General features: G+C 44.9%; 7 protein-coding genes across 8 annotated transcripts; 3 read left to right on the top strand and 4 right to left on the bottom strand.

Moving 5' to 3' along the window:
• The first annotated feature begins 5118 nt into the window (after window positions 1-5118).
• Window positions 5119-6994, top strand: LOC113016735 (uncharacterized). Its single transcript, XM_026159800.1, has 2 exons — window positions 5119-6026; window positions 6262-6994. Exons 1-2 carry the CDS (start codon window positions 5736-5738, stop codon window positions 6802-6804), a joined length of 834 nt encoding a protein of 277 aa, XP_026015585.1. The 5' UTR covers window positions 5119-5735; the 3' UTR covers window positions 6805-6994.
• Window positions 6995-14966: 7972 nt separating this feature from the next.
• On the bottom strand, window positions 14967-30797 carry arhgap1 (Rho GTPase activating protein 1). 2 transcript variants are annotated; one of them, XM_026158397.1, is made up of 13 exons: window positions 30682-30797; window positions 25294-25497; window positions 25014-25106; window positions 24823-24910; window positions 23809-23940; window positions 22777-22863; window positions 20946-21044; window positions 20065-20172; window positions 19880-19956; window positions 19561-19638; window positions 19186-19314; window positions 18957-19060; window positions 14967-18870 (listed from the first exon to the last, which is right to left on the bottom strand). In XM_026158397.1, exons 2-13 carry the CDS (start codon window positions 25415-25417, stop codon window positions 18703-18705), a joined length of 1287 nt encoding a protein of 428 aa, XP_026014182.1. In that variant the 5' UTR covers window positions 25418-25497; window positions 30682-30797; the 3' UTR covers window positions 14967-18702. The 2 variants fall into 2 exon arrangements, with proteins under 2 accessions (XP_026014182.1, XP_026014181.1); XM_026158396.1 differs by having other exon boundaries at window positions 25014-25112; window positions 30682-30796.
• Window positions 30798-31632: 835 nt separating this feature from the next.
• Window positions 31633-35025, top strand: arl6ip6 (ADP-ribosylation factor-like 6 interacting protein 6). Its single transcript, XM_026158826.1, has 5 exons — window positions 31633-31950; window positions 32064-32211; window positions 32737-32790; window positions 33304-33436; window positions 34530-35025. The coding sequence occupies exons 1-5, from the start codon at window positions 31942-31944 to the stop codon at window positions 34621-34623; spliced, it is 438 nt and encodes a 145-aa protein (XP_026014611.1). The 5' UTR covers window positions 31633-31941; the 3' UTR covers window positions 34624-35025.
• An 11203-nt stretch (window positions 35026-46228) lies between these two features.
• Window positions 46229-51063, bottom strand: slc19a2 (solute carrier family 19 member 2). Its single transcript, XM_026158399.1, has 6 exons — window positions 49819-51063; window positions 47819-48385; window positions 47475-47721; window positions 47175-47364; window positions 46538-46679; window positions 46229-46448 (listed from the first exon to the last, which is right to left on the bottom strand). The coding sequence occupies exons 1-6, from the start codon at window positions 49939-49941 to the stop codon at window positions 46245-46247; spliced, it is 1473 nt and encodes a 490-aa protein (XP_026014184.1). The 5' UTR covers window positions 49942-51063; the 3' UTR covers window positions 46229-46244.
• A 69-nt stretch (window positions 51064-51132) lies between these two features.
• Window positions 51133-57411, bottom strand: atg3 (autophagy related 3). Its single transcript, XM_026158400.1, has 12 exons — window positions 57246-57411; window positions 57057-57098; window positions 56922-56971; window positions 55181-55251; window positions 54881-54988; window positions 54634-54686; window positions 54296-54374; window positions 54191-54225; window positions 53964-54116; window positions 53699-53826; window positions 53134-53202; window positions 51133-52649 (listed from the first exon to the last, which is right to left on the bottom strand). The coding sequence occupies exons 1-12, from the start codon at window positions 57315-57317 to the stop codon at window positions 52568-52570; spliced, it is 942 nt and encodes a 313-aa protein (XP_026014185.1). The 5' UTR covers window positions 57318-57411; the 3' UTR covers window positions 51133-52567.
• A 72-nt stretch (window positions 57412-57483) lies between these two features.
• cars2 (cysteinyl-tRNA synthetase 2, mitochondrial) lies at window positions 57484-62482 on the top strand. Its single transcript, XM_026158398.1, has 15 exons — window positions 57484-57812; window positions 57888-57938; window positions 58031-58148; window positions 58225-58296; window positions 58464-58569; window positions 58655-58735; window positions 58838-58967; window positions 59759-59892; window positions 60041-60108; window positions 60215-60281; window positions 60392-60530; window positions 60751-60874; window positions 61457-61552; window positions 61674-61889; window positions 61965-62482. The coding sequence occupies exons 1-15, from the start codon at window positions 57598-57600 to the stop codon at window positions 62049-62051; spliced, it is 1704 nt and encodes a 567-aa protein (XP_026014183.1). The 5' UTR covers window positions 57484-57597; the 3' UTR covers window positions 62052-62482.
• Window positions 62483-63335: 853 nt separating this feature from the next.
• Window positions 63336-66948, bottom strand: ddrgk1 (DDRGK domain containing 1). The gene is made up of 8 exons (XM_026159959.1): window positions 66736-66948; window positions 66045-66194; window positions 65587-65705; window positions 65375-65476; window positions 65172-65294; window positions 65063-65101; window positions 64882-64987; window positions 63336-63658 (listed from the first exon to the last, which is right to left on the bottom strand). The coding sequence occupies exons 1-8, from the start codon at window positions 66821-66823 to the stop codon at window positions 63498-63500; spliced, it is 888 nt and encodes a 295-aa protein (XP_026015744.1). The 5' UTR covers window positions 66824-66948; the 3' UTR covers window positions 63336-63497.
• Window positions 66949-69174: the final 2226 nt, after the last annotated feature.

Here is a 69174-nt window from a genome sequence, read left to right as displayed (position 1 = left end):
GTCCGAAAAATACGTACTGCACACTGCAGTTTAATGTTGCAAAGCACCTCTTTTTAACTTCAGTGGATATTATACATGGTTATGCTCAGGATATGTCAGCCCATTTCTACTGGAAATGCCTTTTGGTTAAACTTTCAGCAAGGAATTTGCATTTGCACTGTTATATTTTTATAAAGCTTTAATGTACATAAAAACCAGCTTCTTGTTTAAGTGAAAATAAATGGAAGGTTGTCTTTTTGCGCTAGTAATGTTGTGGAGTTGTATTTTGTCTCGCATCAATTATATCGTCGGTTATATCGTTATCGCAAATTTTCAAATATATATCGTGATAAATATTTTTGGCCATATCGCCCTGCTCTAGTATACAGTATAAACAGCTCTGAGCCCAAAAGTGTGAAAGAAATAGTGGATCTGTACCCAGACATATTCAAGGGGTTTGGAGTGTTAGTATTTAGTATTTATTTATTTATTGTCATTGTCAAGAACAATGAAATTGCGTTTGGGGCTTCAATACAACCCAAAAAAAAGAAGAAAATAATAAATACCCCTTAAAACCCAAGTGTACATATTTAACCCAGTGTGACTCCAATGCAATAAGACAATCCTTAGCAATAATGTTCGTAGAAATTCAGACAATGTTACCCTTCACCTACAAGATAAAGCTGAAAGAAGGAGCTCAGCCTGTGGTTCATGCACCTCGACGTGTTCCAGCTGCTCTTAAAGACAAGCTCAAAGAGGAACTAGAGCGGATGGAGGCACTGGAAGTAATAAGAAAAGTTGAAGAACCTACTGAATGGGTTAACTCCATGGTGTGCATTAAAAAACCAAACGGCGCTCTTAGAGTCTGCATGGATCCGAAAGACTTAAATGCTAACATACAAAGAGAGCATTACCAGATACCTACAAGAGAAGAAATAACAAGTGAAATGGGTGGTGCAAAATGTTTTAGCAAACTAGATGCGTCTCAAGGATTTTGGCAACTCAAGCTTCACGAGGACAGTACAAAATACTGCATGTTCAACACGCCATTTGGGCGTTACTGCTTCTTGAGAATGCCTTTTGAAATTTCTTCAGCTCCTGAGATATTCCACAGGACCATGGAGCATATGATCGAAGGAATCGAGGGAGTCAGAGTTTATATGGACGACATCATTTTGTGGGGATCCACACTACAGCAGCACAATGAGAGACACAAGGATGTGTTTTGAGTCCCCTCCTGTTTACGCTCTGCACATCCGACTGCTCCCCTACCCATCTCTCAAACACCATCATAAAGTTCGCGGATGACACCACAGTGGTTGGACTCATCTCAAGGGGGGATGAGTCGGACTACAGAGATGAGGTCAACAGACTGACTGAGTGGTGTTCAGTTAACAAACTCCAACTGAACACCATGAAAACTAAAGAACTTATCTTGGACTTCAGGAAGGGCAGAGCAGACCCGGCCCCACTTTACATTCACGGGAGCTGTGTGGAGAGGGTACACTCCATGAGGTTTCTGGGCGTGCAGATATCTGATGACCTCTCCTGGACTGCAAATACTACAGCGGTGGTTAAAAAGGCCCAGCAGCGTCTCCACTTTCTGAGAGTGCTCAGGAGGAACAACCTGGAGGAGAGGCTGCTGGTGACATTTTACAGAGCCACCATAGAGAGCATCCTAACGTACGGCATAACAACATGGTATGCAGGGTGCTCAGCTGCGGACAGGAAAGTACTGCAGAGGGTCATCAACACAGCCCAGAAGATCACTGGCTGCTCTCTGCCCAGCCTGGAGGTCACTGCAAACTCTCGGTACCTCAGCAGAGCTGGCAATATCATCAAGGACCACTCTCACCCCAGCAACCAACTGTTTGAACTATTACCGTCAGGCCGACGGTACAGGTCACATAAAACCAGGACAAACAGATTCAGGGACAGCTTCTTTCCCAGAGCTATCACCGTAGTAAATAAGCACAAAAACAATTGAACCTATTCCATACCGTCACTGTCATTATATTATGCTGCTATTCATACTGTCATTATATTAATGCTGCTATCCTGTATATATTGTACATACTATTGTTTGAGTACTTACGATTGTTTTTTTTGTACTTTTTATATTTTACATTTATATTATTATTGAAACTTGCACCAAGGATTGGCACGTCCAAGTGCGTTGTACTCTTGGACAATGACATAAAGGCTATTCTATGTATTTCTATTCTATTGCGAAGGTTTTGGAAAGAGTGATAACGTAGAGCTGGGCCCGATAGAACGATAACGATATGTATCGCAATATAACTTTTACTCGATAGAGAAATTAAGCTATCGCGATAGACCTCGCCGCTCTTGTCCTCAAAAAAAAAATTTTAAAAAAAGGTAAGCCAATCCAAATTAAGTAGCGCAGAGCCGAACCAATCACAGCCGCAGCGTCACGTCGCGTGACTTGTTACATACAGCACAAGTGCCAAGCCGCACGTGTGTTTGTTTGGGAAGCAGCCAGCGGGTAATGGAGGAAATGAGCTTGCCGACTAGAAAAATCAACCGAGCGTGACCGAAGAGAAAACAGATGATGGTTCCAACGCCGGAGAGATTGTCGAACGGAAGAGCCATAGAAGTTCCGTAGTGTGAAGGTATTTCGGCTATTTCAAGTCTGACAAAAAACAGAGTAGCGTGCACTGGAAATACAATAAACTGGTGCATGCGTCACACTGTGCGCCACGTTATTGTTTCGGTGAAATGAATTTCTACAATACTGTTAATTCTACTCTCTGCAGTGTTTAAATGCTTACATATACACACAGTTACTGTCCCTCCACACATACGACTCGGTTCCGCTTCTATGCCCCAGCTTTGTTTACTTTTTCCCACCGAGGCTTCTAGACTTCTGATTGGCCAACATTTCTACACGGTTAGGAATCTAGCGCCACCTGCTGCTTTGGCATGTTCATAGCAGCGTTTTCCTTCATTTCTTCCTTTATGTGTGGACGGGATTATTTTTTAAAACGAAAACGGAAAATCTCCGTTTTCAAACATACCCGTGTACGTGTGGACGTAGCCTCAGTCTCTGACTGGAAGCGCTAATTCGTCATTCGGCTTTTGTCAGACTAAAGTAACTGTTAAAACTGTTTGAAAAGCTCAGCTATACAACAAGGAGAGATTGAGAATTTCCTTTTAGTTCTCAGTTTATTTGATATTGACAAAAGTTAGTCAGTTTTGTCTGTTCTTCTGTAAAACAAACTAAGATTTATTTTTAGAATTAATATTTTGTTTCTAAGTGGAATTGACAGTTTAGTCTGTTTCGTTTGTTCTATTTTGAAACTTAAACGCTTTAGCGGCTGCCTTTTGTGTAGTTTGCAATATTTGCCTTTATTTATCTGAAAAAGTCTCATGTTCCTTAAGTACATCTACCCTGTTGAACTTATGGGAAATAAATATTTAAATAAAAACAAGCTGCTGATTATTTCACATTTTACTTGTGAGCAACGGCACATTTAAATCTTACAAATATAGTTATTTGGCTTATATCGTGATAGATATCGTTATCGCCTGAAATGAAAAAAACATATCGTGATATGAAAAAATCTCATATCGCCCAGCTCTAGTGAAACGTTATGGACTTAAACTGAACAGAGCAAAATGTCAGTTTGGCGTGGGTGACATTACCTTTCTCGGTGACAAGCTGACAGCCGAAGGCATCGAGCCGGACAAGGAAAAACTACGAGATATACTGGAAATGCCATGTCCTGAAGATAAAAAAGGTGTGTTGAGAATCCTAGGAATGGTTAACTTTATTGGAAAATTCATCCCAAGCCTGGCAGCCAAAACAGTGCAACTGAGACAGCTTCTACACAATCCGATTGTTCAGTCTGACGTCACTAGCCATGTCTGGGCCTAAACTCTGCTGCAGGTCCATATATCAAACGATCACTATGGCATTACTGAAAAACTGTCTAAAGTCTTTCATCTTTAATAAAATGATCAGCGTTCTGCTCTACCAGGTGTAACAATTGAGTTTAACATCCAGGCATCCATGAAAACGGAATTTATGACATTTAACGGAGTTAAAAGTTAGCAGGGAGTTAGCTCGCTAGCTTCTATCTAAATACAATATAGCATGTCCTGACTGCGGGGCTTTGGAAACAAATTCAAACGTACAGCTCTGTTATCACTTCCAACATAAATGAAGACAGAAAACTAAACAGCAGTGACGTTTGTAGGGTTACTGAAGTTGGGCTAGCTGGTATATAATGATGTGCTACGTGACCGCTAGCGATACAGCTATGTTAGCATAATATAAACAAGCTAACTTTTTTTCCACTGATAAAAGTTACCGTGAGTGTTCTCGGTGGTCAGGAACAAATGTAATCGCATGGCAGGATGCTGTAAAAGGACCAAACTTCAGCCAGGAGAACAACTGAGATAATCCATCCACAATACGAGGTTAGTCATTCATATACTGCTGCATGGGCTGGGCTGTAGTTACATCCTAAGGTTTTAAAAACTGAGCTTAAATAAATGATTAGTGGTAATAAAAGCCGAGGGAGGTCAACAGGGATCACTGACTGTTTTAGGAGCTTTTTGAGATCAAATAGAAGAAAATACAAAACATTAAACATGTTAACAACACAAAAGCCATATTACAGTTTTTCTCGATTGGTTTGGCTCATTTCTTGAAATCGAGATGACATTCTCAAAATAACATGGACAAATCTCCAAACCACCTTGCAATTGTTCACAACAGAATGTCATTTTTCATTGGTTTTATCAAATTGCAAATGCTTTAGTACATGTCTCAAGTGACTCTGTGCTTCTTTTCAAATGATTATGTACAAGTAGCTACAGTTAGCACAATGAGCCCACATTTAGCACATTTTCCAAATAAATAGATCTTGGCGATCTAAACTGATTAGTTGATTTTTCAGTGAAATGGTTACTCACTCCAAAACATATCAGCATGGTTTCATTGTGTAAGTCATCATATGCACAATTGTCTGTTCAACTGTCAAAATTGGTCAAAGATATAATACCATGAAAGTATGTCTTGGAACATTTGATAAAGTTATGACAGTACTTGACAATCAATCAGGTGAAATTAGAACTAACGAAGGAGCACTTTCCCACATCTCAGATGACCAATCAAACAGGTTGTTTAGATACCTGACAGGTGTTGTCTTTGATTATGACTGCTGCCAAAAGTATATAGACAGAGCTTGGCCCGGGGCCAGTTTCATTTGCAGTGTGAACATGGAAGCATCTCGCCAAGTACAACAGCAACTTCCTGCTCGAGGAAGAAGAAGAGGAAGAGGAGGAGTGAGAATGCGTGGAGGAATAGGGGGAAGAGGCCGAGGAGCACGGAGGCACCATGATGTCCCAGATGAAATCCGGGCCACCCTTATTGACCACGTTATAAACCATCGCCTCACAATGGCAGAGGCAGGTCGCCGAGTGCAGCCTAATGTGCCTCGGTCTACAGTCTCCTCCATCATCCAAACCTTTCGCAGGGAAAACAGGTACAGAACTATGCTATTGAACTATTCAGTGTTGGTGTGTGTGTAGGCCTAGAGTACTGTAATATCTTCATGTCATGTTATATGATACTATAAAAATGACAAAGAAAAAAAAATGGAGAAAATACTGTGAATAGTATTCCAGTCACTGTGCAGTGCATCACACTTTTAGTACCATAAAACAGCAGTACAATTACATTGGTAACTCATTTTGTAACAAATTCACAGTGTTGACCTTTGACTTGTATGTCTAGGATTGGACGACAGCCTCAAGTGGGTGGCAGAAGAAAACTTCTAAATGAACAACAAGAACGAGAAATATGCAACATGGTCATTGCAAATACTGCCATCACACTGAGACAGATTCATAATGCAATCCTGCTAGACAATGTAATGTTCCAAAATATAAACTCTATCAGCATCTCCACAATAGACCGGGTACTGCAGAAACATCAGATGACCATGAAACAGATTTACAGGGTACCATTTGAGAGAAACTCTGACAGAGTGAAAGGGCTGCGGTACCAGTATGTGCATGTAAGTCAACTACTGGTTGTCTATCATTGTAACACTATTACAGTAAGACATGGTTACCACTGTTTTTTTGTTTTGCGTTATCCTTTTTACCTTCACAATCCAGCTTTGTGTGACTAGAGCATTTTGCCTAGAAATTGTCTTCAGTTTTCCACTCCCTGTTTTTACAGTACTTTAGATCCTCCCTGCAGTATCTGTCTCTACTTGACTGATTAGATTTATTTCTGTTCTATTGTAGAGAATAATGGCATTAGAAGGCAACGAAACCCCTCACATCCTAGTGTTCATTGATGAAGCTGGCTTCAACCTGGCCAAAGGTCGAAGGCGTGGCCGTAACATCATTGGCCACCGAGCCACTGTGGATGTCCCAGGCCAGCGAGGAGCAAATATAACAATGTGTGCCGCTATATCAGAAAGAGGTGTGGCCACACACATTCCCAGTTTAGGGCCCTACAATACACAAAAGCTCCTCAATTTTTTGGACCACCTTTATACTGATCTGATCCCAGAAAATGAGAGAGGTGAAGAAGGACCTCAGCTACCACATTATGTCATTGTGTGGGATAATGTGAACTTCCACCGCGGCCCACGCATCAGAACCTGGTTCACCACCCATCCCCGGATGCTAATGGAGTTTCTTCCACCTTACTCTCCTTTCCTAAATCCAATTGAGGAGTTTTTTTCAGCTTGGAGGTGGAGGGTGTATGAGCATCAGGCTCAAGACCAGAGGGCCCTGCTGCATGTCAGGACATCACAGGGGATCAATGTAGGGGATGGTTGAGACATTCACGCCGTTTCTTCCCTCGCTGCATCGCAAGAGAAAATATCCGTTGCGATGTGGATGAGAATTTATGGCCTGACAGAGAGCAGCGCGTCGATGGCCAGGGGGATGAGGATGGTGGCCAGGAAAGAGAGGGTGACAATGGCGACCACTGAAAATATTACTGTACTATAGTTCTGAAACTTTATTTACAGTATGTTAGGCTAGAGTTTGTTTGTTTTTATAACTGTTCACATTTACAGAATCCTGTATATGTTTTCTTTTCACAGTATGTTCTCTAATGTTAACATTTCTTTGTACGAATGAAAATGTTTACAGTTTCCTTGAGTATGAGTGGTTTATTGGAGGCTGATTTTACTGTAAAGTCTTTTAGTTTTATTCATAGTGGTATTCTGTTGCTAGACCTGTGTCTCAGTGACAAAACGTCTAAGCATTTTGACTTGCAGTGCTTAAACAATGCCAAAGGTATAATGCATTTTGGGGGCATTGACTATTTATATGAGAAGGATATTTAGTTTTGACACATGGATAAACTCTTTTGGGAGAGATATGAGCTTTTGGGGATCCATGGTGTTGTGCTAAACCATCCAGGTTATTTTGACAAAAGCACTAAATGAATGCACATGTGCCAAGGCACTTGAGAAGGATCTGTGCTATTTTGACTGTACTGGCCTTTTATATGGGAAAGGAATCTGCTTTTGAAGCATGGACGAAGAGTTTGGGGAAAGATATTTGATTTTGCTAGTGAGCTATAATGTTGGGCAGAACTGTAAGACTGTTTGGCCAAATGACCTTATGGTTTTGAGAATGTCATCTCGGTTTCAAGAAATGAGCCAAACCAATCGAGAAAAACTGTAAACGCAGACTACTTTAGACCCGGAAGTAGGATTCGTCGCGTCATCACTGATCAACCGGATAGCTGCGAGTTCAGATGGAATAAAGAACTGGAAAACGAGTGGCAACAACTGAAAAAGACACTTACAACAGAGCCAGTTTTGGCGTATTTTGATCCAAAAAGAAAAACAAAAGTGTCAACAGATACATCGAAGGCCGGGATCGGCGCAGTGTTGTTCAGCAGTTAACATCTAAAGAAAAGGGGATGTGTTGATAGGAGTTATGTGGGTTAGTTCAGCTTCACCACTAGGGGGCTGTCTAAACCAAACTGTGATATATACTGTGTCGTAGAAGCAGCGGCAGGTTATGTTTGCATGCATGGATGTGAGCCACGTTAAAATAAAGAAGCTTGCTCACTACTACTGATGTTTTATTAGAAACACGACAATTATGTCAGCAGCTCCACCGTGAACTATGTTAAACCAAACACCGCTCACGCCTGACAGACGACAGCTTACAGTCCTGTAAAGATGAAAGTGACTTCGTACAGCCCCGACCTGCAGACGCTGTGCGCAGAGGTTCAGGAGCAGAAGTCCCGTTGTAAACATGTCACGGCAGACCCGACGATGTTTGCATGAACACGCTTTTCAGCTTCTCTTTATTGACCACTTTTCTCACACAGCCGGCTGTAGCTTTGCAGCTCACAGCCCGACACACACCAACACAACAGCACAGACGTTAAGGCGGCGAGGCGTGATTGCGGGTGCCGCTCAGGTGCGTCCGCCTCCCCTACAGACCACGCCCCGCCACACACATTAACCAGGTAAAATACATATTTAGGCAGAATTTTGCAAATATCTATTTTGCATCTTTCAGCAGCATCGAGCTTTTTTTCCAATTATTTTTTAAAAGTCAGGTCAAGGCTCCAAAAGCACAAAGGAGATATAAGGAGGGCTCACAACAGTTTTTGTCTGCTGGATCATTTTAGTTCAGCTGGGTGTCTTTCCTTTGGTTATATTTCTTTAAGAGTTCAAAATGTGTTAATTACATAAATAAAATGTAATTTTCTCTGTAGCACTTCATGGATTTCATAAGCAACACACCTTAGTTGTTCACACAAAGCATAAAGGTACAAAACAATATATACAGTGTTATCTTCATTCTAGATGTCAAAAAGTATTCGCGGCTCCCAGTGTTTTCTTTTGCGTGGAAACTGGCTCCAAATGGCTCTCTGGGTCTTAAAGGTCGCTGACCCCTGCACTAGCAGATCGTTACATGGAGAAACCTTTTGAATACAAGATCCACACAGGTGCTCACAGACACAAACTACAGCTTTCTCGGCTGCTACCTCCAACAACATTGTGCGCTGTTGGTCCTGCGTGCTGCACAATAACTTTCAATATTTAGCATTTACTGTTAGTTACAGTTACCCAGGTTATTGCTGTGGTGTCGTGTTTATTGTGTTGCTCTCCTTTTGTTTGTTTGGGGTTTTTGTTCTCTCTCAGCAGGTGATCCAGGTGATTTTTTTTTTCGTGCCCTTCCTCACTGTCCCCTTTCCCCCTGTTTTTCTTTCCCTCCCTCTCTTTCTTTTTCCCTTTCCTATCCCCAGCCATGTCTGTCCCGTCTGTAACAAGTGAAAGTAAAATAAAATAACAAAGGTCAGTCAAATGGACCGAATGGCAAGGCTGGGATGATCCAGTTGGTAAAGTGAATCTGTTGAGCATCTTTTTTGGCCTTCAGATAATAATTCTGACGGCGAAAGAACCAAACAGGACAGGCAAAAATAAAAAACACACAATTATCCTTTTGTTATCCTTTCAATCCTTTTTATTGAAATGAAAGGCCAGACAGTCAAAAGAAAATAAAACAGTGGTTAAAAGTGACTCCATGTCTTCTGATATCATTGTGACATCTTCATGCAGAAGTTTCCCTCATCAGTTGCACCGATCATCAGTACATGTGAAGACGTTATAGCTGGAAATGGACTTCAAAGCAAAGGCATCAGCTCTCCTCATGCATCTTTTGAAGTACGAGTATCCTGCAAAAGAGCAAAGTGAAAACTCAGACTGTACAGATTTGAATTCAAAGAAACACCATCATCAAAAATAACACGAAATAACAATAATGTGTGTGTGTGTGTGTGTGTGTGTGTGTGTGTGTGTGTGTGTGTAACCATACTTACTGGGAAATGTGCTGATGACATAGGCACAGACCTCATCAGGTCTCTGGCAGGTCTCCACTGTGTTGGTGCAGCTGCCACCAGCTGTTATTGGAACGCAGCGGTTACACCGCAGAGCCTCTGACAGAAGACAAAGACAGAGATATACACATGAATATGACTGTTTAATATTAGTGAACACTGATGGCAAATCTACTGAATTAAAAACAGAAGAGAAACATGTTGAAGTCCAGCTCTTCAGTGTTACTGCCCCTAACAGAAGATTGGTGGCACTGGCTCGTTTTCAGTCACATTTTGCAGTTTTAGTTAAGTTAAAATTTCTTTTCTTTTTTTATAGCGCAACAGTTGCCTCGATGTGCTTTATACAGTAAAGTAAATATACAACTCCTCCGACTTTGAACTGAACAGAACAAAAGCAATCTGTAAATCTAACTTACCACTGCTGATGAAGATCATGAGGAGGATGACAGCAAGTGCAAAGGCTTTCATTTTCTTCTCTTGCAGGAGAGTTGGTCTCTGCAAAGATTACTTGGATTACAATATACTCACTCATATGACCAAATGCTGCTGAGTGTGAATCAAAAACAAGGCTCTGAGAAAACATCAGCTTTTTCCCTTTCTTCAAACACAGAAATCCTTCATTTCTTATTGTGTCTTATTTTTGTTCCCATGTCCAGGCGTCTCTGTCTGTGTCGTCCTTTCCCAGTCCTCCTGCTGCTGATGCTGCCAAACCCTCACCACGAACAGCCCACATGTCTCTGTGATCACACGCTTGCACCAAAGAACAGTTAAAAAGGACATTTCGATTTAGAAAGTGAAGAATTACCTGATGATGTTTCCTTTAGCAAAGGTACAGCTTCACTAGACTGAGCGCTTCACTCAGGAATTTATAGTCTGCTGAGACGTTACACAAACACTGGATATTCCATTTTAATGAAAGCCGACTACAGAAGATTACAACATCATGTTAATGAGCTACCACTCTGCAAAGAAACAACGCAAACACACAATTTCACTCCAAGCAAAATTTCCCAGAGTAGAAAAGCGCTGTATAAGAATCAGTCCATTCACCATGTAAACTGTACTTTACTTCACCAGCAGCCAGATGTGGTGAACAGTGCAGCAGGACTGTCTGAATTCTTCTAAATTCTGTCATCTTCTTCTGTCACCTACGATTTCACTGCCAGCTGCCCTGGAAATAAATAATGTTCAAGCTGACGCTGTAGCAAGCAGCACATGTTACGTCTGTGTGTTTCCTTGCTTGTACAGCACAGCGACCCAAACAGTGGCTTCTACATTAAAGTGGTTTGTAATTTGCAACATGTGAAAATACTCCGTGTTGATTTATCTTTATTATTTATGTATTTATTATTATTAATTCTTGAATTGTTATTTCCCAGAACACAGAATGTCAATCTACAGGTTCATTTCTGCTCACCTGTAATTTGACTGTTGTTATCCTTTCATCCCTGCCGGACTGTAGCTGTCCTCAAATGTCATTCCTGCCTAACATGTGTTCCTAAAGCAGCCTAGTTAGTATACGTCTATGTCTCAGCCTTCTACACTTACATTTAATTGTCTGGTGTTTGCACATGAACATCCACTGTTGTGTCCATTACTGAAGCTGTTCAGCAGCAGAAATAACACAGCTGCGTAGGACACAATGTCCTTATTTTTCTAACATGCAACACAGTAAATCAGACACACCAGTCCCTCTTACACCATCACTGGTTACTGGTACTCTGAGTTTTATTTGAGTATAGTTAGGAAAATACAGCCAAACAAAGATGGTTTCCACAAATCGTCTTGTCAGGTGAAGTATCGATCTTCACACCCTGAGTGATTCCCAGCTTCAGACGCTCCAGCATCTGTTAGCAGGACTCGTATGTGTACATCTGTATATGTATGTAATTTATAATTTGTTCATAATTGTCCCACATTACCCAAAATGTTGAAAAGTATAATCAGTGGCATGAAATCATCTTTAAAATTTGCTATTAAAACAGAAACAGTTTGAGTGTGGTGCCATTGAGAAATCCAGTAAACGAGTCATGTTAGTGAGTAAAGCCGCTGGAATAAACCAAGCATGACTCACAGGGTCACAGCAGGGGGCAGCAGGTCAGGAACTCTGCTGAGGAACGCTCACAGTTTCTGTGGGAGTGTCCTGCGTGTCCGTGACACATGGACTGGTTGGCTTTAGTGAGTCAGAAGTGTCTTTAAATTCAGTCTTCAGCAGAGAGCTCAAATCATCAGATGGGGACATCTGATTGGACGTAAAAAGCTCCAAATGCTTATAAATCCCTCCCGCTTCCTCCTCTGGCATCTTCTGCCCATCTATAAAACTGTCTTAAAACGAGAGAAGACAAAGACTAAGGATGTTGACATATGGTCAGAAGAATCTGTGCTTACCTTGCAGGAATGTTTTAAGTGTACAGATTGGGAAGTTTTTATTCAGTCTTGTGGAGATGATCTCGACGCTTTGGTGGATGTTACTAGCTCTTATGCAGTATTTTGTAAAGACATGATTACACCCCGTAAGCGTGTTAAGATTTACGCTAACAATAAGCCATGGGTCACTAAAAGTGTCAAATCCTGTTTAAGGAAAAAGAGACAGGCCTTTAAAGAGGGGGCTGTTACCGATTTTCAGACAGCTACCAAGGAAATGAAAATCGAGATCTTGAAAGCAAAACAGACAAAAACCTTCTTGAAAGCAAATTTGCTGCAAAAAATTTGGGGTCTGCCTGGACTTGTATGAAAACCATAGCATGGTTTCAAAATCCCCAGAGCAGCAGTCAGGTCATTTTAGATGGTTTTAATTCAGACAGAGATTTTGCAAATGCTTTAAACATGTTTTATGCTCGTTTTAGTTCTTCTGATTTCAGCGAGGATATTTGGGAACTGAAACAGAAACTGAGAGATACTCAGCACTTTATCATTGAACTCAGCGATGTTAAAAAGGCCTTTCATACAGTCAATGTGAACAAGAGCCAGGGTCCTGATAATATTAGTGGCCGCCTAATTAAATCTTGTGCTGATGAACTCAGTCCTATATTTCAGGTTATTTTTAACAAATCCTTGCAAACACAACATGTGCCCTCTCTTTGCAAAGAAGCAGTCGTGGTTCCTGTCCCTAAATCTAAACGACTTCAGGCCTGTTGCCCTCACTTCAGTTGTCATGAAAGTCTTTGAAAAAATCATCAGAAATGTGATTATGAAGAGACTGAAGGTCAGCTGGATCCAATGCAGTTTGCATACAGGCCCAACAGAGGAGTGGAGGACGCACTTTTGACTTTACTAAATCTGATTCTTAAACATGTAGAGAGTAAAGGGACTTTTGCAAGACTTCTTTTCATTGATTTTTCTTCGGCTTTTAATACAACACAGCCCCATATTTTAATTAAGAGACTTTTAGAACAGTTTGAAATCAGGAAAAACCTGGTGGGCTGGATTTGAGATTTTTTAACTGACAGGTCACAAAGAGTGAGAATAAATGGGGTTCTGTCTGACCCAGTGTTCTCCTCCACAGGTTCTCCTCAAGGGTGCGTCCTATCGCCCTTATTATTCACTCTCTATACAAACATGTGTCAGAGCAGATATGAAAACAGGGCCATCATTAAATATGCAGATGACTCTGTTATTGTCAGCTTTCTGAAAGAGGGTGAAATTAACCACGGCCCAGTCATTGATGACTTTGTTCAGTGGTGGGAGGAGTCTTATCTCCAGCTGAACATATCTAAAACAAAAGACATGGTTGTTGATTTTAGGAAACAACAAAATGGGCACGGAGTCACTTTAATTAAAGGTCAGAAAATAGAGCAAGTGCAATCATATAAATATCTTGGGACCATAATAAATGAAAAACTGAACTTTGATCAAAATTGCAAATCAGTTTGTAAAAAGGGTCACCAGCACCTTTATTGCCTTAGGAAACTTGTTCATTTCCACATTGACCAAAAAATTTTAACTTTGTTTTATCGTTCTTTTATTGAGTCTGTTTTATCCTTTTGTTTGGTGGCATGGTTTGGTCAGACCTCTGTCACAGAGAAAAACTCTCTAAATCAGATAGTGAGATGGTCCAGTCGTCTGATAGGTGAGCCACAGTCTTGTTTAGCCTCCCTGTACTCTAAGCAGGTACAGAGGATGGCTTTATCAATCCTTAAAAATGGTTCCCATCCTCTAAGGGGTGAATTTCAGCTTCTTCCCTCAGGACGGAGGTTTCTATTTCCGAGATGCAGGACAAAGCGTTATAAAAATAGCTTTGTCCCCGTTGCTGTCACTGAATTAAATAAGAACTGTTTTTGATTCGAAATATTAAAGTATGTGTCACAGTGAGTTTTATATATTTACTAGGTATGTGTGTTTTTAAAGGGATGTCAAATGCTGTCATTTTTCTGTAAAGCAAATTTACCTTGCCTTTAGGTATAAATAAAGTTACCTTACCTTACCTTACCTTATGACCATGTACCAAAATCTAAATCCGTACACTAAATGACGTCTGTAAAAAACATCTGGCACCAGGCTGCATGCCTGTATTTGAGCTCTGATGACCTGACTGTTGCAATGACATTAATATTAATGTTGCATGTAGTTATAATAATATCAACAGCTTTAACCCGATCAGTCTGACAGCACAGAGGCCGAGCAGGTTTTCTTTCTTGTGTTGGTCCAAGTGTAAATGTCTTCTATGTTCCAAAACGGCATTTTTTTCATTGCTCTAGCTCAGTGGATTTAGTCGAATTAGATTCGATTTTTAATTAGGGTAAGATACAGGAACCAATGAACCGAAGCCTTTAAAATGAACACGTGCAAATCTTAGTGCAAGACAAAGTGTCTAAATGTGCATTTATAGTAAATCTGCAGAGGTTGATTCTGTTCATATCGTCACTCATCCAGGTGACGTCCTCAGTCTCAGCTGACTGCAGGTTTCCAGCCTTATGCAAATGTGCAGTTTATAAGACTGGGGAAACCTGCCGCTTACAGTTGAAGGCACATCGATATGGAGCGCTGCCTCAAACAGGCAGTCTCATTAATGCATTTATGATACATTAATATGTATCATCTGTATGAATAAATACTAATGCAGACTGTAGTTCGGGTATTATACTGAGCTTGGCTGAGTATGAAAATGATCAAAGAGCAGAGCCCCAGCTTTCATTCATCATTTCTTTATTGTTTGCACACATTAACATTACAGGATATCACCATTTATATCACACATGTATAAGACTGAGATCCACAACATATCAAAAGAGGATGAAAAAAAGGAGTTAAGAAAATAAGGTCACTAAGTAAAAATAAATCAGCCTGGGAACCAATGAATTTCTCCCTTAGAGAAGTTCACTGTCACCATGACAACAGTTACAGTACAAAGACCCATAGATTAGAGAGGCTGTAACGGATCAGCAGAGTTGAGAAGAATCAGCGTTTCGGGAAAGGAACACGGGACACAGCTGACAGCTTTACAGTGGGGTTAGAAAAGGAAGCGTTTTTACCCGTCTCGCTCACCTGGTGACTTTCAGCTACGCCGTCTTAAAACCTGAAAACGAAACTAAACCGAGTTTTGTGAGAAGAAGATCAGACGAGTGGGTTTACACTCGAAGCTCAGACTCGAGCTCGATTTTGTAACGAAGACAAATCCTCAAGTCTGCCGTCGCCCATTACAGCTGAGCTGCTCTCAACAAAGTCAGCGTTTGGGTGGGGGCCACGCCGCACGCGTCACAGGCTGCTCTGAACACCAGCAAACACCAGAGCTTTGTTGAACGCACCCCGTCTTATTTAATCTATGGCAGAATGATCACACTGGCACTTAGATGGCTAATCACATGACCACGCGGGGGAAACAAATAAGGCACGAGCACGCACAAACACACACAGACTATTTAAAAAGTGCATCTCCACTAGCTTTTGTGATTCAGAGAAACTGCTTGGCTCGCTCTTTTTGTGTTTCACAGATCAAAGATGACTCACAATCAAACAGGAAGGTCTGTCTCACTACGTCACACCATTAAAAAACGGAGATGCCACCACCTGACAACATTCACGCACGCAGCCCTCGTCTGCAGTGAAACCCATCTGCACTGGTACACACAAACACACACCCACGTCACTGTGGCATTAAAACAGGTAAACACTTTTTGTTGTCGTTTTTGCTCTCAGCTTCAGTCAAACTGAAATTCTGACTGTTTTGGTGCTTTTCAGTCACATCGTTACAGGAACACCACAACACCAATATTTACCCACTGATAGTTTGTTGCAATGAAAGACATCTAGTTGAACAGCTTGTTTTGAGTCTTTAGAAACTGGCTGACTAAAGGAAAGAGACAACGTGTCAAAGGTAACTACTGCAGGTGCTGACTGCTGTAATCACTGTGAGGCTGTCCTTTACACGAAGACTCTGGAAACAGAAACTGAGACTTGCAGAAATAATGTTCTTCTCAGGAATCACAGGTGATTATTACAGGAAAGAACATGAGCAATGATAAATGCAGCAGGAAGCTTAAGGCCTCGGTTACGGCCACACGGTTCTCATTTAGCCACAGAAATTAAAACCCTCATTAAGGGAAGTTGTAGCTGTGCTGGAGGCTGTGAAAGCAGCGATAACAGTGAAACCCTCAACAGCAAAGACATCCCAACCAACTCCCCACAGCGTCTGTGCATCACTGCTGAACCGTGAGATAAATGAGAACACAATGCAGCTTTTGGGAGGCCATACAGCTGCACCCGGGAACCTCTGCGAGAGCCCACAGTCACCTGTGTGCATCCAGTGCCTGCGCTCAAAAAGCCGAGGACGGGGGCTGCTGCTCACCTAACAGGAGGCTGTGAGCTGCTCAAACAATCACACCGAGCAACCACCGCTCGTGTTGGCTGCACTCTATAAGGGACTGATTCATCTTTGGGTTTAGGAAGAACTAAATCATTTCAAAGGGTTCACACTTTCCTCTCTCACTACAGAGGAGAGAGTACAAGCCGATTCTGACGGGTTACACTCCTGCTGCATGCTCCTCATACGCCTGCTCCTAAAGACCTGTGGTGACTAAAAGAAAACACAAGAGCTAAAAGGAATACTGGCTTGTGATTGGCCAAAGGGTGTGTTTCATCCTAGACAGCTCTGATCTAATGCGTCTATATCCTACATTAATACTCAACAAACAAATGGACGAACAGCTGGCCTGGAGCCCCGGTGCCCTCTGAGGCGTGTGGGGTCTGTTAACTGCACTGCTCAGTGTGGATTATGTGCAGCACACCACGGCACTGCGCCACAAACACCGAGCCAAAAACCAGCACATAACTTGGACAGACTCCTGTAGTTCAAAGCCTGAAACGGTACACAGAGTAAGCCTCAGTATCAGGTACTTCTACTTAATTAAATTTGGGACAATCACAGGAAATCACACACCCAAAGTCATTCATTATGTACACTGAAGTGATGCTGCTACAAATGAAAACATGAATCCATTACAACTTATATTATTACTGATTGTATGAGCACACATCACGTCTGCTCGCACAATCAGTCACACAGAGGGCAGCAGAGACGCTGGCCTGTGGGAGTCCACCACATGCCCGACGTACCGACCGTCTCCCTGTAATTTAAACAACAACGGCGTCACTCCAGGGAGCGCAGTCACATCTACACTTTGTCACCAAACCCGCAGAGTGCCGAGTGTGAAGCCGTCACTCAGCACACTTTTGTAGTGTGCCGTTTACCCGGGACACCAGCTACAGGTCCAAATGACACTGCTATTAGTAAAATTCATATAAAGGAAGAGAAAGACTCCACGTGCACAGCTGTGGCTGGTTTCTGCCACTCCAAGTACAGCATTTCATAGATTGTCCACAAAGTTCGGTACCGAGTTCACCATTCTGACGTAAACCCGAGTCACGCCTCCACTCTCCTCATCAGCCCTCTCTTTAGCGCAGAATCAGAATCTAAAGAACATTTGGTAACACAGGTGAAACGCCTTTTTGGCACTACATAGAAAACAACACGACCAGCTGCTACTGACAGAGATAAAAGATGCAAACCAGCCGCTGTTGAAGCAGGGCAGCGATACAGGGCTGAATATAGATATGAACACGTGCAGGTAGGAGTGACGGAGGCATGGACGGAGCAGTTCGGGGTGGTAGAGAAGCACATGGCAGCAAATGACTAGCCCTGCATTCACACACATGTAGTGATTTCAGATTTATGAGAGCTTTTATGTCCCCCTCCCCCAGTGTTGCAGCTCTTTATAGTGTGCCGGCCTGAGACCCGCATGAAACGACTTCACGTCATCGTTCAGATTCTTGTTGTGCTCGTGGAGACTGCTGGAAGCACTACACTGACTTAAAGGAAGGGAAACGTGCACGTCTGTATCTGTACTCGTGACGTGTTTGTGGGATTTCATGATGCAAAGTGATGTCGAGAGTTATCACGGCTCACAGTGGAGCACCACTCACGCAGGTGGTATCAGGGCCGCAGCGTTTCATGCTGTGATACGTGAACAGCCTCTAATTTAACGCTGTAACAAAACTGGGGATCTGGATCTTTCTTGTTTACCATCGGTTGCATTTTGTAGTGTTTTCTGTTATTTTTTGCTCACATTATTTTTACTTGCCTGAGCTCTAACACGTGTGCTGTTTCCACTTGTTTTCATGCTTGGAGTCAAATAGAAATGCCAGAAGTTGCCAGACATAATAACAGGACGCTCAGAACGACCGGAGACACACAAATAACTTGGTCCACTGAATCTTTTTAAATGTGCGCGGCATGTAAGAGACAGTCAGGCCTGTCTGAGTACTTTGATGATGCTCCTAAGGTAAGCTAAAGGCTAAATGCTGCAGGGAAGGAGGGTCTCGGCGGCGTTTCACATTGGCAGAAAGAGCTCAGAGCAGAGGGCTGGACATTAGGCAAACACCAGATGCTGCTGGTCCAGCAGGGTTCTCGTGAAGTTATTGATTGGTCCAATGGCGCTGAGCGACATGGCGTTGTCCCGCCCCCAGAGCAGATTGGGACCAAAGACCACAGCCAGGTTACTGTTGGTCATCTTATTCACCTCACTGTTGGCCGATACCTAAACACACACACACACAGGATGCTGTTGTAACAGACAGAGATGATATTTTGTGATCAGCGGGATGTGCAGACCATCAGCTGTACCTGTGCCAGAAATGTGATGAGGTATCGCAGCGATGCGTAGTTTTCCTCCGGCAGTGACTCTACCAGCGTCTTCATTACTGTCACCTGAATCTCACTGGACACAGCTGGAACAAACACAGTCATCAGGTGAACTGCTGAGGCAGACTGTTCATCTGGTGTAGGGCAGGTGGGGGTGTGGGCTTCACACAGTCACACAGGTACAAGCTGAGACTCCTCTAACCGTACTTACAGGCAAAGTTGACAATGTCATTGTAGAGCTGATAGGTGAGCAGAGGCTCGGGGAGTTCCCTCAGGAATGTTTTCAGGATGACAGCAGCCAGGTGCACATCTTCCATCTCTCTGAGGTTCACTGTCGCACCTGCAAACACACGAGTTCAATGAGAACAGAAGAAAACCCGAGAGAAGAGACGAGCGTCCCAACCCTGCTCTAACGTGGAAGAAACCAGGCCCTCTGCACATAAACACCTGCAGCCTAACTGGTGTTTACAGAACCATCCATAACACAGAGGATCATAACTGACGTCACACAGCAGGTGGAGGGGACTCCTCCATCATGAGTCTACAGCAGGGAATTTCAGCATCACAGGGCGGTCAGAGCTCATACCTGAGTTGTACCTGAGCTGGACCTCCTTCACCAGAGTCACGTTGGCAGATCGTCTGAAGATGCCCTCAATCTCCAAGCCTGACGCACACACAGACGCGCACACACACAGTGAAAAAGAAAGAAAAGTGTTTCTTTCAGACATAACGAGGCACAGCCTGAGTCTGCATCAGAGCACAGCACAGGTATAAAGTCACCTGTGTGTGTGCAGCAGGCTTTAATTACAGTGATGTGAGCCAGTAAAAGCACAGGTGAGGCAGCCATGTGTGCTCCATGCAGGCACAGCTCAGGGAGGAGTTCGCTCAGGTGTTCTGTTTGTTACCTTGCTCTGACAGGAAGCCAACGGTGTCTCTCATCACCACAGGAACTGGATCGCCATCTGGATCCCTCTGTCTGAGCCTGACACGCACACATTAAAACAACAAGCAGATTCAAAGGTTTTTTCCTTTATCTGGAAGCTTCTCTCACAGGGCCGTGTCTCTCTCCAACTACAGAATCAGCACTTACAGCGTTAGTGGCACACCAAACACCTGGCTGGGGAGAGGAGGGCTGTGAGGAGGAGACATGGGGGGCTGTGTGGTGGGTTTCAGAGATGCTCTTAATTTGTTGTCATACCTGGCACAGAGACAACGGGAGATTTTAAAAAGTAACACAGGGCTTCACTATTTGTGCCTGAATGTTTGCCTAAACCACAGAATGGAAGCAGCACAGCAGTGAATAAACTCCATCAGTGGCACCTTTTAAGATGCATTGTGCATGAGCAGAACAACCACAGGAAGCATTCCCAAATCAAATGAAAAGATTGACAGTACTCAGTGCAGAGGGCATTTCCAAAGAAGACGCACATGGAACAGGATGCAATGATGATGCTTAAAGTGACAATAATATGTGGAAACTGAGATTTGTCATTGTTTCCTGAAAAAAAACAAATGCATGCTGACTTTAGATTCAGAAAGCCAAGATGGAGAGGGAAAATGTTTGAATGTAAAAACTCTGCTGGTAAGAAAAACCCAAGAGAGCGGGCTGTAAACCAGCACACGACTCACAAATTGCACTCTCTCACCTCCAGCTCGTTTAGCGTGGAGCACAAGGAGTCGGCACACAGCTGGGAAACCAGCAGCTGTGCCAGTGTGGCTACATCAGGGTGCACTGCACGGTTATTTGGATTGTGATGAAGCCACTTTCAGTAAGATAATACCATCCCACTTCCTGTGTTTGCTCCAACACGCCACTCTCAAGGAGGTCAAACACTTTCAACACTCACTTCTCATGCACACGGATAATAAGACGGAGGCGGCATTTAACCCTCAGTGAAACGTGCTGCTGGCATCACGCAATGAGAAGACTGAATGAAAGGCACACATCTGAAGTTTGGCAGGAACACTTACTCTCTGACGCGGGAAGGAATGACCAGCTGATCACACTTGACCACATCCTCCAGCTCACTCAGATAGCTCACATAGTTGATCTTCCTGCCAAACTTAAAGCTGAGAGAGAGAAAACTCGAGTGGTTGATCTGTGAGCAGCAATGATGATGGTTCAGACTTTTTATAAGCATGAAAACAGAAATGTAACAAAGTGAAAGTAGCAAGTAGCACATGATGTGCGCACCTTGTTATGGACATTTTAACAACAACCCAGCGAGCTCGTTTTGAAGTGGTTTAGTTAACACGTTGCAATGTGGAGAAAACGTTCAGATCAAACAAGAGTGTTCTGAGGACGGACACCTCCCTGAACTCTTATACAAACAAAGAACAAGCCACAACTCTCACATGCTGGCCCCTCTCACAGGGGCTCCTCCCGTCACCTGAATATTTACATCCCTGATAAGGGGAAGGAGTCCCACTATCTGCTTAGCGTCTCCCGTTACAATGGCCTCACTGTGTGTGTAGAGCATACTCTGCAGTGAACATGCAGTGAGACAGTGACATTACTATTACTAATGTGAAATGATTAAATATGTGATTAATACAACAGAAAACCTCTGGTTTGGTCAGAGTATTTAAAGACGTTTGTGCACTTCCTGGAACGCTTCATACGCCAAGGAAAACAGCAACAAGCGACTCACCGACGAGTCCGTCTACGGGGAATTATGTAATCATAATTCCCCCAAAATGACCGGCTATTTTTTCTGTTTCTTGAACAGAGGCGGTCTAAAGGTTAGCGGTAGGCTCAGTGTCACACTGTTTCATCAGCGACTTACATAAAAATGTTCCTGTTGGATGGAGAGAACAAAGCTTACAAAGTTAAGCGAGTGGTTCTTGCTTCCAGCTGCAGCACTGTGACACTCTCTGTTGGCATAGCTACAAGATGATGTGTACAGTATAAAGCACCTCGACTGTTGTTGGGATTTGTTGCCATTTAAATAAAACTGGTATCCAGTAAGAACCAAACCTGAAGCAGGAACTTCAGACACATTTATGGCTGCAGTTTTCTACTGCTGCCACTAGATGCTGCTCAAGCTCTGTCAATGTTAGTTACAATGGCCCAAAATTCACATTCATTAATCATGTGCTTCCTTTTTAAATGAACACGTCTCTTGAAAACCGCAGGAAGGACTCGTGTAATGATATCAGCTCACATAAGCACACTGATGTGACACTACTGTACTGTACTGTACTGTGCTTACTGAGGGAACATGCTCATCAGCATTTAGCATTAGTGGAGTCTGTGTTTACCCACAATCCACAGGAGTAATGCTGGAGTACATAATGCCGTGTGGTACCCATGGCTGCCCGTTAGGCAGATTATATTAGCAGCACCTGACCCGACATCAAGCATATAAAAAAATAAAATCAATGAGGGATTAAAAATCTGACTGACATCAAGTTGCACTTTAAAACTGGTTGCTCCAAGTACAGACGGCTTTTCCATCATAGCAAGGATAATAAGTTCACGTACTGGGTCACCCTCTCTGAACCTTTGCATAAAATCGAGCCGTAACCACGTGTTATAACCGTGCATCCGTCAAAGAGTGGGCCGTACTGTAACAGGACGCCACAGCTGCAACGATCAGTCGTCAGATTTCTCCCTATATCAACAGGAAGTGGATCACAGAGTGATGCAGGCCCCACCCACCCCCCTTATTCAGTTTTATTTATACAGCACCAAATCCCAACAGTCGCCTCGCTTTGTAACAAAATCAGCACAAAACTGTGTGTATGTGCACGGGGGCTGCGCATAATGGTCCTTTAAAAATCCCTGAAACCAGAAACTAACCTTATAATTGGTTTGAAGAGGATCAGCAGAGTCTTGATGAACATGGTGGGATGGACGATGTACAGGGCCTTGATGTTCTTCTTGTACCTGCAAACACATCACATGTTCTCACAAGGTGTGCTAACACACGTTTGATACAACGATTACAAGAGCATACACAGAAACGTGACAGCATCTGTGGAATCTGCTGTCCACAGGTTACACAGGCAACCAGCACTGCTGAGGGGCTGAATCCTGTGCTGTCAGCGATGAGCTGGTGAAAATAATGCGAGGACATGTAACTGGAGACCTGCTTTTATCTTTATCAGCCAAACTGAATGGCTGTGTGGGTGTGCTCGCCCGCTGCTGTGCAAAGTGCAAATGAACTGGGTGAAAGTGATTAAAGACAAAAGCAGGGCTCAGCTCCTTCGCTATTTTGAATAGTGGGAACATGGCTGAAGCCATCCGCACATGTTACTGTAACTGTGCAGTTTATGAAACACTGCACACAGTATTTGTTTCCACTGCATTCAAGAGAAAAACCAGTACCATATCAGTGGATGCACACTGTGCACCTCTGCTTAAATACAGAAGTGAGGGGAAAACAAACAGTCAGAGCTTCTCACGTGTGCAGCACGGCTCCTTTCTCCTCGACTCGTCCTGTCTGTACTTCCTCTGTGGACTATGGTGCTCACAGGAAGTACAGAGAAATTACTTTCTTACAAAAAATGACTCCCTGTTTTTCTTCATTTGTTCTGTTCAAAGAGGAGAACGCTGGCACAAGTCTAACCTTAGTAACATTTAAAAAGAAAATAAAGGTTTTTATGCAAAGTCATGATGTTTAAAACATCCAGTGTTGGAAGTGGACGGTGCCAGCCTGAAGGCTTTGGGATACGTTTACCCTGGTGTGGAATTTTGATGCATCCGGTACAGGCAGAGGTTAGTCTGCAGAAGCCATTGATCCGGTTAATAAATGCAAAGAGCAGCAGTAGGACCAGCTGTAAACAGGTATAATATGATAAGTGAGATGTGCAGTGATGTGTTGGAGATTACTTTCTGTCAAACTCCCTGTATGCATCCCGCACCCAGCTGAGGGAAGGTTTGTTTTCACTGGTCAGCCCGTGGTGAAAGTAGATCAGAGTGTAGTCACTCTCCACATACTGATCCAGGGTTCCTTTGAGATACCTGAAAAACATGAGCAAGTCTTTGTAAACGCAGAAATATCTTTACCTGCTCAAATAACTTTGTTGGTTAGTAACTACTGCACCTGAGGGCTTCGCATCAACTATTTCCATACCAGATGAAAGAGTGAATCTCTTCACGCTGTCCCTACAGGAAGGAGCCTTCAGAACATTTTCTAAAAACTGCAGCCTTACGTTCACCGCATCACTCGTTACACCCAAACACAGCAAAGATAGACACAGCCATGCCTTCTCCATTCATTCCAATCATGATTATCTGGGGCAGTGGTGAATACACCATTTCATAACATGATTACTCCCCGACTGTGGAAACATCAGGCAGTCTTTAAAATAACCTTTAAAACGTATTTTTTCAAGACCACAATCACCTCCATCACAGTCTGCTCTTTGTAAAAGCAACCAGTCTGTCAGCAGGAAGGCGAGAGTGGGCGGGGCAGACCAGGTCAGACACTCGTACACCTCAGAGGCCCCACAGTGGAAGCTACAGGTAGAACAATGGTGACCACCGACCAACACTTCCAGCACCACTGACACCTGACTGCTCAGCCACGGCTCGAATGCTTGCTCTGCGGATCCTTCAGCAGCAGCTGTCGGTCTTTGGGACTAATCTTCTCTCAGTGTCACTGATGCAAATCTTGTTCTTGTTCTTCACATTAGTGGATCGCATTTATACAGCGCTTTTCAAGAACCTCAAAGCGCTGTACAATGCCACTATTCATTCACTCTCACATTCACACACAGGTGGAGGCAGCTACACTTCCTGTCTTTAGATACAGCGTGATGACCAAAGACCACCACTTCTCCTTACATCGTGTCACATGACAAAAACGCTGGCAAAGCCTAAAGGTTTGCGGTCACTACTTACATCAGCAGCTTATGATGGTCCAGCTGGTGCTGCGGCGGCATCCTGCAGGCATTAAACACGATCACCTTCCTGCCAAAGTTGTCATCACCTACGGACGCAGACATGGACTCGCGTTACTTCCACTACAAGATTTTACTTTTCAAAAACATATATTTCCAGACTGAAAGGTCAGCTGTGACTGAAGAACCGACCGGCCACTTCGATGATCTGATGTCTGGCAATGTCATAGAAAGGGTGGTCCCAGGGCAGGTGTGGAGAGCTGGCGTCAAACTGCTGGGAAACATCTGTCTCTGAAACACACACACAGTTAATACAAGACAACAATCACAGCATTACATCACCATGAAGTCCTTCATATGTAAATGTGTTTGTATGTAACATTTTAAGATTAACCCCAGCCGCTCAGAGCTCTTACAATCCTTCGTTTGAAACATGGCATCATCAGCAGGTGTGGACAGACATCCCTCTCACCTGACTTGCTGAGGTAAGACTCGTCAGCGGGCCACTGCTGGTCCTCTATGGTAGTCAGCTTCAGCTGTCCTAGCTGCGCCGTTGCAGAGTCGTCGCCCACATCTACCAGCAGTTCTGAAGACATCGCACACACGTGCGCTCTCACATACACACAGACGGCACAGCGATGTCTTTCTTCAGCTCACTCAAACATACACGCACAAGCTGCAAGAGACAAAAACGCTTCAGGTCAGCACATCTCAGCCAAACTGTGTTTGAACCTGATGCTGTGACATTATATCAGACCCAGATCAAATCAAACATTTCTGCACAACTGAAGCAACATGAAGTCACATCCGTGAAGTTTCTAAGAAACACGAGACATTTGAACTTCCACAGAATACGCTGTCCCTTTATCACACTCACTGTTACCCAACTCGACTGAGTTTAAAAGATGAAAGAATGAAATCCATTAGTGATTGATGCTGCTGCAGTGGGTGACATGCTGCATCAGCACCATCTAAATAACATCAGACAACAGCAGTAATCTTCAGGCTAATGCTGCGCGATCCCTTTCTCACAGCCTCTAATTATTCCGATCACACCTCCAGAAATAAAGAGTGTACACAGTTACACAGAACATCTTAGCGATGCTGAGGTGGTCGTACAGTTTCCTTTGGCTTATTAGATCTGCTTCAGCCAAGTGACGTTAACCAAGGACAAACCACAAGCAAAGACTACTATAGATCTGCACTGCAGAGTAACAACTAACTTCTTCAGCCCTATAGAAACATACCACAAACTGCAGCATGACGAATGCATGAAAGACAAGAAAAACGACATAATGTGTGCTGACATGAATCGCCCAACATCAACTTGATCAACTCGTCTGAGCTGACGATGGACAAGAATGTACAGCATCCTGTGCAGGAAGACACTAAACTCACCAACACCTGCATTATATCAGGAGATCTCACAACTATGTGAGTTTCACCTCACGTAACCAATGAATGAAGTACTTTAGATTTTGCATCTTGATAAATAAATACAAGGTGAAAAAACAACTTGTTTGTCTGCAAAGATGAAGTTACAGGTAGCTGTGGCAGAGTGTAAAGACGAAAGCAGCGCTGATATGATTTCATTTTGTGTAAAGCTTTGGTACTTTTTTACTTCCAGGAGGTGCACTGAGTTTAGCTGGCGAGCTGTCCAGGGTGTACCCCGATTCTCTCGCCATGGTAACTGAGGTGGGCTCCAGATGTTTTATTCATATAAATAAAACATCCGCTGGCATATTGACTGATGCACAAACCTCTCCCAGTGACAGCTCCCACAGCTGAAGGAGATGTTAATGAGAAAAATAGACCACTCACCACAGGTACGTGATACAAAGAGCCTGTGGGATTTTATTGTCACTGGTGTGCCAACCCTCAGTGGATTTTTGTTACTCTGAGTAGTTTTAGTTCAAGAAAAATGAAGACACCTTTTCCCCCTCAGGAGCTTTGGCCATGCTCCAGGTGGTGACTTACCATCAGTTCCTGCATGCTTCCTGTTTCTGGAGCTATGGATCTGTGTACAAGAACAGTATCAGGGACACATTTTTTGAGATTTTTAAAAATCTGTTTGATTTCTTTTTCTAACCTTCATTTCACCAGGAAGTAAAACTCTAGAAGCTGAGATTCTCTTCTGAGAGAGTTTCTTAGTGTGGCTAGGGTTAACCCAGCAGGCAGTTTCACTGGTGACAAACCAGAAACGCTGAACAGTGGCCTGAGACGTGCAGCAGCAGAGAGACTGATTAGTCTCAGAGTGCCACCACAGTTTGGTCCTGCTTTTTGTTTTTTTAGCTTCAGCAAACAGAAAAAAAGCTTTATATCTGATATATCTGAAGAAAGGATTCATCAGTCTGATGACTTTCAAATGGAGCTCCAACAATAAGGTTCAAACACAGCATGAGCCACTTCCTCAGTTTAATGACTGCATCACTCCTCTCCTCTCTTATTAACTGCCCATATTTTCTACATGCTTCCTTTTTATCTACCATCCCCCACCTATTTACTCCACTCTTACTCTCATGCCCACACACGTACACACACAGCTGTGATGTTATGCTAGCTGACAGCATGTAGCTTTAAATAAATATCGCTACTAACCAGCAGACACAGTCGGCCAATTGCTGCAGCCAAACACACACACAGACAAACTGAGTGAAAAGCAACTGTTTGCACACTATCTGCATGTCAGTCAGTAACCATGCAGCTGTCGGGGAGGATGTTGGTTAACATTTATGATGATGTGAACAGTAACAGGTTCCTCATTTCCTTTCTCTTCATTCAGTTCCTAAACTGAACAGACCAATGGAGGTCACAGCAGTGGGTCAGGGGCACAAAACCTGACTGTGAGTTTATTTCTATGACAAAGTTTCACACGTTACATTCATACTGAAACAGGTAAGCTCGCTCCAGGCACTTCAGGTCTGACAGCTCTGGATTCAAAATGTTTACTTTCGTGGCATTCAGTCCTATTGTCTGCACTGGATGATCTGTTGCTATTTGCCTAATTTATTGAGCCTATTTGGCTTTTTAAGCTGAGAAGCACTGAAAAGATGTAATGCTAAAGTTTCAGGATCATCACTCTGATGGTGGAGGAGACGCCCAAGTGTAAATAGTCAGAGGTCAGGAGAAGAGGAACCAGAACGCAAAGCATGCAGAGTTTCACTGGGAGACAACCGGGAGGACTGCAAGGACTACGGTTTGTGAGCAGGGTATAAGGGTTAGCCTTGAAAGCTGATTTCCACCTCTCTGCTCAGTTTAAAGTAGCTTTCTTTGTGTTTGCTTGGTTTTTTTAACCAGATAGTTGCATCCTTAGTGTCGACAAGGTTAGTTCAGGATTGGATCTGATAGGGCATGGGTGTCAAACTCAAGTCCTAGAGGGCTGGTGCCCTGAAACGTTTTAATATGCCACTGCTGCACCACAACTGAGAAAGAATTAGTAGGTCATTAGCAAGAACTACTAGCTATAGAACGTACGGTGACTCTGTAACCTTGGATCTCTGTTACACATGTTACAAATGATGACAATGCTGAATCTTGTGTATCTTTGCCCATGCAGTGCATCCAGCCACAACACCATGTATGCATCAGGCATTGTTTGTGGATCGTGCTGCACTACCCACATGTGTGCATGCGCGCACACACACACACACATATATATATATATATATACACACACAGAAAAAGCCACTTTGTGTACATATGAGCATCTAACAGAAGCATCCAGCGAGCACAGCACCCTGCCCCCTCTATTCCTCTTCTCTCTCAGCACTGCAGAGCAGCTGAGGAGGGCAGTTTAGTCAAAGCCTGCTCCAGGGGCTCAGGAAATGATTCCTAGCAAAGCTCTAGTGCAGAAAAAAGCCATGGAGTGACACAGTATTATTACTGAGCATTTCTGCATGTGAAACACTGCTCTACTTATTTTATGCTTTTATGGCATTTCAGCTTCAGTAGTCTAAATACTACCAAAGGGTTCATCCCTAACAGCAGCATGCACCATCAAATATGCAAAAGAAAAAAAAAGACAATACTGGCATGTACATGCAAGCAGCAGCAACATTCCCTCTCTCCATTTCTCTCTCTCTCACACTCACACACACACACACACACACACACACACACACACCTGCAGTAACATTTCTGCACCACAACACACTCCACAGTTTCTAATGCCGACCAGAGACTGACACTGAGCTTAAACTCCAATCACCTCTAGCTGGGGAAGTTCATTTTACGTTTTTTTACCTGAGGGACGCCACAAAAAGAAGAAGAACCTGAACAATGGGAACCAAAAATCCCACAAAAAAGCAACCACTGTTTCTGACATGACATATGTGTAAGGAACAGCTCATTTCATCTCCTGCATGCAACTCACTGATGTTTGAAATCACTGCTACAGCTTTCATGTCAACGCAGCTTTCGCCCCAGTCTTCTTGGTGAGTTACATTTATTTATAAAATGTATTTTAAGATGTTTATACTCTAGAGGCCTTTTCAGGCATGATCACCTAACACTGCTGGCTGCTTGAAGTCAAAATGATGACACTGGGCAATTCAGGCAAGGGTCACTTTTACATCCAGGTTTGGTAAATATCACAGGAGGCTGAACTTTGCAGCTAGTAATAATAACATAACTGAGGCGACAACTATACTTAAAAACATTCGGTGGCTGAACGTTGTAAAACTGTATGTGTCTGTCTGTTAATGTGACTGCACACAAGTACCAGACCAATCAGTGTGATCAGGTCCAGCATAGGAGCAGTGCACTCCAGAGTTTTAAGGAAAATCACCTCGATGCTTTTCAGATATGAAGCACGCAGTCAGTGACTGGTGTCCCGGGTTGTACTGAGGTTACTTTTAATATTTCTAAAATCCTTTCTAAAGCCCAGAGATGATCCAATCCTAATAATTAGCTCAACCGGAGGAAAGAAAGGCACAACCATAAAAGGACTGTTGGCTTATCCTGTCACAAGACAGCAGAACGCGTCATTTTTTGATCACCTCTATTTTAAACAGAATAGTTTCGCATTTTGTTTGCCATTCAGAACCTCCGCCTGCCACCAGGGCAGTTTATGCAGAGGGTGTAGCTCACAGACACCATCAGCCTGATTCTGTAACCTCTGCGTCAGTATGAAACTACACCCAGAGGCTGTCTCATTTTTCAATGTCTAATGTAAAGTTTTCCAGTAAAATCCAATCATAACCGATAAACTACAAAATACAGTGTAGTGTGTAAGTGGAAGGGACATCACTGCAAGCTATGAACACACTGATGCACTACCATAACATGATAATGTGTGATATATGCACATTTTTGAAGTGAGACGTCATCTTTGGGGAAATGCTACGAATGATTTTGGGGGAAGGAGAGAAGAGCATTAAACCCGAACGGAGTTTGGCGGGCTGAGCAGACACCTTCACTGCTGGCAGTCCAGCGATAAAAGCAACAAGTGAGCAGCTGACCTCTTTTACTTTTACCAAACGGCTCAGCGGGAGAAACATTTCAGTGTCAGTAGCTGCGGATTCAGAAAAGCTGAACAGGCTAACGCAGCCACACTCGCTGGTCATTATCACACAGCGAAACGCATTAGCAAACCGCCTAGCAAGCTGGCTCGGCTGCATTCACCATATTCGGCACACGGATGCACATTTTATGGCGTTTCATACGCTGTGAGGCTTCAGTAACTGAAACGACGCTTAGCTGGGCTAAACCAGAACACCGCAGTGTTAACAAATGACCTCATCACAACAAATTAGCCCCACAACACCCGACTAACAACGCACGAGCATCACAGCGCGTGAGCCCCGCGTGCTTCTAACATGTTCAGTTTCTACCAAACACAGCATCATGAAATTTGTTTTACCGTAATAATCCAGCCGCTCTCTTACAACCGATTCACTTTGTGGCGTCTGAAGTCAACGTAGACCGTTGTCAGCAACAACCCTGCGTCAGCACCTCTTCCGGTTTGTTGTTTTCAAAATAAAGCTATCAATTCAGTGTTTGTTTACTATACCTGTCAAAATAAAAGTGCTAAAAAAAGAAAGCGTCCCCGTGGTGTTTTAGTAAAAGGCCTGAGTCTCCACAGGCGGACTCAGGCCTTTTACTAAAGTATGACAAGCTGATTCTATTGTGTCTATCTATATCTATTATTCTAATGATAATATTCTATTTTCCACACCGACCAATGGCGTGAACTGTAACTAATCCCTGCGATGCCGCTCAGCCAATTAAATCATTTATTCAGAGCGCGTGAGAAAACATAATTGTGGGAGGAGACAGAAGAGGGTTAGAGTACACCTTTTTATGATTTTTTTTAAATTAATTTAAAAAATATTACTGTTTTAATTAAGTACTTATTTAAAGACAACTAATTCAACAGTTCTTTTTTATTTTTGAAAGCAACTTGAAACAAGAGCATCCAATCATTACTGTTATTAATATTATAATAGAGTACCTTTCAGACCATTATGAAAATGATTAACGGTGTTACTGTGGACTCACGGATACAACTGTGCGGCTACTTCAAAATATACTGCTTATGATGTATGAGGAGCTTTATAATCTTTGGGACATTTGTTTGAGGAAACTCTATTAAATAAAAGAGAAAGCATTCGGTTTAGAATAAAAATATTAAAATGTTGATTGTTGGAGCAATTCAGCAGATAAAACAGGCCAACACGTATCAACATACAATCAGTGCAGATCAATGACTGTCGGAGCTTTCTACAGTCACTGGTGCAGATTAATATCAGCCAATCGATCATACAAATTTCCATCCATTCTCTTCCGCTTATCCAGTTCAGGTTCGCCGGTGGGCTGGGGCCTATCCCAGCTGTCTTAGGAGAGGCTCACTCAAAATCTTTGTGAAGAGTGAAACACGGTAAACTGCTCTTTCTCCCTGATACTTTACCATAACTGAATTTAAAAGAAACATATATAAAAAAATATTTAAAGGACTGTAAGTGGCCTAGCTAAGCTTGTTTCCACATATTTAACTGTGGCAGTTTAAACTACACCAACGGAACCCCCGCGGGGACAGTTTTGTGTGCGGAAGCGAAAAGTTCAAACATGTAATCAGCAGTTCCTGGTACAAGTTAAAAGCAGTCGGGTCGTCACTGTGAGCATGTCATCGGTCTGTATATTCACAAACTGTCCCTGTGTGTATAAGAACGCTTCGTTCTGCTGAGCGCGGCTGTGAAAAGGTTTGATTTGCAGACGTTTTCATTTGTTCGTTTGCGTGAGCAGCGTTACATGTTCGGACAGGAGCCCGCCAGGAGCGCGAGGCGGAACGGCCCCAAACCATGGCCCGTGGTCGCGCTGTCGGTGCTGGGCTCGGCCGGAGCAGTGGCCGCGGTCGGGTTTCTCTGCGCCCTCATCTACCCCATACTCAAAGGTAAGCGCGCGGCCCTGTACCGCACGCGCAAATCAGGATCAGATCAGTGGGATCAGAAAAGGAAAAACCTGTTTTTACTGTAGGATGATCGGTCAGTCCAAAGGCATGTTTATAATACAGTCATCACCAGCAAATGCTTTAAGTATTAAATACATTTGTTCAATGATGTTTCATTATTGCACATAATAATGAATAAATGCACATCTGTGGATGATTTCTTTGCATGTGTGCACTGGATGGGTTGTTGCCGACAGCTGGTGAGAATCTCATGTCAGTAACACCTTATAACATGTTAAGAAATATATTTACTTAGAAAACTGCTGACATGTCAAATATTTATTATATCATTATAATATATATATATATATATATATATATATATATATATATATATATATATATATATATATAACTTGTATATATAACTTTATTTCCGAGCTCTGTTAAAGTGCTCGTCTGGCACAGGACCAGATGGGATCTGGCTTTTTAACAAGTGTTGGTCAGCATAAGTTGTGATTGTTTCAGAGCTGCGGGCAGAGAGGGTGACAGGAGAGGATGGCACTGAGGAGAAGATGCTCGGTAAGTATAAGCTCTGTATTTACTGCTCCGTCCAGATACTTGTGTTCACCATCATGCTCGGTTTACACTGTCTTTGGTTTCATGTGCAGCACATATACTTAGAGAAAGCTCTAATACCATGTTTCAACATTTCTGAAAAGTACTGTACAAAGTAACTGGTGTAAATATCTGAGGGCTGCAGCTTTCATTACTTATTATTCTGCAAAATCTTAGCAGCTAATCTTTACTAAAGTAACAAAAGAGATGCACATAACAACAACTTTGCCATAGACATGTTTATTGAGACTGTGGGTCACCTGCTGTCCAAAAGTTCTGTGTTTCTGTATATATTGTTTTTATTGTAACACCAAAACAAAAACATGTTTTATCAGTACGGAGTGGAAGCAGTCAAACTCAGTGTGACAAGGACGATGCTGTTGCTCCAACAGTGGTTTCTCCCTTATTGTGTAAAACAAGGGAAGAGATCCAGGCTGTAGAAACTGTAAACCCTGATCCTGCACTGTGTGTAATCAGGCTTCTGGAGTCTCCTGGTCCTGTCAGTATTAGTAGGATGCATCTGCTGCGTCTTCTCGTGGATGCTCACCTACCTTGACTCGTTCCAGCCTGGTATGGATTTCCCGACACTGCGGACAGTGGCCCACGTCAGGTAACACGCTGGGATACGCTTTGTATGAGCAGAAGAATCAGGAATTCTCCCTTATAATGCTGATTTCTTACACGTTTTTTCTCTTCTGTTCTTCACATCAAACAAATTTGAATATTACACAAAGAAAACCTGAGTGAATACCAAGTGTAGTTTTCATTTATTAAGACAATCTATCCTAATCTACCTGGTCCCTGAACTCTTCTAAAGTAACTGGCCCTTGTTCCAGCATGAACAGCCTGTTTAAGGCCAAACAGTCTCAATCTGGTTTCAGTCTGGACTTTGACTGGGTCACTGCCAAACCTTCATTTAGTTATTGAGCCATTCAGAGGTGGACTTGCTGCTGTTTTTGGAGACTTCACACTCCAACAGATGCATTAGAGAGGAACCTGGGGTTCAGTATGTCGCCCGAGATATTTCACACGTAGATCTAAACAGTGAGGAATCAAACCACCAACCTCCTGAGTTACAGACATCCGCTGTTCCCGAAGCAGCGAGCCTTTGTGTTCTTTCGTCCCCTTAATGAATGAAATAATGATTTAAAACCTGCATTTGTATTTATTCGATTGGTTATTTAAGAAACATTTAAGTCTAACAAATGTGAAAAAAAGGGAAATACTTTTATACTCTATATTATACTTAACTCATTCACTGCCAGGGTTTTTGAGCATTTTTACTCATTTTTGAAGAGCCACAGAAAACTGTGTGTTATGATCATATAAACGCTGAACCTACCAAAATGAAGAACAGACTCTCTTCTTCCATCCAAAAAAAAAAGCTTGTTTCTACCATTTTCCATTCTTTAGTAATCAGCTGTAGAAGAGAGGTGGGTTCCACCAAAAATGCCTGTTTTGACCACAAAAAGGGAGAAAACGAGCTTTTTGTGAAAAATACATTTCAAGCAGTCTGATGTTCACTGACAAGCTGCCCGAGGTTGTATTCTAGCCCCTCCCATTGGAAACGTAATTGACGTCTATAGACGTCAATGGCAGTGAATGAGTTAAATGTACAGTACTGTAAGACAGTTTTACAGTACTGTACATTTAATTTCTTGATATTAAAATAACACTAATCAATAATATCTCTCTTCTTCTAGAGACGCTTCTGACCGTGGCTTCCACGTGGGATATGGAGTTGCTGTTCTTAATGGCATCATGGCCATGCTCACCATCATCTGGAGTCTCTGCTGACACACACACACACACACACACACACACACACACTCATCCAAGCCCAGGGAAATAACCACAGTAGTTTTAATGTGCTGTTATTGCTGCTAAAACGTGATCACACAGCTGTGCACTAACTGAAGACACCTTCTGTAACACTGGTGATGAAGCTGCAGCTTTCACACACAGCCTGTGTTTACCTGCAGGTGGATGGACACAGCAGCTTCCAGGCTGCAGCCTTGGATTAAAGCTCTGTATGTGGGGCTGTAAGCAGTTCAAACTCTGACACACTGCATGTCTTCAGATGAGACTGTGAACAGTTGATTAACCACCCAAACAGGAATGTTACATGCTCAGGTCTAACATGGCAGCTTTGGTCAAATTTGAAAAAACAAAAGAATTAAACTTCTTAGTGCTGATGAATTGTTTTCGTCTTTATTTCTCCGGGTCGGCTCGCTTCACCTGAAGGCTGAACAAAGCTTTGAAAGTTGTTAAAAAGACAGAACAATTCTTCAATGTCTTTAAAAAGCTTTAAAGAGTTTTAATTGCATTAACAATTTATAGCAACGTGCATTCTGCAGTTTTAATATGTAATAAGATTTGTGGTTTAAATGCCAAACTCTCATTTTATCAGATTAAACTCAGTGGCCTTTCCACTTGTAAATGCTTTGCTAGATTAAAGGTTTTGGGACATGTTAATAATGATCAGCTTGTGAAGAAAGTGTAAGTTTTCACGTTTTCCCTCCAGTGGGTCAGAGCCGCTTCATGACAGGGACCTATAGAACTTTATATGTGGTTTTTATGTTCTAGCTGAAGTATGTTAATAAAGGGAGCTTATGAATGCTTTCATATTATTTACATTTTCATGGTATGGGACGATGATCTGATCATCTGACCACCACCTGATCCAAAGAGCCATTTAGATGGCCCCTGTGACAGATTTGTCACTCAGAGCTCCAGCACTGAGTCTAGGGAGGGTGCCTGATGACCTGGTGCAGCCTGAACAAACAACATGGGCCCAGCTTCCTGTGGGCTCTCCAAGCGTCAGATGGGATGTCGAGGGCAGAAGCAGTCCGATGCACTGGTGCTGAGGCCGGCCACTGGGGCGCAGAAACTCAGATGTTTGAAAGAGCCTGAGTGAGTGTGTGAGGTTGATGTAGTCACAACAGATGATTCATCCATCAGATTCCCAGAGGGAGAACACGCCTTCACTGCTCTGGAGTCTAGTGGCGGCGTGCTTTACACCGCTACATCTGATGCTTTGCATTGGGCTTGGTGATGTAAGGCTGGGATGAAGCACCAGTTTCATCTGAAGGCCACATGAAGTTTGGAGGTCTGTACTGAAAGTTGGCCACTAGGTACTTCAGCATCTGTGTTTTACGTTGCTTACCGCTTGGTGGCTGAGTTGCTGTCCTTCCCCATCGCTCCCACTTTGTTGTTCGCTTCCACTCACAGCTCTCTGTGGAGTCTTTAGTAACGAGGGAATGTCAAAACTCACCTTATTGCAGAAGGTGCATCCCATCGCCGTAAAACGCTGGAATTCACGGAGCTCCTGAGAGCAACGCACTCTTCCACAAATGTTTGCAGAAGCAGGCTGCACAGGTGCTTGAGTTTGCACACCTGTGGCCATAGAAGTGACACCTGAACTCGCTGATTTGGACGGGTGAGTGAATACTTTTGGCGCTTTCACTTTCCAGTCACTAAAGTCATATTTAAAACCTTAAAGACATCTGGAGACATCTGGTGGCCAACAGTATGAAGAGCAGCTCTACAACGTGCACTGCTTCATTGTGAGGCTATCACGCCTCCACACGGTGCTTCTGATGCAGTGTGTTGTTGTTGTTTTGGAACACGCACCAGTTTTTATTGTCTTTGCAAAGATGAGAGAAAAAACTTTTTGCATCATTGTTTAATAAATGAATTGGCCTCCAGTGATCCAGATATAATTGATCCTTGTTCCCCATTATCGTGTAATCCCTGAAACACAGCAGGCAGAAGCAGAGCTGTAAAATGACAAGTCTCTCTACATCCACACTCTCCTTCTAATTCATCATTGCCTGGTCATTTGTCATCTTTTACCCGAGTTCCCTCAGGCAGGCTTTGAATTCCTGATATTGTCTTGGAATTTCTCAAAGAAATGTTAGATGAGGAATACGGTTTTTGAAAAAAAAAACAGGCCAAATAGGAAAAGAACTGTGATGAACTATTAATGGGAGTCTTATTAATTATCGTTTCAAGGAAATACTTTGAAATATTGCAGAACAAATGTCTCCTTCTGCGAGCCGTTTCCCTCTGGATCTGAAAAACGCCACCCGGCCTTATCCTCTCTGTCACTGCTACGTTGTTAGAGGTCAGTCATGAACCAGAATAAACTGTATGGGATTTATATTGATATTAAGAGTACCCATCAATCTGAATTGACGGCTGACCACAGAACATTCCTTATAAAATTGTGACACCTGCTGACTGGTTTGTGCCAAAGGAGACTCAGATATCAGGTTCCTGTTGGCTGTGCGTGGCCTTGCTGAACCAAATTCAATTCAGCACGTTTTTCTGTACAGTAAAGAAACAGAAGCTTTCTTTAACACTTGTGCAATAAGCAGGAACAGTGAAGTGGACACTATGTGAAAAACATCCCCAGTTCCACCCAGTCATGTTTTCAATCACAAGTCTAGTCCTCACCTCTGCCATATGCTTCCTGCCAGTAAAAAGACTTTTATTTTGAAAATTATTCATATAGAACAAAAATCAGTTTTTATGTGTTTAAAACCAGAATAACAGTGGGAACACTGCAGGGCCTAATCTTTTTAGGATGTCCATCTCCTTTCCAGCACAAACCTCAGTCTTAGTCTCCCAGATTATTAATCACAGAAACCAGAAAGCACAGGTGTCGTTCTCTCAGTGAGTCTGCTGCTTGTGTCACTGGAAATCCACTAAAAGTTCAGTAATGCTGGGATATCAGCTAGAAGGTCCTAAATGTGCTGCAAGACAGTGTGGAAATAATGCAGGAAAGGTGGCTGAAAACAGACGTTCTCAGCTGCTCTTTACAAGTCCAAACATCCGCTGCATTACAGACTCGTGCCACAGCTGGTGTTCTTGTGAAACGTTTTCATGCACCTTTCACGCTTTTCTTCCTATTCCCACTGCATCTCATCAAGATTCAATTTGATTTGCACAGCGCCAAATCACAACAGTCGCCTCAGGGTGCTTTATATTATAAAGTACAACAATACATACAAAAGAAGCTGCTTGAAGGCACAATCCTCACATTGTGTAATTATTTAACAAAAACTGTGTGCACCACGTTTGGTGACATTCAACTTTGTACAGAAAAGTGAGTCTGAATTTCTGTGAGTTGAAGCTGATAAGTTACTGTTGCCAAAGGTGGTTCTACACACTGTTGCATAGTGGGGGTGGGGAGGGGTTACATTTTGACACACTGCTTCTGCATTTTGGACGAGTTACTGTGAACTAAACAATAGCAGAGTCTGAGAGGTCATGCTGTTCACCTGAGGTTGTATTTACTTCATATTAGAACCTGGTAATAACCAGATGATTCGTCTTATGATGTCTAAACAGATAAAACCTTGGATGTGGCAGAGGATGATCCTGGTATGTGAAGACGAGAAGTCTGTACTTGAGTTTAAAACTTTAAAGGACGCTGATGCCACCAGCAGTGATGGCAGACCACTAGGTTTAGATTTGATGACCTCAGGCTAAGAGAAGGGCGCATACATTGTTAGGATTTAAATATATATATTAATGCTTATTTTGCTGATTACATTGTATTATGTATAAGAGAGGGCCAGGAAACGGCATGTTTTTGCAGAGCATGGTAACTGCAGGCAGAAAGGGAAACTAAGCAGAGTGTTTGATCGAAACTTAAAGTGTGTGTGACGTCTATATGAATAACGCGTCAGACCTGAGCTCGTGTTCGGGTCTCCATATTCCGGAATATTGTTAAATCCTCCCAATTCTTTCGATCTTTGGGCTGAAGGAAGGACACTACTCGGTGTATAAATGCTCCTTCAACAGTGCTTTATTCCATACAATTCAACACTTTTGAGCATAAACCATCCGGATGGGGAGACATGCATGCAGAGGGTCACAGCAAATCTCAAGATGGTGCAGGCTGACTCAACCCTGCACCATCTTGAGACTCAACCTCTGGTGGGGGCCAACAGAGGCTATCGTAAAAACCCAAACATCCACATTCTTTCTCTCTCTCAGTGAGCCTGAGTCATGACCTTGGCTTCCTGTGCAGTCTGTTCTGTTCTCTTCTAATCAGACAAGCAAGGTCCTGACTCTCTGAAAACAGTATTTCTTATGACTCAGCAGTATAATGCATCATAAAACAATATCATTCATTCACAATGAATCAGCAGTCTGATCTAATACAAATCAATTTAACAAATGTAATAGTTACCACCTTCTTCTAATTCAGGAGAATAATACAAACTAAAACTACATAATAATTCACAAGCTTTAATTAGGGGTCTAACATAGCATAAGATATAATTTAATTATAATATAATAATCCCACAATATGTAACATGAAAGATCATTTTTTAAGTTAGACCACGTTGAGCCGTGTCTTTCTTTGCCGTAGGGAATACAAAGAACTGAGATTTAATAACATATATATACATACATATATATATATATATATATATCTGATTGGTAGCCAGTGTAGCGACTTTAACCCTTGTGTGGTGTTCATATTTTTGTTACTCAGCCAGTGTTCATGGGTCTGGTGGACCCGCTAGAGTTTTGGCTTTCCAAATTAACACTATCAAACAACATTATGTTAAATTACTCAACAGATGTTTACTTCATCCCAGTTACAAACCATATGAACAGCAAAGATGTTTAATTTTTTCCCTTTACCTTTGTTAGATCACATGTATGAATTAATGTGCTTCTCGTTTTTTTTGATTTTTTATAAAATGTTATAAAAAAAATAAATCAGTTGTAATCAAGTGGAGTGAGTGGAAAGACACAACACATTTACGCGTGAAGCAATATGTTTCACAACTAAATGGGATCAGCTGCTCATCAATGGTGATATTAGGCCCAGGGTTGTAAAACAGGGGAAGGTGGTGCACACACTTATCCCACACTGTCCTGATGGCAGCTAGCTTGTCTCTCTGCCGTCGAGCTGGTCTGTCGTCTCTGTTATCAAAACGGATAATCCTGGAAATTTTGTGGAAGTTTTCCAGAGACACTGATGCACGGAAAGGTTCTTGCCGGTTTCTGCATCCCACAGGGATTCTGTGGATTCCCCTTTGGACCTGAAAACTCCTGCAAGGATAAGAACCCCAAAGTAGGCCTTTGGGGTTCTTAGATGGATTTGGTCCATCTCCTTCCACCTCTCTCCAAAAACACACCGTCCTTCTAGATTACTGCAATGCAGAATAATTTTCTGGATGGAATCTGGGATGAAAAGCTCAAATGAAGACTTGATGTCCTGCACATGAGTAACTTCAGCCGTGTTGGCCCTGGCTTATCACAGTAACAGCTCTGCAGGGTGGCTCATTTCTTGGGCAAGAAGACCATTCAATTTCACCAGTTATTGACGTCCATATTTCTTCACTTGCTGTCTGGTGGGCTTGTTCTGGTCCTGGAGCTGGCTGCAGATGGGGTACTCGTCTTCGTTTTGTTACTAAATGGTGATCAACCTCATCCTCTTCTTCAAAGTCACTGTCAGACTCTGAATTTTCAGAAATGTGAAATGTTCTGAAACCTCTTTGTCAACATCATCATCCGAAGCCCCTCTCTCTTCCAAAATCAATTGGATGGCAAAGTCTTATTTATAGTATTATGCCCCTAATTTGCAGGTGGGACAGGGTATGAGAAAATAAAACTTGGATCCCTCAAGAAAGAGGGTAAAATGTGTGAGAATGTAAGAGCAGACGGTGTAGATAGTTGAATTTTCAACAATGTTGCAACTTTGTGCGGAGCAGGAGGGGAAGAAAACACTATCAGCAGCACCAGAAAGGAGGAGGACAGAGTGTGGGAACACAGGACCTACACTTTCAACACTTTTATTAGACCTGGGTCCAGTGGACCCGAACACCTTGTATGTAATGTAAATGCGTGGGGGGAGGTACAGTATGCGGTCATTGAAAATTAGTTTGGATTTATGTTCTTCACAGAAAATAAGCCAAAGCCAATGAATTTCAGGTTGAAAAAATTGTTTAATTGTTCTTTTGAAAAAAACTGAAAACGGGTCTCACAGACCCGAACACCATACAAGGGTTAAAACAGGAGTTATAGGAGCTCCTCTGTTTGAGCGAGTCATATAACCTGTCTGTCCTGTTGAGCTGGAGCACCGTCTTTCCACCTGCCTAGACATAGTTCACTCGTTAAACAGGAACTTGGCAACTTAACTATCCTGTTGTTGTTGTTAAGTTAGGTGATTGGGCCAGCTTCCAGTGATGCAAAGACGAGCCTGTGTGAAGCCTGAACAAGATCCCAAAAACAACAAAAAGCCATCCATCCCAAACTTCAGGGACCCAATCCCAGCGGCCCCAGGCTGAGGCGTGTTCCAATGTTGTATATGTACAAGGTAGACGTATTAAAAAATACATCTTTAGACATGTATGACACACAGAGAGGGTTTCACAGCATAACCAACCATGGACTTCTGCTGTTGTGTATGTGACTAGTATGGCTGTAGGCCCTTATTCTGAACAAAAAGACTGGAAAAGAAAGAAATAACAGTACAGTTAAAGTTTATTTTAGTCTGAACATGAATCAGAGAAACACCAATAAAATGTTGTTATTATTGCATAGACCAGATAAGAATCCCCCGTGTCTTTGTGGGGGAGAAGCAGTCGAGTCGGACACCTTCAGTTTAGGCAGGCGAACGCACACATCACATGTAGACAAACATTCATGAATCGTTGAGTGCACACTGATCACTTCATGTCAGATGTTGGAGGATCTCCAGCTTGTGTAACACTGACCATCTCCATGGGAAATGGTCACAGGAAAAAGGCACAGTTCATCCAGACCAATGTTTCAAGTCACTGATTGGCTCCTCCGGTTTGCAGCCGTCTGTAAGGTAGACGTGTTCTCTACTCGTCTGCATGACAGAGTAACTGCAATGTTTCAAATTATTTCATACTTTAAAAATAAATACATAAATCCTTTATAATGTCCATCCACATTTATACCCCCCCCCACCAAAGCAGTGGAATGAATATTAATTTAATGTGAGAGCTTGAGTTACAGCACACAGCTGCCTGTGGAGGCGGCAGTGTGCTCGTTTGCTTGCTGCATCCGCTCACAGCTACTGCAGACAGCCTTGGAAGAACAGGGTGCCACCCGGGCATTTATGTCTTATGTATCGATTTGCTCACGATTCATTTTGGTTGGTGCAACACAATTTGGTGGCCACATTTAGACAAAGCTTTCTGCTGTTGGAGGAAAGCAGCAGGAATGTGTTTCAAAGCCTGGGCTGGTGGGACTCTGTAGTCTGTGTGATGATTTCATTCAGTGGGTAAAAAGGCAGCCATCAGGTCAGCCAGCTCCTCTGTACTCAAACATCTTTGTCAATTATCTGTATGAAGGCGCGCGCACGCACGCACGCACGCACGCACGCACGCACGCACGCACGCCTGGTATAATCAGTCACACTGATACTGACACAAAATAAATGCTCATCTCAAAAAACCGTCCAAGTGCTGATGGATGATAGTGAAATATGCAAATATGCTCAATCACACATACAAGCTCCACTCAGGGTGAACTAATCGCTCAGCTGCTCGGACTGAACACTTAGTTTCTCCATCTCTCAGTCTGCTCGTCAGCACACACACACACACACACACACACACACACACACACACACTCACTTTGCTATCCTCGTGGGGACATCCCATTGACATAATGCTTTTCCTAGCTGTATAGCCTAACCCTTTACACTGGTATCATAGACGCTTTAAATTACAAGACTACTTTGCAGACGATGACTTTCGTAGCGAGCCCTACGGTTTGGGAGCTGGAGTGGGGAGCCATGATATACCCCTAATTAAAGATTGTGAAATTATGTAGTTTTAGTTCGTATTATTCTCCTGAATTAGAAGAAGGTGGTAACTATTACAGTTATTAGACTGATTTGTATTACATTAGACTGCTGCTTCAGTGTGAATGAATGATATCGTTTATACTGCTGAGTCATAAGAAATCCTGGTTTCAGAGTCAGGACCTGCTGTTCTGATAGCAGAGGAGACAGAGCACATTCCACGGGAGCTTCACCCCCACCGTTGTTGAAGGCAGACAAAATAGGGAGCAGCCAAGGCCATAAGTCAGGCTCGCTAGGAGTTAGAGAGAATGTGAATGTTTGGGTTTTTACGACTAGGTGGGGGCCAACAGAGGCTAGAAGAGTTTGAGTCACCCTCCACCAGTTTGAGATTTGCTGTGACCCTCTGCATGCATGTCTCCCCATCCGGATGGTTTATGCTCAAAAGTGTTGAATTGTATGGAATAAAGCATTGTTGAAGGAGCATTTATACACCGAGTAGTGTCCTTCCTTCAGCCCAAAGATCGAAAGAATTGGGAGGATTTAACAACAGGAAGACTGTCCATTCATTACACAAGAAATACATCGCTGCGAAACAGCACGATTATCTGCTAAAGGACACGAACTATTTTCTGCAAATGATTCGCTCCATAGCAGATAACACGTATATACAATAGATATCGAAAGCTTGTTCACTAACATAAACACACGGATGCGTTTGAGAGGCGTGACGAACATCTTTCGGCGTTACCCAAACGCTGTGCGTCCTGAAATCCTCCAACTTCTGGAGATCTGCCTTACTGACGATACGTATCATTTACAGACTGAACAGCCCTGGACCAAAGACATGCACCATCTGATGCTAACACCGATATGAGTGAGTGGGAGGCGCTGACCAAATGCCCGCTACAACCGCCCTTTTATTTTCGGTTTTTAGATGACATCATAGGCGCATGGCGAGGACATGTTTAAACAAGTTGTAGACAACACACGCCATCAGTCTATAAAGCTCAAACAGGAACACGGCGAGTCGGAAATAAACTTCCTAGACACTACGGTCTTTTTTGAAAATGAAAAGGATTGTAAGAGGTTGTGGACTAGGGCACATTTTAAACCCACGGATACACATGCGCTCCTACACAAATTAAGCCATCATCCGCCACACACATTTCAGGGAATAGTAAAGTCTCAGATATTGAGGTTCTATAGAATATATAGCAGGGAGGCAGCTGCCATATTGTTCAGAAAACAAAGAAAAAACTATTCAGTGTAACAAGTGTGGGTTGATGTATGTGGGGCAGACTGGGGCCCACTTGAGAGCGCCTCTGCAACAGCACCTGTATGCCGTCCGGATGGACCGCGTATTTTACTGGGCCCTCATTCTAAGGAGCACAGAGGGGGCATCGGTAATCATGGGATTGGAGGCGAATCCTGGTTGGTTGGTCGGTCGGTCAGTTGAAAAGGATGGAGAGGGGGTGGACAGATTGAATGCTCCGTTAGGCCTTAATGTGAGATGCGGACTGGACATCCTTTCCTCCTTGGTTTAGAGGACATCATATATGGGTCGAGTGTGGTTCTTTGTAGTTGTCTCTTGTTTGGTTGCCTAAGGTATTGTAAAGTCTGAAAATAAACACTAAGAGAGCCCTAAACAGACATGTTGAATGTCATCCCAAATAAATAAATAAATAAATAAATAAATAAAAGGTTAAAGGTTAGCATAAGTGAAAGAAAGTAAACAGGCTTTCGCCACGGAAACTGCAAGGCAGCATGGGATTGGCAAATACGGTTATGAATACTAATCGTATGTTGCAATTTCTGGTAATTTACTAGTTGCACAGTCTTAAAATTGTACACTGATATGAAAAAGTCAAATTGACACTATAGAAATGATCCCCTGGAGGCTGAATCCCCTCCAGAGTGGTGTTGGGAGACCTGACTTTCAAGGAGAAAATAGAAAAATAAAGGTAGAATATAAGCGGGTGAGAGTCGACTGTTTGTTGTAGCATACTTTGATTAGAGACCACAGCAGGTCTTATATGAAGAAAAATGGGGGTGATGGAAAATATCAGCAATATATAAGAATGGCATTCATAAGAAACAACGACGAAGAAGAGGAGCATGTTAACAGGAGGAAGAAGAACCGGTGGGAATCAGGATGCTGCAGCCGATCCCAGGACGGTGCGCCTAAGTTTTAAGGAAGAACTGAGTCGTAACTCCTAAATTGAGTCTGAAACATGCCCTCAAACGTGTGGGGACCCCACAAGTATAGTAAACCTCCAATTTATCTCACTCACACACACACACACACACACACACACACACACACACACAAAATTCTCAAATTTGATTTGTTAGAAATTTGTGCCAACCAATCAAGCTCAGACACACAAACACATTTAATACTTGCTCTGCAGCACAGAGGGAGGAGGGCTAATAACGTACCATTGCTACTGATTGTTCAGCAGTTTATATCAAGTCTAAGGAGCAGCCTGTGTGCGTATTGTACATTTATAGGAACAAACATCAGCTGTGTGTCTGCTTGTCAGAGCTCTTCAGTAATAAGTCATTGTGCGAGGCGAGTGCAGGCAGTCTGACATCTACCTTCTACTTACAGTCTACTCTGGCGCATAAAAAAGCGAGTGGACATTACTGAGCTCAGCCTGTGGATCCACACGCCTGCGTGTGAGGCTCTAATCGCTGTGGTGTGTCCTGGAGTCTAAGGAGCTTGGAAAGAAAAGCGTCTGGACCTCTTTGAGTTGCTTGAAGACGTTTCACCTCTCATCAGAGAAGCTTCTTCAGCGAGGGAGGATAAGAAGGACAGATGCAACAACATTGTCATCCCCTATGTAGCCGGTGTATCAGAGAAACACCGGAGAGTTTTCTCCAAGCACGACATCCCGGTGTACTTCAGACCCAGCAACACGCTCAGACAGAAACTGGTTCATCACAAAGACAAAACGCCAAAACACGAACTTAACAATGTGGTGTATGCTGTACAGTGCAGCGAGGAATGCTCAGACCTCTACATTGGAGAGACCAAACAGCCACTTCACAAGCACATGGTACAACACAGAAGAGCCACCTCCACAGGACAAGACTCAGCAGTCCATCTGCATCTACAGGTCAAAGGTCACTCTTTGAGGATGCCAATGTTCACATTTTGGACAGAGAGGACAGATGGTTTGAAAGAGGAGTGAAAGAAGCATCTATGTCCACTGTGAGCGACCATCTTTGAACAGAGGCGGGGTTTACGACACCAACTCTCTGCCATCTATAATCCAGTTTTGAGATCCTTCCCAGACGCCTTAACGCCCACTCACATCCTGGGCCATCTGACCTCAGGACATCACATGATAAGGTGGGGCCAGGTTTCACAATGAGCTCACCCGAAACTCTGGCTGATTGGGACCCACGCCCAGTTTCCCACCTCGGCTCAGGCGATTAGAGGATCATCAGGGGTCCTTTTGTCCCTCTGTGGGGGGAAACTCCCACTAGGTTTATATCTGGGACTCTCCACCATTTGACCTTAGAACTGAAGAAGCTTCTCGGATGAGAGGTGAAACGTCTTCAAGCAACTCAAAGAGGTCCAGACGCTTTTCTTTGCAAGGACCTTAGACTACGATGACCTGGATGACTGAGAACTTTCACCGACACATGTCCTGGAGTCTGTGCCACCGATCGGTGGAGAGTCCGTCTCCGATTGCGCTCGGCTGCCGGGCAGAGCCTTCTGCTCAGAGTGCCGCCTGGAGACCAGTTTATAAAGCCCAGCAAAGAGGAAGATCGCAGAAATGACAGCAAAGTAGGCACCGTAGATGAAGAACTAAGGAAGGAAACAAAGAAGTTATCACATCTACATCGTGGAAGCTAAATAAGCACAACACAAGTTCTACATTTGTTATACTTCCTCACCTGAGTGAAGACTTTAAGGCCCAGGACAGAGGAGTCCACCACCACCAGCGTGAGCAGAGACTGCAGCAGCAGAGCCACAAAGGTGTTCACTCCAAACACCAGCGCATACCGCTGCATGTTCAGGCTGGCCACAACCTGATACCTGAGGGAGACAGATGAGTTTGAACAGACAAGCAGTCGCAGCGTGTGAGCAGTAACAGGAAGTCAGATGGAGAACAGTCTCCTCGTGTTTGCACACATGCACTTCTACAGTCAGCAGTGCTCCCACGCATTCAGCTCAATGTGCTCCTTATTCCAAACAACAATCTTCCCATGTCCTGTTAATCCCTCACATGGATTCAATTTCTGCTTTTAAATTTCCAGTAAGCTGTGCCAGAACTGCTTCATGGAATAACACTAATGTTTGCACTTCTGCCTGAAACGAGCCATGGAAGTGCTGCCGTCTCGGCCTGGTTTGACTTCTGGATCATCACCGCGCGTGCACTGGACGTCGATACAGGATATCATGATACAGGATATCATGATACAGGATATCATGATACAGGATATCATGATACAGGATATCATGATACAGGATATCATGATACAGGATATCATGATACAGGATATCATATGTGGCTGGTGATTGGGTACTCACGTGGCCACAGTGATGAGCAGCATGTACGTGGTTCTAAAGAGAATGTAGAAGCTGTATGACAGCCAGATGTGCTCCGTGTTCATGACAAACACACACACAGCCATGAGCAGGGAGAGCACACACAGAGCCAACTCCCCCCACAGAGCCCAGGTCACAGGCAGGCAGCCCACCAGCAGCGCCGCCAGAGCCCCTGTGGACGAGAGGAACACAGAGCTGCTGTCAAAGGTCAGTCACGCTGGGAGAGTGTGCTCATGTCACAGCTTTACACAGTCTGCTGTGAAGCAACCAGAGCAGCCTCACCGAGGAGCGTGGACAGGGTCTCTACATAGCCGTTGTAGATGATGTTTTCCTTGGATGGAAGAATGTGCTCCCACAGCGGCTGAGAATAGTTGATGATCTGGAAGTAGCCACAGGTGGCCAGAGCCCACCACAGCGACCAGGCCAGCAGGGTGCGACACCTGTAGCACTGCACAAAGTCATCAAACAGCATCCGCAGGACCGCCACGAGCCCCCTGCTGCCACTTCCTGCCTCAGAGGACCTGGATGCCTGCACAGACAAATGCAGACGTGTGACCTCTTCACACAATCGTACAAACTCAGAATCTCTCATCACAGCCGTGGCCAGATACGGCAGCTTCACTCACCCTGGAGATATCCGGCCTGTTCAGCGGCACCCTGCTGTCCGAATCCTCCGCCTTCTCCATCCTGGTGGCGGTTCTGCTGCTGCTGCGGGGCCTAGCCTCCTCTGCTCCTGCACGCCTGTGGAAGAACAAGCTCCTCTTGGGCATGGGGAGAAAGCAGGGCACCAGAAAAGCCACAGAGGCTGACGCCAGTGTAATGATGACGAGGTAGACCTTGTCAACTTCGGCCACGGATACCAGCAACTGACCGGTCAAAGACCCAGCCGCTGATCCGAACAAAGTCACGCTGCGGCAGTAAGCAGTCACTCTCTGGTAGTGCTCCGGCTCCACCACGCTGTAGATGTAGGAATAGTAGGCCACCTCTGAAGCTGTGGACAGACCGTAGAAAAACTCCAACAGCTGCATGGCCAGCATGCCCTGTGCCCTCCACAGCATGACATAGGTGACCACTAAGCTGCTGGCCTGGAGCACCAACACCGGCTTATAACAGAGGAAGTCAGTGGCCAGGAAGATGGGGAACAGCAGGAACAGATAGGAATACGTCCATACTGGAAAGATTTCATTGACAACCTGCAGACAGAAACAGTCACCGCATGGATTAGAGCTCCTTTCACTTTCCTTTGCATCAATAAATGACAAGGATGCTGTGCATTTGAAACCTGTCAGTGATCTTGCTGATCTCCTGTGCAGCTATCCTGCTCAGCACCGTACGGACGTGTGGCTCCGTTTTGTGAACATTAAACCTAACGTTAACGTTTTAGTTGAGGAATTACAGAGAGGTAAACTTACCTTGCAAAAACAAAAAAGTCTGCTCATTAATCGGCGTTACTTAAATAGCTAAGCCAGGCTCGGGGTACGACACGGTCGTCCCAGCCTTTGGACAGCGCAACAGTGGGCACATCCAAGCAGATTCAAGGTTTGCTTTCTGAAGGCCTGCTGAGAGCCTCAGCATTGTACGAGTAATTATTTAAGGATTAGCCAGAAATTCTGGTCATTTTTCAGGGAGATTACTCCGTCTACAGCGAGGGTCTCTGGGATTACTGCTCCAACACTGAGATCGCCATTTTCAGTCTTTCCTGCCTGACGCTGTACACTGCGGCACCATGCAACATCCCTGCGACAGCACATTTTGTAACAACTGTCATACTGCAAATGCAACAGTTCTTACGAAAAACAAAATGGGAAACATAAACCACACGTATGTCTGAAGGTTCTCAGTCATCCAGGTCATCGTAGTCAAAGGAGCTTGCAAAGTCCAGACGCTTTTCTTTGCAAGCTCCTTTGACAATAAACCACACGTACATGCAATAAAACCAAGTATTTTCACTTTGATATGACACCAGGACATGGTAAACTTTCAGAATCAGTCTCAAAAAACCTTCAAAACAATGCTAAAGTAAGTCGTTTCTTATTATTTAAAGGTCCAGTTGCTGCCAACAACCAGCCCAGGCTCTCTCCTGCTGGGCTGACCCCAGCTCCACCATCTAGGAGGAGCCAGTGGTCTTTGTTCTGCTCTCCAGGACATTTGATGTGATCCTGATATTTGATGAGGGAGTCAGAGTGTGTAACAGCGGGATGAAGCAGCTACGTGACTCCATCCTTCAGACAGAGACACACAGGCAGGCTGAGCAGCTGATTAAAAGCATGTTACATCACATGTCTTGAGCCCCACGCCAGCAGCCCCCGCCCGCAGACTGGGGTGAGCTGGTCCGGGACGCCCTTTGTATCTCTGCTGCTTTCATAAACTTTAGTTTCTGCTTTGCTGATCTTTGCTGTTTATCAGCCAAATGACACTAAATGACGGAATCCTGATTAAGCGGGTTGCTGAGTGAGGAGGTTTTGGGGGTCCTCTGCGCGTGCCCGGCACCGCCTGTCCACAGCTTAGCTCCAACTTACTTCACGTGAACATTAACAGAGTGTAAACGCACGCTGATGCTACAGAGCGTGACGACACAACTAAGACGCGCCTCACAGTCGCTGTTGCTAACAGCGAGCTAGCTCACCTGAGTCTCCGTCAGGTTCTTGTCTGGTCCCATCAGGTAGGCGGTGATGAAGGGCTCGCATGGCCGCAGGCTGGTGAAGAAGCCGTAGACACAGAGCAGCACAGTGGGGACAAACACCGACATGTCTGAAGCAGCATGACCTACGCCGGTCCTTCTTCTTCTTCTACTTCTTTCTTCTTCTTCTATCTTTTTATGGCGGTGCCAAACAACTTCAGGTACATTACCGCCACCTTCTGGACTGGAGTGTGAATCGCAACGCCGCGTTTATATGGACAGCTACTGCCCCCTGCCGGCCTGAAACAGGCTTTTCACACAGTTGTGTGACGAACGCTAAAGATGCAGGTGAAACTCAGAAAATCAGAATATCGCGCAAACTTTCATTTATTTCAGTAATCCAACTTAAAAGGCCAAACTTATATATGATATGAGACTCGTTACATGCAAAGTGAGATATTTCAAGCCTTTATTTGTTATCATTTTGATGATTGTGGCTTAAAGATTATGAAAAGCCCAAATTCAAGAGCTCAGAAAATTAGAATATGGTGAAAAGGTTCAATATTGTAGGCTTAAAGGGTCATTCTTTAATCAGCCAATTAATCCATAACACCTGCAAAGAGTTGCTGAGCCTTTAAATGGTCTCTCAGTCTGGTTCAGTAGGAATCACAATCCTGACTGCTGACATGACAGTTCCGCAGAAAACCATCATTGGTGTCCCCAAAGCGCTGTACAAAGAACACTAATAGAAAGCTTGTGGAAGAAAAACTTCCACTGAAAAGAGAAAGATGAGCGACATGAGACGGAACAAAACAACACCTCAGCAGTGCCCCAGGCTGACAGCATCCATGCCACGCTGCACTGAGGCAGTACTGAGTACACATGCAGGATTAGACTTTCCAGAAGTCTGACATTTCTCTATTTAAAATCCTTGTTTTATTGATCTCATGTAATATTCTGACTGTGACTTCACCACAGTGAGGCGCAGACGGGCCAGTGATGGAAAATCTTAGATGCTAATCTTTCTCCCTCAGCCAGGAGGCTGGAGACAGTTATCAGTCAGATGCTGCTATGGCAACAAAGGAGTGGCTTAAGCACGTTGAGGTCATGCAGAGAGCAAACGTACAAGCTGTAGGGAGGGAACGCCATCAGCTGTTAGGCCTCAGAACTACGACCAGGACACTTTGTGCTGGCTTTTCCTTCACCTGTAACCTTGCCACCTGCAGCATAACGTGTATCATGAAGGAACATTTTTAGGTTTGAGATGTTTTACTTACCACCGCCCCTCCCCAGCACCAATAAATACATCCATAAACAGCATTTTTCTTGCAATATTTGGGAAACTCTTTATTGATAAATGTACATCTTTCTGAAACGGTGAAGCCTCACCACCAAGCAACTTAAATTAGAAGACTGGACCAACAGGCACAGATACAAAGAGAATATTTGATCAACCAACACACGAGGAAGCAAGCTGTGGATTACTGAAGCAGATGCTTTGTATGGATGAGTGCTGCCACTGTAATGAGCCAAACATGACAGGTTACAGGAAACATGGACGTGTAGTTAAACTGCATCAGTGAGGCTGCTCTGCAGAGGTCACAGCAAACCTCTTCAAAGGTCAGTAATACATTAGACACAGAGTTACATCTGACAACAAATCCTCTGAAGCATCAATTAGAAACCTGCTCACAACTGAAGACCGACACAGAAACGGGATCAGCACATTCACAACAAACTGAGGTTCAGCCTCGATTCCCGCAGAGAGCGTTGGGATGGAAGCGAGGACAGCTGACGGGAAACATCCGTGCTCCACGAGCTTCCCTCGACGCCGCCGTCGAGACAAGGCTGCTTTATTATTTGTAGCCATCCAGAAGTTGTTGGGCTCCTGCTTCAGTTTTCCTGTGTCTCAGCACCCACTGAGCTGAGACACAAGTGGGCAGACATGAGCACGAGTGGATGCAGCCGAAGCTGCTAAACACAGAGTTGTTTCCACAGGCTGGTGGAGCCAGAGAGCAGAGTGAGTGCTGGACTGATGGAATCGTCTACCACAAACTCGCACCAAGCAGCAGTGATTTCAAGCTTGAATGTGACAGTTTTAAGTTCCTAACTGCAGGATCGCCTCCATGATGAAGAGGAGGATTCGTTTAGTTTCTCTAAGGTCGGGGCTAAGCAGCGCAGCGCTGTGGGAGGAGCAAACCTGATCTTACACCAACACATGAATGAGTGTCAGACTGGGAACTAAAGCAGCACACATCAATCCTTCCCTGCAGCAGGACATTGCTTAGCTTCTGTTTAAACACTCCTAATCACACTAACCATCAATAAGCTTCACTGTCCCGCAGAGACATTGCAGGTGCAGTCCAACTCTTGGGTGATGAGGACCTTGGTTACCGAGGGTTAGACCTCACCTCTGATGTGTTTAGCCAGCTTATCACAGAGACAGAACTACACACAACGTATCTGAATTTATGCAACAGAGCAGGGTAGCTGTGCCGTTTGCATGACAGCATCCTACTCTGTGCTGCATACACACAGATCAAACTGATGCTGATCGGGTTTCTCTGGGTTCAGCAGAAAACAAGCACGTGTCCTAATACGTCAGCCCGTTCTTTTAAGAGACAGCGTTTCATATCCTTGACACTTCCACACAAAGCATCTTAGAGTAGCACAAACATTCAGCAGACCAGTTGTATTGAGAGCGGAGACCATCTCTGGTATTTCCCGTGTGCACGTGGTGTTGCAGCAGAGGCACCTACATGGTAAAATGTCTCGTGTAGTCGTATTCTATCGTGGGAATGACGGCCTGCACAAACTTGAGGAAAATCAGAAGATACCTGAAAGCATCAGTTAAGGAAACAGAGGTGGGGGTAGAGCGACCACCTGCCTGACCACGAACACTCGCTGCAGGCCAGCCGCCGAGTGCTGCTCTTCCTGCCTGGCTGCAGCCGGCTCCTATAAAACATCGAAGTGCTGCTACGTCAATGAACTGCTGGTGTACAGAGGTGAAAACATCCATCCCTGCTGCTTATCCTGGTAAGCCTGGCACCTCCTCAGGCAGCTTCTTGGCTGGTCTGGAGAGATGCTGTTAGGAGCCAGCAGAGCGACACAGGCTCTCTGTGCTGCCTGCCCTTTGGCTCTGCTGCTGACCGGAGCTTCCCCTGCTGGGTGCTGCTGCAGCGCCCACACCTCCAACAGCTCTGACACTTTCCTTTTGCAAATAGCCGAAAATACACAACATGCACAAAGTTAAGCTTCTCAACGGAGCCACTTTCCTTTCATTGCGTCGCTGTGGTGACGCGTGACATCATCAAAGGATACATATGCACTCCCAGCTCTCCTCCTCCTTCTGCCACAGTCTCAATGATCTTTTTCATCACTTCAGCATGCCTGAAAGCAAAGGTCACGAGTTCAAAGGTTAAAGGTTCTTGTCAAAAGGTTTGCGACACAGACATCCTTAAACACGACCACGGTTCCTTTATCTCAGCGGAGACGCAGAAGAATGCGACTCGATACCAGCACCAGCTGACTCGCTATTAATGGTCATGTGATCACTCAGTACTGTTGCAGGGGCTCTGCCTTACAATAACATCTGCGGTCGGTATAGAAATCAAGTTGAACTGAACACAGAAGTGAGTTGAACGTGTGAAACAGGTTTTGGGCTGGAGCAGCAGCTTCTAGTGAAAACAGGAAGTTAGTGTGTGACAACGTTTGGCTTCTTAGAGCGCAGTGAAGAAGTCACAGTGCAAATCAGCATCACCGAACCCACCACAGTGTCATCCATCTTTTCCCGATTCATTCATTCAGCTCAATAAGCCTCGACACCATCACAGGTGCAGCTGTGTGGTGGGTCTGCATCTTTCAACGCGACAAACGAAACTCTCACCTGCAGGGGTGAACCGAGCACATGGCAGGTGGAGGAAGGTGGGGGTGGTTCTCGATGGTGACCGTCTTCTTCACGTGGTCCTGACTGATGTCCTCGTACATCTGCTCTACAGTGAGCGGCTGCCTGTCCTGGGAGACAAAGCAACAAAGCTGGTCTCAGTTTTGGTTGCGCTCCTTCTCAACAAGAAGCAGCAGACTGCAGATGTTCACGCTCGGAGTCTATCGACTGCTTATCATCTCTATACCACGAAGAATAAAGTTCATACTTCATCATATCCAAAGAGCCAGAGTCGAGGGGTCTGGTAGTATTTATCGTATGTGATGTACAGGTCATATGTTCTCGTCTGAAGAATGGCGTCTTCGCTGCCAGGTTCTGCTTTGGTTTTAGTTTCTGCTATTTTGCTGGTGTCCAGGGTTGCCTAGAGACAGAAAACAAGAGTCAGGCCGGAGTCGGGCGGATGATGGCCGAGGTCAGACAGCGCTGCGAGCGTACCTCGTCTGTTTCCAACAGCCCGCTTTCTTCATATTCTGAAAAGACAGCAGAGTGTGAGGGCCGATCTGGGAGCACATCCAAGCCACAGAAAGACACGATCAATACCTTCCATATCTGCCGCTTCTCCGTCTTCATCATCCTCATCATCACAGCATGCTGCAGACGGGGCATTCATGTTCTTATCCTAGAAGAGTTCAGATTAAGAGCACAGATATGTAACCGCACAATCAGACACCGGAGACGCAATCGATGGCATCGAGGCTTTTATGATGGTCCGCCAATCGCAAGGAGCGAAACTGAGCAAACGAACCGTTTCATTCACATCTGAGCAGTAATCTGGGAGGAAACATCCCTCCGTCACGCACGCCCTCGGTCCTTCAGCCGAGGGATGGAACTATTAGAGCGGTGGAGGATTTTACATTCATATTAATTAGAAATCAAACCTTGTTGTTGTCCAGTGAGATTTCCTGCACAGCATCTGTGACTCCTAACACACCTGCACAGACACATTCAGGGGATCTTTACTGACACCTGCACAGTCATCAGGAAATACTCAGCACACGTCTGATATCACGGCCACGTCATCAGAATGAGATTGATCAGTGTGATCGTATGTGAAGCATGTAGCCCACTCCAGTATGTGACAGTGAACGAACAGTTAGCTGTGCGCGGGTACCACCAGCATCACACCTGTGTTGTGGTAGGTGTCCACCCAGCCCCCGTCTCCATCGTCCTCCTCGATGATGGCCTCCAGCTCATCTGAATACTCCATCTGCTTACAGCGCTTGTAACAGGGCACTGCGCACGCACACACACACACACACAGCAATGACACTTTGAAACACACAAAATTATTTGTTCACAATATCATCTTTAAAAACTTCAGTCCTGTCCTGAACTTTAAGGCACTTGAGGTTCAGTCTTGTGTCACTAAACACTGAAGCAGTGAGTCAGACTTGCTGACTGAAATTCCTGAAGTCTGCCTCTCACCATTGCGTGTCAGGAGAAACTGTTTGTCCTGTGGCAGATATGGCTTCACCTTTGCTTCTTCTCCAGTGGCCCTGACGGGAGAGAAAAAACAGATCATTTGCTGCCGTTTTAGCCCGGCTCAGGTCCTGAGACCTCCACCCTGGTTACAAACCACAGTTTATTACAGTTGTTCTCATCTTTCTGACAGTGAAGAACATGGACTGAGCTTCTGGTTTGGAAACATGAAGTCTAACGAGGTCCTTCAGTCTAAAGAGCACTAGATGTGGACAGCTGTGGACAGCTGTGGCTTTGGCTCTTGAGTGAAACGGCTTTGTGTCCTCAGTTTGGGTCTAGCTCGTGGCGATGCTGCATTTCACAATGGAAGATTATCTGTGGCATGAACTCACATTAACTAACAAGCTGTCAATCACAAGCCATTATCACTGACCGTTAACCGATATCAACTTCATGGCTTCAAATCAAGCCTCCAACAGGGGAGGTCACAGTAACTACATCCAGCTTTTACATTTGTCCTGCATTTGACATGCAAAACATAAAAAACGACCTCTGTTCTGTGGCAGCAGGTTTCAGTGTGTGATGATGTGCCATAATGACACAAGCTGGGTTTCTCCGTGTTGCATCACAACAGCTTCTTCCATTATGCTGTGAAATCGCTCGGACACATTCAACACTCATGCAAGCTCTGAGGCCGCATCCTCATTTTCCACACAAACGTTCCTGTGAAAGCTGTCAGCACAGGCAACATTAATCGTCACCACACTGCAGCAGGACGGACAATGTTGGCGACACACTGGTGCAGCGGTAACACTGCTGCCTCCCATCAAGAAGCTCTGGGTTTGAACCTGCCAGCTGGTGGCTAATAAAGACTGAGTCAGAGAGGCGGAGCAACATTTCATCAGCAGAGCAAGTCCACAGATGATCAACACTTTGTGACTAAAGCAAAGGGGCAGAAAGCTCTGTCATTACTACTGAAGACGAGGACTGCAGCCAAGCTGCACAGCTGTAAACAAGGTTATGACAGCGCCCCCCATCACAGCAGCACCTGGGTTTCATTGTCTTAGTGGAGGGTGGGGGTGACGTTGCACTGTGTGGTGCAATCTCACAGTTTCAGCTCCACTCTGTGCATCGAAAACTTGTTTGGACAGATTGATAAAGACTGCCAACTCTGCGCTCTTTGACAACTGCTCGATGGACTGAATGGGACCGTGTACCACAGTTTCCAGGAGCTCTAACAATCGAGCCCGCACATGTAAGGATATCGCACATACGTGTTCTTTGTATGATCTTTCCTTTTTTAACGTACGCTGATGGTTTGGTCATTCTGTCCCCCTACAGTGCTGGTTTGCAGCAGTTACTTGGAGTTTGAGTTAGTTATGGTGCCCAGTATATTTCCTTTAACCCTTTGTGGTGATGATGATGTGAAGCATGTAAGCATGAGCACAGATGATGGGAAAGCGGCCCCTTTTCAAGCTCTTTGTATAAACGGCTCATTTGTGGTGTTACTACAGTAAAAAAAAAGTGCAGGTTTTTTTACATTTTCCATCTGCAGGTCAAACGTTTGTCACAGGAACGACGTGTATAAATGTGGCGTCTGAATGAGTGGAGAAACTGAGCTTTGACCGTCGGAGCACACGGAGACGCGCTTCCAGAAACACGGCACCAAGCGTCTAGTTTCGTCTTTCGTGCGTTTCTTTTTTAATGACACGGACTCGTCGTGTTTGACATGAATTAAGCCTCTCACCATTTCCATGTGGGGCAGTGATGAACCAGGTGATCTCCAGCTGCTACAAACTGAAAGACAGACAGAGGAGCGGACAGGTGAGGCCCTGAGCAGAGCCGCGGAGGAACAGTGTATGCGGGGCTGTGTCGGTCTCACCTCCTCCGGCGTGAGGACTCCCGTCTCTTTGAATCTCGATTCCTGTCATTAACAACAAAGTGAAAGCTGTTAGTGCTCCGCTTCACTTCCGGTGAAGCAGCTGCGTGTCAAACATTTCACACCGAGAGCACAAATGAAGCCCCGACGTCCGAGCGGCTACAGCTACCAGCAGCTAGCTGCCGCGCTTACCTTTAATACCGGGGTGAATAACTCGGCCACCCCGAGGGCCGTGCCCTTCACCGTGTTGATCACGTTCTGCATATCGGAGAATCCTCTGGGATCTGAACCTTCCTGTCAGAGCTCCGACTATTTTGGCATAGCTGTTCACACTGCCAGCTACACCGAGTCACATGATTCGCCTATAAACTTCCGCTATACAACTCTCGCGAGAAGTGTAGGAGTGGCTTAAACGTGCGTGAAGAGCGAAACAACCGCGTTTAGATCGGTTTGTTTCAGCGTCGGAACCGCTGCGGTGAGCTGTGCGTGAGCTCCGGTGCGGTCACACCGCAGACTTCGCCTTCAAACCACGGCGGCTCGCGCTATGTGGAAACAGGTGAGCTCGCTGCTGTGGAGGGCACCGGTCCCCGGACTTTCACCGGCGGTCACGGTCCGATCCACGTCCCACGGACCCAGCTGCAGTGTGTCCGGGAGGGAGTGGGTGAGGCCTAGCGGCTTTGATACGGGCTTGAAGACTTTTAACAGCCTGAGCAAACAGAAGGAGCCCCTGATCCTGACAAGAGAGGGGGTCGCGACCTGGTACGGACTCTGACCACTGTGCTGCTCATGCCGGCACACGGCGGCCTAATAACCCACTTATGTGTTACATCTCAGGTACAGCTGTGGACCCACCGTGTACGATCACGCTCACCTGGGTCATGCAAGGTAACTATGGCAACAGTAGGTGAGGCTATGGCGTGCAGGTAAACGGTGTGTGTGTGTGTGTGTGTGAGCTCTGTGGGTTTGTTCCGTCACAGCTCATACGTGAGGTTTGACATCCTGCAGAGGATCCTCAGCAGACTGTTTGGGATCACCGTGATCCATGCCATGGTCATCACTGACATCGATGACAAGATCATCAGAAGAAGCTGGGAGGTGAGGCCGTCCTGCACCTGCTGGCTGCTGCTCTGTTCTCACCTGCTGACGTCATGTGTTTCATGTGGTCCAACAGGAAAACGTTTCCCCAGCCGCCGTCAGCACAGTGTACGAGGACGAGTTCAAGAGGGACATGCTGTCGCTTAAGGTGTGAGCTTAGACCTGCAGCAGATCAGCCTGCGTTACAGCATGCACAGGATAAAAGGATAGATCTATTTCATGAAGCACTGCACAATTTTACCTCCACTCTGAGTTTCAGCGTTTGTAAAACCATCCTGTTCATGTATAAACACGTCTTCATGTTGTTGTGTTGAGGTGGTTCCTCCTGCAGTGTATTTAAGGGTCACAGAGAATGTGCATCATATCGTTGCCTTTATTGAGAAGATCATCAGAAATGGACACGCTTATGCCACGAAAGAAGGTAAATATGGAGGAGCTTGTTTTGTTTGGTGTTTTTGGTCGTCTGAAATGCTGGAGGTGTCACTTGTGCACTGCTTTGGTTGCAGGCGATGTGTATTTTGACATTCAGTCCATTGGTGGCAGGTACGGCAGGTTTGTGGGAGCTGTGGATCCTCAGGGAGAGCCCGGTGAGTGTTGGTGTGAGTTAATCCTTTCTTATTATTTCTGTTTCCATGTCGATGTTAGTGAGACGCCCGAGTTTACTGACCGCAAACTCTACGGCTCTGCAGGCTCCTCAAACAAACGGGACCCGAGGGACTTTGCTCTGTGGAAACCGTGGAAACCTCGAGAACCATACTGGGAGTCCCCGTGGGGCAGAGGAAGACCGGGCTGGCATATTGAATGTTCTACCATTGCTAGGTTTGTTCTGTTTGGTCATGAATCCCATTAACGCTTGGGAATTCTTATCTTTGCCCAGTTACAGACAGACCTCAGTAAATGAGGCGACTTTTACTGCGGTGATTTGTTTCCTCCGTGGCATCGTGAAGTGGGCGACTGAACAACCTGTGGTTTCTGCATTTCCTCAGTTTGTAGACACGTTTTCTTGTTGTGGGTTGATTACAATTCTAAATTGGAAGCCAGTGTAGAGCGGCCAACAGCAGGGACGTGTGCTCCTTCTGTTTCGTACCGGCCAGCAGACGAGCAGCTGCAGTAAAGAGAGGCCTGGTCCAAACCAAAGAACTGCAGCAGTCCCGTCTGCAAGTACTGAACAGATGAACAACACGTTCAGACTTTAGCTGGAAGGTTTGGCTTTCCCTCGGCCAGCTGTCTCAGATGGAACAAGTCAGATTGAACTTGTGTGCTCACCTGCCTGCAGTGTAAAGGACAGAATAAGGTACACAACAAGGTTTTAACACTTGTCTTACAATGTCAGGATAAAGGACCCACAGCAAATTTAAATCCTTACAACTGTAAGGATATCTGCTGTCCTCAGGGGATGTACTAACAGCTGAGATGAGTCTGCGCCTGCTTTAAAAGGCAAACCTGCAAAAGTGAAATGAAAAAATAGACCCCAGTGTTAGCAACTGTTAGCAACACTGACTTCATGTTAGTCCAGCAGTGATGTTTGTTTCTTCAGTCGAACAGTTGAATGCAGGATTTAATTAGCCTGAGTTTGAGCGCTGATGAGTTTCCTGTTCGTGTGCTTTCAGCTCCATGTTTGGGGGACAGTTGGATGTCCACTCTGGAGGGATTGACCTGGCTTTTCCTCACCACGAGAATGAGATCGCTCAGAGTGAGGCGTATCACCAGTGTGGACAATGGGCAAACTACTTCCTGCACTCAGGTAAAAGCCAGACGTGGCTCGTGCCTCGTGCACGCTCTCTGGAAAGCAGACGCTGTCTGAAAGTGTTTGGGGGTCATTCGTGTTGCAGAGCTGAGTTTGGGAGCAGCTGTGTGTCGTGCTCTGTTCAGCGTGTTGTTGCTGTTTTTAGGGCACTTACACCTGAAGGGCAGTCCAGAGAAAATGTCTAAATCTTTAAAGAACTACATCAGCATCAAGGTACAGTCCTGCTGACTCCTTGTCTTATTTGTGTTATTGCATTAATACCTGAATGCGCTGTGCTGTGTGGAGTGGGTGAAAATGATCACGTCTTCGTCCTCGTCAGGATTTTCTGCGGTCTTATTCTGCCAATGAATTCCGGATGTTTTGTCTTTTGAGCAAATACAGATCAGGTGAGGCACACGATTAGGTTTTCCCAGTCTGATACATGAATGCATTCGTTATTGGAGTTCGAGTCGCATAGCTGCGATGTTAAACTGCACTTCCTGTAATGTCTCCACAGCTATCGACTACAGCGACAGCAGCGTGCTGGAGGCTCGCAGCACTCTGGACACCATCTCCACCTTCTGCCACGATGCTCAGGCCTACATGAAGGGTCAGCTGCAGTGTTCACACGTGCAGGAGGATTTGCTCTGGAGCAGGTGCCCACTTCCTCCTCCGCCCATGGCCGAGTGTCCTCCTCATATTTCTGTCTCTCCTGTTCCTCGCACAGCTGTAATTAGCTGAAGCAGTGAGGACAGGACAGATGCTAGTGCCGGCAGCAGTCATGCATTCTGAGACGCTTGCCTGCTACATTCAGCTGATGCCTGAGAGGTTCTGCTCCGTCTACAAACTGTCTTCCTGTGTTTTTGTACTTTTCAGGCTGGCTGAGACTAAATCCACTGTGATGTCCACTCTAGCAGATGACTTTGATACACCGAGAGCCATAAGTGCTCTGATGAATCTGGTTTATCACGGAAACTGCCAGCTTCAGCCTGTTTCTACGGTAACTGTCTGACAGGTTTGATGTCAGTGTGTCAGTGATGTTGGTGGAAAGTCCCAGTTAGCAGCTGGGTCTCCACCAGGTCTGGCAGTATTGGCGCTCTGGGATCATGCTGTCGTATGTTGGGTTACATGTTGGTCTGAAGAGCTTTGAGTGGTCAGAATAGACAAGCTTCAGTTCCACCTCTGTCACAACAGCTGGACAGTCCCACTGTTGTGAAATCTGAACTTCTGCCAGCAGACGTCGGGTTAGGTCAGGGGTGGGGAGCTCCGGGCCTTGAAGGCTGGGCTCCTGCAGGTTTTAGACGTGTCCTTGATCCAGCACAGCTGATTTAAATGGATAAATCCTCCTCAACATGTCTTTAAGTTCTCCAGAGGCCTGGTAATGAACTGGTCATGTGATTCAGCTGTGTTGATCCAGGGTGAGATCTAAAACCTGCAGGACAGCGGCCCTGGAGGCCTGGAGTGGCCCACCCCTGCACTAGAGATCAGGAACAGGAGCTATGACAACAGTGTGGTCAGTGAGCAGCAGCGATACTTGTTCTAAGCGTATTGCACATTCAGACACGAGCCTGTTTCTGTTCAGCCTGCTGGGGCGGCCCGCAGCCCCGCCGTGTTCGGAGCAATGGTCACCTACGTCAGAGATGTCTTGGATGTGTTTGGCATCGACCTGCACACTAAGGTCAGCACTTTTTCACTGTGATGTCCCTTCAGCGGGCAGCATGACACTGAGGCGTCTCTCAGTGAATCATGATAATAATCCTTGATTGAAGAGGTCTCCCGTGTGTCTCTGTCCTCTGAAGGAGGCTGAGGTGCTGAGCAGCCGAGGCAGTCTGCAGCCGGTTGTGGAACAGCTGACTCAGTTCAGGAGCAAAGTTCGAGAGTTCGCGCTCGCTCGGCGGGACGGTTCATCCACAGGATCCCCGAGCAGAGCTGGACTGCACCCTGACAGACTCCCTCTGCTTAAAGCCTGCGATGCCCTCAGAGAGGACCTGGCGCCCCTGGGTGTGCTGATAAAGGTACGACGCACAGAAGGTTAGCTCAGTGCATTTCCTGTTTCGGGCTACACTGGTGGGATTGTCTTGTGTTTTCAGGATAGAGGAGCCACCTCCACGTGGGAGATCAAAATGAGCGCGAGAGGACAAGGACCGGAGGACAAAGGCGAGGAGACGTCCAGCTGAAGGTTTTTTCATTTCTAACAATGATTTGAGCTTTGTGGACTCGACGGAAAGACTTGGAATAACAAGAAAACAGCACGATGCCATAAAACAGAAGCTCAGGGTGCTGGACTCTTAGTTTGTTTCCTGAGCCACGTGCTGTACCTGCCTGTCACTGTGGCTCCACCTCTGTCATGTTACAGGCCTCCTTTATTTTTAAAACCCGGTGGTTATCCAGTACTGGACTAAGTCTGAGCTGCTGTAATGCTCACAGTTGGCTGTACCTGCAGTATCATCAAGGTTTGATACCCACCTCACCTTATTCACCCCACAAGGCTGATGCTCACCATCCTACAGCACCAGGAGCTGCAGAGGTCTGGCAGCATACCCCACCACCACTGTATTTGGCATTGATACATTAAAGTTTTGCTGAAAGTACTGCATTGGTCCTTAAACTGCGCAGTCTCTTTATGGATTCATCTCTGAGTACAAGGTCTGAGAATAACGAGAACTTCCTTCATGAGTAGCACACGAAGCTTCTGGGTAGTTTAACCATTACCAATCAGAGCTGACACAAATGTGTGGAACAAACTGAATGCAGCACACGTAGAAAGCCCACCATAAATATACCCAAGTGTGGGTCTAAGGAGCTTGCAAAGAAAAGCGTCTGGACCTCTTTGAGTTGCTTGAAGACGTTTCACCTCTCATCAGAGAAGCTCCTTCAGTTCTAAGGTCAAAGAGGAGTAAAAGAAGCATCTATGTCCACTGTGAGCGACCATCTTTGAACAGAGGGCGGGGCTTAACACAACAACTGTCTGCCATCTATAATCCAGTTCTGAGTTCCTTCCCAGACGCCTTAACGCCCACTCACATCCTGGGCCATCTGACCTCAGGACATCACATGACAGGGTGGGGCCAGGTTTCACAATGAGCTCACCTGAAACTCTGGCTGATTGTGACCCACACCTGTTTTCACACCTCGGCTCATGTGATTAGATGGAGGATCGATCATCAGGGGTCCTTTTGTCCCTCTGTGGGGGGTCACTCCCACCAGGCTTAAATCTGGGACTCTCCACCATTTGACCTTAGAACTGAAGAAGCTTCTCGGATGAGAGGTGAAACGTCTTCAAGCAACTTAAAGAAGTCCAGACGCTTTTCTTTGCAAGCTCCTTAGACTACGATGACCTGGATGACTGAGAACCTTCACAGACATGAGTGTGGGGTGTTACTTTGAGCCACTGAGTTGCTTCACGACTCCAGTAAAGAAGAAACGCCGTTGTGCAAATGCAAAAATACACAAGTCACTGATAAAACTCAGGATTTGTTTATTCCAGTTTGGCTGAAATCCTCATACTGGGAGGTCAACTGTAACCTGACGTCTGCTGTGATTAAGAGTACTGAGCCACACAGGATGGCAGTGAAGAGTCCAGCTGTGTGTCAACAGCCACTCAAGGATGTGTCCACAGAGTGTCAGGCAGCACTGCGACTCTCAGGCATCAGGTTGATCAGAGAGTTGCTGGCCTGAGCCAGCTCTGTGATGGACACTCGGCCTCGCTGCCTGATGAACTGAGCCACAGAGTCCAGCTCTCCTGGAGTGATGGAGATAAACTTCCCTCTGTCATCAATCACACCTGCAGACAACAAGTAAACAGTGAATGCACTGTTTCTTATACAGCACCGTTCTCCTCAGTCTGAGCACTCAAAGCGCTCTGCACATTCACACATTCAAGGGCTTTTTTCTAAGCACTTCCCATTTATGGCTACGTTCACACTGCAGGCGAAAGCGCATCAAATCAGACTTTTTTGACCCTCTGCGACCATCTATCCGATCATGGTGTGACAGTGTGAACGGCACAAATCCGATATTTTCAAATCCGACCTGGGTCACTTTCGTATGTGGTCCTGAATCTGACACATATCTGATGTTTCAGAAAGCGACTGCTGTTTGATGGTCATGTTGCATTAAATCCATCTTTTACGTCACTGACACAAGACAGACGCCATTATCAGCGCCGGAGAAGACATCGAATGCTTCCTGGCCATCCCGTGAAACTGCTGGGAAGACAACGTTGGAGAAACGTGAACATTTTATCTGACAGAAACCTGCAGCTATCCTTTGAAGCAGCGCTGCTCTAAAACAGCAATAAGGATCATTATTAGGTTATTTACATTATTATGTGAATAACAAAATAACTTAAAGCAAAAATTGGGAAACGTGAAGTCCGAAGTCTTTATATTAAGGCCATCAGTCAAACAACACTGTTGCTCTGGGTCTAAACAGAGCGCGTTGTGCGTGACATCTTCTTTTGCGCACGCGGCCGCTTTGAGCGCTCACACTAGAGCGCCTTTGCTGTCGCATTTTATTTGTCGTGTGAACGAGCAGACAAAAAAATCGGATTTGATCAAAAACTCAGAATCGAGCATTACGACCTGCTGAGTGAACGTAGCTTCACGTTCACTCAGCAGACTGGGAATGAACCACCAACCTTCTGGTTAGGTGACCTGCTCTACCACCTGAGCTAAAGCCCCCCCACAGGTCACCGTAGGATCTGCCTCCTAGATACTGCATCAGCACTTCATAATAGCAACCAGAACCAATGCTCAGACAGTTACGTGGACATCTGGTGGCAGCATCGAGCACAGAAGCTCTGTGCTTACTGCCAGGAACGAGCTGAAGTCGTCCATGAACATGTGGGAGGATGTGCAGTCGGGCTCGCTCAGGACGAATGATCCTTCACAACAGCAACTGTCAGCCTGATTTTCCTCATTAATTATGTAATTAATTCATCTTCTGGCCTCCTGGCATATTGGATCTGACATGTTCAGTGTATTTGAACGGTCTTGACGCGCTAACCTGTGAGGGAGCCTTCAGCCAGCAGGTCCTGCAGTCTGCTGATGGCATCTTGTGTCCTCATCCCAAAATGAGAAGCCAGATCCTCCAGGAGAACCACCTTAGAGGTCTGCAGCAGAGGAGACAGTTAGAAAGACGCCGACTGATGTCAGCAGGGGAGCAGCGGCGGAGTGGGCGGCCTTACCTCGATGTACTGGATGAATTCTTGCAGCAGGTTGCGTGACTGAGAATACACAAGCAGAGGTTTACTCCAAATAAAACAGGAATGTTTACCATAATGTCTCCGGTCTGACCTGGTCCTCAGAGAGCTGCTCCTCCTCTCCCTGCTCTTCTACGATAAAGGAAGCCTTGAGTCTCAGGTACTCTTCCTCCTCGCGCTTTTCCTGCTCCTCTTTAGCTCGGCGCTCCTGCTCCTCCTGAGTGGAGAGCAGCACAGAGCATCAGCATCTGATCACGTGAGCACCCGAGGAAAGCTGCCGAGGAGACTCGGTGAGACCTGTTTCTGTTCCAGCAGCCGCTCCTTCTCCTCTGCCTGCTGCCTCTCCTGTTCTCTGAGCTCCTGCATCCTCCTCCTTTCCTCCCTTTCTTCCATCTCAGCCTGAAAATAGTAAACTGTAAAGTGACTTTGAAGACACTGCAGTAGAACAGAGTTCATTAAAAACCAGTAGATCGAAACGAGCCCTGAGTGGACAGTGGAGCGTGTCTCACCTCCCTCTGGGCTTTCTTGGCTTGTTTCTCCTCCAACTTCCGCTGCTTCTTGGCTCCGACCTTTGCAGTCGGCTGGAAGCTCTGCTGCTCCGCCTCGTCTTCCTCCACAGGCTCCTCCTCTGAAAGCAGCAGGACACACTCATTCTCATGTATAAATAGCACCTTTACTGTGTGTTTTGCATTTGATCAGCAGAAGTGGAAACAGAAAAAAGGGGGGTGAAATCAAATAATGTGACACGTTATAAATGCTCAGCAAAAACTGTGGGAAAAGCCAAAGTTTAATGTTGAAATTCATCTTTGTGTGATGAACATGCAGGGACATTATGAGGGACATTTGTCCCACAGGAAGCCTGTGCTTCTGCTCGGAGAGGCCCTCATGAAACATACGCTCCGAGAGCTCAACCACGAGCCGAGCAGACTCTTCCAGCACACTAACGTGTTTGTTTCAGGGGCTTTACCGCGTTCCACAGCTTCTCTCTGAGGTCGTCTGTTTGCCATCACACTGGCCAGGTTCCTTCTCCTGCGAGGCATGCCGGCTCCTCGCTCCTCTGCTGCCCGCTGAGGGGGCCCCGCTGCACGCACAACATCCCTGCGCTGGTCCTCGTCGGCTGAGCACACAGCACAAGGAAACTATGAGCCATGCACACACTTTGTCAATTAAGTAAATATTTAAACTGGGGGGGTGACCACATAAAGCTGGGGTTTTGTGTCTGTTTCGGTGAGTTTAAACGCCATCAGAAACAGATTCAGGCCAAAGCTGGTGTAAGTCTGCCGTGTCCTCATGTCCTGGCTTCAGCCACGGGCTGATGACACGTTCAGGCCCACATCAGCTCTGCACAGCTGCACGCTGACAGCACGTCGTTACCACGCGTGACGTTTCCATTCCCACTGCCCGACGAGCTTTAACACCAACATCTGATGAACTCATTATTTACAACCGGCTGTCAGCGCGCTATGAGCCGGATCGACACGTTTAGGGCTTCACCAAAACACGGCACAGATCCGAGCAGTCAGAGCTACAGGTGCTGCTCAGCGTGTGCGAGCTGCTCATCTACCAAACAGCGTCTGAAACGAGCAGCCTGGACTGCGGCATGTCGGCATCCAGGCAGCGGCCCACCGCTGCAGCCGAGCGCAGTGAGGCGGTCCTACCTGCCCGTGTCTGCCTCCGCACCTTCACGGCAAACAGTATGAGAACGACGAGGACAGCGGCAGCTATCACATACAGCGCTACATCCATAGCTGCCCGGGAAATACTCTGAACGGAATCTGTTCCTTTATCCCGTCTATTCAACTGTGACAGCTCAGTACTAACGCTCCTTCTTCTTCTTCTTCCTTCTTCTGCTTCTTCTTCGCGTGTTTTGGTGAACCGATAGAAAAGGGACATAGCGCCACCTGCTGTGTTGGAGTTCTCAGTACAGCTGCTGTGTGATGACCACAGAAAACAATGAAGTCAATTCATTAATTTGGTTTTCTGGAAATCTGTTTGCAGCCTCTGCTGTCGTCCTCTTTATCCGGTATCCACCAACCTGAACACCGGAGATCAGATCTGAACTGTGTTCACATGAAAGGGATGGCACTGGTCGTACTGGTCACTCTGGCATGAACAGCACACCCGAGCCAATCGCACAAGTTAGTGATGGATACATGAAGCGCACTGAAGCTTGTATTGAAAAGAGGTTTTCAACACTGTCCTCTTTGGTAGCGACATATGAAGAGCAGCTTAAATCCACGCGTCCATGCTCCGCTTATCCTCAGGGTTGAGATAAACTGGTCATTATGATTGCCCACCAATGTTCGCTCCAAGCTGCGCGCGTGCGCAATTGCGCACTGCTGGCACGTCTCTGCGCACAGAAAATCTGCGTTGCCCACAAAACAAATCTCCAGAGGTGGGACCAAGTCATTGTTTTGCAAGTCTCAAGTAAGTCTCAAGTCTTTATCCTCAAGTCTCAAGTCAAGTCTCAAGTAATGTCAGGCAAGTCAGAGTCGAGTCTCAAGTCACTGGTGTAAAAGTCCGAGTAAAGTCACAAGTCTGAAATTTTGAATTTCAAGTCCTTTCGAGTCTTTAAAAAAAAAACGAAAAAATAATGTTGCAGTTATGCTAAATGTAAATATTAGACCATGTAATTTTAAAATCTGTGTTTTTCTCAACACATGACAAAATAGTGAACTTAGAAAATATACACAAATTGTGAAATTGCACCTCTTTAAAATGCAGCTCAATTAAACCTAGCTCCAAGAATAATTTTCACCGACAGTTCTGAGATAAGCTGCATGTTATTCTTGGATGCGGTTGTAGGACCAGCTTTAAAATCGCATGACAAAAATATCATACACATTAAAAAAAACTGTATCACCAACGTAGCCTGGAAAACATTTGCTAGTTAGATGAAGTCAGCTATCTCATCTTAGCATATTTATATGCATATTTATAATCATACGGTTCTTGGAGTGAGTGCATACACTCATGAAGTTTAGTAACTTCAGATCACTGCAACAAGCCCAGGTACAGTTTACCGACAGATGGGTGCAGGACCTTGAAATGCACCGTGTAGAACGAAAGACCATCGTACGTATCATAAGTTTACCAGTCTCACAAATTGTCGTCATAAATACACATTCGTTAACCGTTTATTAATAGGACCTTTGAGCTCAACGGTAATTAATTAGCAGTGGAAATAATTTCTGGTTCATCACAGAAATGTAGCAGTGACAATAAGACTGTATGCTGTAATCGTACTGGGCAATTAGTGATACAAAACAACTGTTTTATCCTGTGAATAAAAGTATATGTTTTTGTCAATGTACCATAATAACAGAAGCGAAACGCAATATTGTGTCAGGACAATTCACTATTTATGCACAATAAATAAAGGAGCATAGCGCGACAATTTCTGTTCAGCGCCAGACTTGCTTGTAACCTATATCACCAATTATGTTATGAAAATGACGTATTAACTACTAAAAAACACTGACCTTCGTGTAAATGCTTGGAGCAGACTAACCTGTGAGCTGGAGTGTTCTGGGACGTTATATTTGATCTTTGAATGGCTGCAATCCAGGCCACCCGTCGCGTCTTTGTTACTTCGGAAACATGGCTCGAACAATTTCTCTTCAACGACGTAATCCGATAACAACCGATCTCTTTACCCGTCGGCTTCCCGTGGCTGTCATGCGACCGGCTATTGCAGTTAATAATACAACAGCTTCTTGACATTTTTGTGTTTCTTTTTATCGCTGTGTGACTGATTTTAATTGAAAGCCTGCGTGCGCTAGTACCGCTTGCCACGAGTTCCCAGAATCCTTTGCGGTTTTACCCCTGAATGACGTCACATTTTCAATCTCCATATAATATGCATGTTAAATTTTATATTTGGGGTAAAATATCAAGTCTTTTCAAGTAAACCGGTTCAAGTCCAATTCAAGTCCCAGGTCATTGGTGTAAAAGTCCAAGTCAAGTCACAAGTCTTAGAACATTTTTTCAAGTCAAGTCTAAAGTCATAAAATTAATGACTCGAGTCTGACTCGAGTCCAAGTCATGTGACTCGAGTCCACACCTCTGCAAATCTCACCTGAATTGAAATTAAAATT

The sequence above is a fragment of the Astatotilapia calliptera genome, chromosome 23 (assembly GCF_900246225.1).
Source record: "Astatotilapia calliptera chromosome 23, fAstCal1.2, whole genome shotgun sequence".
In the NCBI taxonomy this organism is placed as follows: Eukaryota; Metazoa; Chordata; class Actinopteri; order Cichliformes; family Cichlidae; genus Astatotilapia; species Astatotilapia calliptera.
Note: the sequence above shows the minus strand (reverse complement) of the source record. Positions and strands in the feature narration are given on the sequence as shown.

Coding starts and splice junctions, on each gene's coding strand:
- LOC113016735 (XM_026159800.1), top strand. CDS start 5,736: ATGTCTAGGATTGGACGACAGCCTCAAGTGGGTGGCAGAAGAAAACTT. Junction 6,027..6,261: donor TGCGGTACCAGTATGTGCAT/GTAAGTCAACTA, acceptor GTTCTATTGTAG/AGAATAATGGCATTAGAAGG.
- arhgap1 (XM_026158396.1), bottom strand. CDS start 25,417: ATGTCTTCAGAACTGCTGGTAGATGTGGGCGACGACTCTGCAACGGCG. Junction 19,061..19,185: donor TGACATTGTCAACTTTGCCT/GTAAGTACGGTT, acceptor TGTTTGTTCCAG/CTGTGTCCAGTGAGATTCAG. Junction 18,871..18,956: donor TCATCACATTTCTGGCACAG/GTACAGCTGATG, acceptor GTGTGTGTTTAG/GTATCGGCCAACAGTGAGGT.
- arl6ip6 (XM_026158826.1), top strand. Junction 32,212..32,736: donor CATCTACCCCATACTCAAAG/GTAAGCGCGCGG, acceptor TGATTGTTTCAG/AGCTGCGGGCAGAGAGGGTG. Junction 32,791..33,303: donor CACTGAGGAGAAGATGCTCG/GTAAGTATAAGC, acceptor GTGTGTAATCAG/GCTTCTGGAGTCTCCTGGTC.
- slc19a2 (XM_026158399.1), bottom strand. CDS start 49,941: ATGTCGGTGTTTGTCCCCACTGTGCTGCTCTGTGTCTACGGCTTCTTC. Junction 46,680..47,174: donor CTGCTCATCACTGTGGCCAC/GTGAGTACCCAA, acceptor TGTCTCCCTCAG/GTATCAGGTTGTGGCCAGCC. Junction 46,449..46,537: donor GCCTTAAAGTCTTCACTCAG/GTGAGGAAGTAT, acceptor TTCCTTCCTTAG/TTCTTCATCTACGGTGCCTA.
- atg3 (XM_026158400.1), bottom strand. CDS start 57,317: ATGCAGAACGTGATCAACACGGTGAAGGGCACGGCCCTCGGGGTGGCC. Junction 54,989..55,180: donor GTTTCTCCTGACACGCAATG/GTGAGAGGCAGA, acceptor GTGCGTGCGCAG/TGCCCTGTTACAAGCGCTGT. Junction 52,650..53,133: donor GGAGAGCTGGGAGTGCATAT/GTATCCTTTGAT, acceptor TGATGCTTTCAG/GTATCTTCTGATTTTCCTCA.
- cars2 (XM_026158398.1), top strand. CDS start 57,598: ATGTGGAAACAGGTGAGCTCGCTGCTGTGGAGGGCACCGGTCCCCGGA. Junction 58,297..58,463: donor GGGACATGCTGTCGCTTAAG/GTGTGAGCTTAG, acceptor TGTTGTGTTGAG/GTGGTTCCTCCTGCAGTGTA. Junction 60,282..60,391: donor TTTGAGCAAATACAGATCAG/GTGAGGCACACG, acceptor ATGTCTCCACAG/CTATCGACTACAGCGACAGC.
- ddrgk1 (XM_026159959.1), bottom strand. CDS start 66,823: ATGGATGTAGCGCTGTATGTGATAGCTGCCGCTGTCCTCGTCGTTCTC. Junction 65,295..65,374: donor GGCTGCTGGAACAGAAACAG/GTCTCACCGAGT, acceptor CTCTCCACTCAG/GAGGAGCAGGAGCGCCGAGC. Junction 64,988..65,062: donor AATTCATCCAGTACATCGAG/GTAAGGCCGCCC, acceptor CCTCTGCTGCAG/ACCTCTAAGGTGGTTCTCCT.